This window comes from Mustelus asterias, unplaced genomic scaffold (assembly GCF_964213995.1).
Source record: "Mustelus asterias unplaced genomic scaffold, sMusAst1.hap1.1 HAP1_SCAFFOLD_1371, whole genome shotgun sequence".
In the NCBI taxonomy this organism is placed as follows: domain Eukaryota; kingdom Metazoa; phylum Chordata; class Chondrichthyes; order Carcharhiniformes; family Triakidae; genus Mustelus; species Mustelus asterias.
In genome coordinates, this window is record NW_027591316.1 from 3,331 (window position 1) to 75,419 (window position 72,089).

The following is a 72,089-nucleotide window of genomic DNA, read 5'->3' on the forward strand; positions in this document are numbered from 1 at the left end:
TCAGGGTTGTGCAACATTTATCCATTTTTCTTTTGTGTTGTCTATATTATATGGCATCCTTTACTTTAATGATGGATAATGTGAGTAGCGTCATAGGAGGATGGTGGGCTAATGGTTTGGTATATTGGTGGTCAGTATTGCAATGTTCTAATTATGTTAGGGGGTTGTGGGTTTTAAACAAAAAGAAAAAGACGTGATTTGCACTCAACATTCATTGACCAGGTATACACACCAAACTCTTGCTACCATTTACGCCGTGGGGATCTTACGGTCCCTCCAATGGTGCATCCCCACCACGGGTCTCCTGACAGCGAGGGGTGCATTCAATGGAAAACCCCGCTGACAATGGCAGGACCATTAGATCCCAACACCAGCGAGTGATGTGCCACCTCCCGCAATGACATACCACAGAGAGGGAAGAAAATCCTGCCCATAGTCTCCCTCGGTTGGGCTTTGTAGCTCACTCGGCTTCTTGGTTCATTGACAAAACCCCCCCCAAATACTTAATTTAAACATAATACTCGAGTCATCTTTTGAATAAGATGCTAAAGCAAGGCTCTGACTAACTTCTCATGTGGATGTATAAGATCCCACTGCACTACCTTGAAGAAAAGAGGGGAGGGGGTTGTCCCGAATGATCTAATCATATATCTCACTGCTCCTTGAGGGACCTTGCTATGCATAAATTGGCTGTCACTTTTCCTACTTTACAACAGTGATTGCACGTCAAACGTACCTCCCTGACTCTAAAGCCCTTTGGGACATCCTGAGGTTTTGAAAGCTTCTGTATAAATGCAAGTCATTCATTCCTTAATTCTTCCAACTTGGGTTGGATTGATCCAAGATTCAACCTGTCATGTATTTATTTTTAAATGCAGACTGGGTCAAGCAAGGCTCTATGTTAGGCCCCATACTTTATGGGTGGCACGGTGGCACGGTGGTTAGCAATGCTGCCTCCCAGAATCAGGGATCTGGGTTCAATTCTGGCCTTGGGTGACTTTCTGTGTGGAATCTGCACGTTCTCCCCATGTCCGTGCGGGTTCCCTCTGGGTGCTCCGGTTTCCTCCCACAGTCCAAAGATGTGTGGGATAGGTGGACTGGCTATGGTAAATTGCCCCTTGGTGTCCCAAGATGCGTCGGTTAGATGGGTTAGTCATGGTGAATGTGTGGGATTATGGGGATAAAGGCGGGAAGAGGGCCTGGGTAGGATACTCTGTCAGAGAGTCGGTACTTACCCGATGGGCCAACTGGCCTCTTCTGCACTGTAGGGATTCTATGATTCTATTTACATTCTACCTGAGAGTGGTTATTCACCTCATCAAATATCAACTGCCCTTTTCAATGCATTTTAAATACCGTCTAAATGAAAAACTCTTTAACCTCAGTCGCCTCTGTGTAAAACTAAACTGACCACCATAGACCTACGTAATCCACAGTTTGTAGATGACTGCAACATCATTGCCCACTCTGGTGCCAGGTTTGCAAACCATTCTCAATCTCTTCAATTCTGCACAGAATAAATTTGGCCTGACCTTGAATGTTGCCAAAACAAAACCTATATATCAACCCACACCTGGTCAGCCAACATATTACATGTTGAAGGGAAGTCACTGGAATGTGTTGAGCATTTCCTTTACCTAGGCAGCCGGCTCTCAAGAGACACTGGATCAGATGTGCCAGCACAGCTTTCTACAAGCTATGGTATGGAGTATTTGACAAACAAAGATCTCCACAAGTCAACAAAACCCTACTGTATAGCGCAGTTGTCATCATCACACTCCTGTACTGCAGTGAGACCCGGACTGTTTATCAGCAACACCTAAACATTCTGGAGAAATTCCACCAGCCGTATTCTCCAGATGCATTGGGAGGTCTGTCATGACAGTGTTAGAAACGCAGACCCCTTTAACAATAAACCGGGTCTTGCTTCAGAGTCAATTGAGAGCAGGTGAATGCTCATTGAAGCTCATACTTAAGGGCTGGGTTTTTTCCTGGTTGGGGATTTGGTCTCTGAACATGGAGAGGATCCAGAAGGGAAGAGTGGAATCTGGTATTTGTACTGAACTAAAGTATCGCAATAAAACAGTTGTAAATCATCTTGATGTCTTCTGCTGCCTAATTCGGGAAATGGATGTTCATCTGTAAAACATGTCAAACAAACACTCATGTCGTTCTTGGAGCCAGCTCTACGTGTATTCAGGCCAAACTCCTACTCAACCAATTTCAGTGAACTGGACACTATGGCCCTATTTTACCATTTTGATTCTAAGTGCTGGGCGGACTTGAAACTGGGAGTGTTTCAGATCTGATTTTTAGACCCGTTCTCGGGCGCCCCCATACGCACTCTGCCTGAAAACATATCAGCGATTCTGTATCGTGCTGCAGAAGCCCGTGGGCGGGGCTTAATGCACCCAAAACGCTGCAGCTCCGAAAGGAGTTTTCAACTGCGCAGGCCCAGTGAAACAAAATAGAAAAACGCCCCCCTGCCACATTGCTCCCGGGCCAGATAGTGCCTTTCCCTGGCCCCCACAGACATTGCCCCAACCCCACAACATAACTGTCCCCCTTATCCCCCCACCCCCACTACCCAGACTGATCACGGTCCCCTGCCCCCCTTCAGCCCCGCTGATCGCATGCAGAGTGGCAGCAGACCCCCCCACATTCCCTATGCCCCCTTGCACCCCCCACCAGAGAGCCATCTGACCCACCTCCCTCCCCCCTGCCCCTACCAGAGAGCCATTTGGCCCGTCTCCCTCCCCCTCACCAGAGAGTTATCTGACCCACCACTTCTCCGCCCAACTGCCGATCTGAGTCAGGGAGCCGCCGGAAGCTCGGAACTTACCTCCTCAAAAGCTGGAGCACCCGAATCGGACCTTTGCGGACCATGTCTGGTTTCACGGAATCTGGACAGGCGAACGTGGTGGTAGAGGGGGGAAATGCTGGCAAGTTTGGGCATGCAGCTAATTAAGTCAATTTAAATGCATGCAAATGCGTTTGGTCCCAATGGCAGCCATTTTCAGCCCCTGCTAAAGGGGGAATGGGCGCGGAGGTGGGCGTGGATCACGTTACTCGCCTCACGCCCGACTTTACCAAGTTTACGTGCCCGAAAACGGGCGCACCTTGATGGTAAAATTGGGCCCTATGTCCACATGCTTGTAAAATGTCTCTCCCGCCTGGTTCGCTTCTCTCAATTCTCAAATGATCAACATTCTCGGGGAGGACAAAGTAAATGCTTCAAAGACACCCGGAAACTCTCCTTGAAGAGCGGTGACAATGACCTTGGTGATTAGGAGGAGCTTGTTTGCCAATAGTGCAGGTGGCGACACCCTCTCCTGGCACAGTGGTCAGCACTGTTGCCTCATAGTGCCAGGGACCCGTGTTCGATTCCTGGCGCGAGTCACTGTGGAGCTTGCATGTTCTCCCCGTGTCTGTGCGGGTTTCCTTCGGATGCTCCAGGTTTTCTCTGGGTGCTCCGATTGGCCCATTGTTTCCTGCTGTTTTGTTTTATCCTGTGTGGCATTATTCTATCAGGCCTACCCATTCACGGTGATGGAAAGCCCAAAATTGTCCTTTCGTATATAGTAATGCAGTGTAGTGAACCTTCAGGTACAACTATTTGTATTGCATGTACTTAATTGAGTGGCTCCAACACCACTGGGGAAGTCTGGGATAAAGTTGAAAGTTTATGTATTCATGTCACAAGTAGGTTTTCATTAACACTGCAATGAAGTTATTGTGAAAATCCCCTAGTCACCACACTCTGGAGCCTGTTGGGGTACCCTGAGGGAGAATTTAGCATGGCCAATGCACCTAACCAGCATATCTTTCGGACTGTGGGAGGAAACTGGAGCATCCGAAGGAAACCCGCACAGACACGGGGAAAACATGCAAGCTCCACACAGTGACCCAAGGCCAGAATTGAACCCGGGTCCCTGATGCTGTGAGGCAGCAGTGCTAACCACAGTGCCACTGTGCTGCACTAGAATAGGGTGAGGGAGGCTGGGGGAATATGAGGATCTAGGATAACTACTAAGAATCAATGAGAGGTAAGTGTATTGTGGATGAACCATGGTTGGCAGGAAAGCAGTACAGAAAGAAAGTTAATTTCAAGAGAATACTTAGTAAAATGCAAGGCTTTAGTATGAGACTAATATGTTGTCTATGGTGTGTAGAGTTCATTGATGAACGCAAGTTTTACTTAAATACCAGATGGCAAAGAAGTAAAAGACACTTTAGAAACTTGCTCATCAGAGCCAGTCAGAGCTTATATTTATATCAGGGCATTTGGCATAGCCAGACTGAATGTAACATGTTGGCTTAGCAATTTACAAAATTAAATGTTGACTCAAAAGTGTAGCCAAGAATCATAGTGACAGAAAACAAGGTGTATGCATTGGGATTACATACCCAAGACAGGATTTGCCATCAGTCATAAAGCTGTCTAAAACCTCACCCCCACCCATTTCCTTCAGGCCCATTGTAAAAGTATTGATAACGTTTCCACTTTGGCAGAATTAATTATTTCATAGGTTGTGAGAATTGTTACCTATCCCTAATCGTCCCTTGAGATGGTGTTGGTGAGATGATTTCCCCGAACCACTGCAGTCCATGGGCTGCTGATATACCCAGAGTGCTGTTAGAGGAAGGGATGTGCAGGATGTAGGTCCATTCTGTGAATACTGATCTAAGTGATGACCCTCTGAAGAAATAGTGAGATTTAGTAAGAAACATTCAGAATCAAAACTGCACGCACTGTTACAACAATGGATTCATTCAGGGGCGGCAGTGTTTAGCGTTGCTGCCTCACAGTGCCAGGGAGCCGGGTTTGATTCCCGGCTTGGGTCACTGTCTGTGCGGAGTCTGCACATTCTCCCCGTGTCTGCGTGGGTTTCCTCCGGGTGCTCCGGTTTCCTCCCGCAGTCCAAAAGACGTGCTAGTTAGGTGCATTGGCCATGATAAATTCTCCTTCGGTGTACCCAAACAGGTGCCGGAGTGTGGCGATGAGGGGATTTTCACAGTAACGTCATTGCAGTGTGAATGTAAGTCTATTTATGTCATGAATAAATAGACTTTAAGCTTTATTTTGCTGATCCAAAATCTCTGCTGGTATACGTGTGCATGGCAGCCTTAAGTGGACAAACTGAACATTATGATTTTCAATTTGCTACATCCCTCCCCTTTTTAGTCAATGATGGCACAGCCTGTTTCAATGGCTGCTTTCCAAAAGTGTAAGCAATAAACTTTAGCATAACTTGAGCATTCAACTTCACTACTAATGCATTATGTGGGAGGTGATGACAGCAGTCACCAGACTAGTAATCCAGAGGGCAATGCTCTAGGGACTGTTGATCCTGCAGAAGGAACTCTTCAAGTGTAGCCAATAAAATATAACAAAACTTACTCCAATTTAGAAATCAAAGAAAAGGATTTAATAAAGAAACTTCATTACTTCAACTCTTGAGGCCTCACCCTGGGCCATTCCAAGCAATTTAACAATTCCCAACAGGTTCTTATTTATACTGAGTCAGCTGATCAGCTGATCATGGCATCATTTTGTCATTGGTTACATAGTTTATTAGGTCAGCTGACCCTTACAGCTTGTTACCATTGGTCACTACAACAGATCCAATATTATCATCGGTTACATTCTAACAGCGACCCAGGTTCAAATCCCACCCCAACGAATGGTGAAATTTGAATTCAATAAAAATCTAGAATTAAATCATTGTCGATTGTCGTAAAAACCAACCTGGTTCACTTTACGGAAGGAAATCTGCCGTCCTTACCTGGTCTGGTCTACATGTGACTCCAGATCCACGGCAATGTTGTTGGCTCTTAAAATGTTCTCTGAAATGACCAAGCAAGCTGGTCAGTTCAAGGATAATTAGGGATGGACAATAGATGCTGGCCCACATCCCATGAAAGAGTACATTTTTAGAAGGTCTAACTTCTATATTAATTGAACAATGCATTCAGTCATATATAATGAGATAAATGATTTCTTCAGCAACTAAAAACAGTTTACTTTGTCACATAATCACATTAATATTGTGGACGTCGACACTCAGAAGTAGGATATCATTTGACCGAAAGAGAACAATAAAGTATATTCAGGATCCTCTGCATTGGCTGCATTCTCTCATCGCTTCGCGATGGTACGTACACATGGCCTCCTGTTGTGGCTTTTGGCCATTGTAATTGACTTTCTTGATGAGCGATAAACAAGCAAACTGAGCATCACTGAAAAATGACATTTTGTCAAAGCTTTTCATCTTGCACTCATCAGGACAATCAACTGCAAGAATAGCAATGTTGGGAGGGGGGGGGGGTGAACAACAACTTTATACTGTATGAGAAGAATATGCTAATTGGCTGACAAGTGGGTTCTGATTGGTCGAGGTGTTACTATGGAGAATACACCAGTTGATGGTGACTGACAGTTCACTGCCCAGCAGTGTCTGAAAATTTAAACCAGACAGTTTGACTCTGATTGGTCGATGGCTTGAGGAAGTTATAGTGAACTTTAAACTCTGATAGCTATCTGTCTTTCTCAAGAGCTTCTCAGCATAATTGACAACCATCAATTATTTGTGTTTTGATTGCCCATTTGACATTTTTAACATCATTAATGTTGCCTTAATCATGTGTAATATGGTCAATTTGGTCAATTGTCTCATTTACCTCTTGAATAGTACATCAGAAGATAATTATTTCATATACTTTGATCTGATTTGACTTATTATTGTCACAGGTATTGGTATGCAGTGAAAAGTATAGTTTCTTGCACACTGTACAGACAAAGCATACCATTCATAGAGAAGGAAAGCAGAGAGTGCAAAATGTAGTGTTACTGTCATAGCTAGGGTATAGAGAAAGATCAACTTGATATAGGTTAAGTCCATTCAAAAGTCTGATGGCAACAGGGAAGAAGCTGTTCTTGAGTCGGGTTAGTACGTGACCTCAGACTTTTGTATCTTTTTCCTGACAGAAGAAGGTGGAAGAGAGAATGTCTAGGGTGCGTGGGGCCCTTGATTATGCTGGCTGCTTTTCCGAGGCAGCAAGAAGTGTAGACGGAGTCAAGGGATGGGAGGCCGATTTGGGTGATGAACTGGGCTACAGTCACAACCCTTTATAGTTTTTTGTGATCTTGGTCAGAGCAGGAGCCATACCAAGCTGTGATACATCCAGAAAGGATGTTTCCTTTGGTGAAAGTCATATATTGTAATTTTGGGGGGATTAAATAGGTTGTTAGTGCATTTTTTCTGAGCTGTTGTTATTTTGCTCAAGCATAAGTGTCTCAAAAGTATGTTTCAATTACAAATTGGAGAATGAAGGTTTTTTTCCTTTGTCCTCTGTGATTGCAAAGCCTGCCATTGCATCTCTGAAATGTCACGGTCTCGTTTGTCAATGTGGGTGAAGGCTCTGAATGCAAATCAAAAAGTGATAGCAAAATAAAATCAAAATACTGTGGATACTGGAAATCTGAAATAAAAATAGATCTGGCAACATCTGTGGAGCAAGAAACAGAGTTAACGCTTTGAGTCATCAGGCTCACCATGCGGTCTCCTCTACATGAGAACCATTGAACCATAGAAACCCCACAGTGCAGAAAGAGGCCATTCAGCCCATCGCACTGACTCTCCAACGAGCAACCCACACAGACCCTCCATTCTGCGCTGTAACCATGCATATTCATCATGACTGATTGACCTAACCTACATATCTTGGGACATTAAAGGGCAATTTACCATGGTCAATCCACCTAACCTGCGCATCTTTGGACTGTGGGAGGAAACCGGAGCACCCGGAGGAAGCCCACGCAGATACGGGGAGAATGTGCAAACTCCACACAGACAGTCATCCAAGGCCGGAATTGAACCCAGATCCCTGGCATTGTGAGGCACTAGTGCTAACCACTGTGCCACCAAGGCTAAATGTAGACTGGGTGACCGCTTTGCAGAACACTTTCATGCAGTTCACAAGCACGATGCCTTTCCTGCCAACTGCCATTTTAACTCTCCGTCTTGCTCCCATTTCCACACGTCCATCCTTGGCCAAGCCCAACACAAACTGGAGGAACAGCATCTCATTTTCCAATTAGGCACTTTGTGGCTTTTTGGACTTAACGTTTAGTACAACAATTTCAGATCAGGAACTCCCTTCTCCAGTTTGATTTTTTTTTTCCCAACCCTCACAGGGCCATTTGTAACTTGCTTTGCTTTCGCAGAGTTGCTGACTCTTGTTCTGCTGCTAACACATTCTGCTACCTTACCTTGATGTCATTATTGACACCTTCTTTACTCTTTAACATGACTGATAACCCCCCGTGTGGGGGGGGACACACATCTTGTGTCCCCCCCCCACACATTTGTCAATCTGTCCTGAACACTCATCGACCTTTCAGCTCATTTAGCCATTTACGGATGAAGGCTGTAATGAGGCCAGGAGCTGGATGGCCCTGGCAGAACCCAAATTGAACATCAGTGAGAAGATAATGCTGAGTAAGTGCTGCTTGATAACATTGTTGACAATACCTTCCATCACTTTTCTGATGATCAAGAGTAGACTGATGGGCCGGGAGCTGTCCCGATTGGATTTGCCCTGCCTTGTGTCAACAGGACATATCTGGGCAACTGTCCACATTGTTGAGTAGATGTCAATGTTGTGGCTGTACTGGAACAGATTGGCTCGGGACGGAGCTAGTTCTGGAGCACAGGTCCTCAGCAATATTGCTGGAATATTGTCAGAGGCAAGTCTTTGTTTTGCCCAGGGCCTTCAGCATTTCTTGTTCGCATATGGAATAAATCAAATTGGTTAAGGATTGCCATTTGTGATGTTGGAAACCTTTCCCAAATTTGGCACAAGCCCCCAGCTGTTATTAAGGAGCGCTTTTCAGGTTCAATTGGCCTGTGTGTATTTATGTCCTTTCCAGTGTCTAAGTCAATGCCAGGTGGTCCATTTGTTTTATTTTCTGTCGTTGTTTGCTGGGCCACTTCAGAGAGCAGTTAGGAGTCAACCATCTTGCACTGGGTCTGGAGTCACATGTAGGACAGACCAGGCAGGAAAAGCAGGTTTCCTTCCCTGAAGGACATTGGTGACAGAGTTGGGTTTTGGCAACAATCTTATGGTTTTATAGCTTTTAATGATTTTAATTAATTGAATTTAAATTCTGCCAGAGTGGGCTTTGAACTTGTGTTCACAGAGCAGTCGTTTCTGGAATACTAGTGCCACAATATTACCACTACACCACTATCCTCTGGAAATCCAGAATTCAATATTGCACTAGTTAGATTACAGTTCCAGATTCCATTAAACATATTTATACAATAGCTTCTGTGAACCAGGTTGATTAGGTTTAGGTTTATCTATTAGAGTCACAAGTAGGCTTACATTAACACCGCAATGAAACCACTGTGAAAATCCTCTAGTTGCCACACACAGGCATCTGTTCGGGTACACTGAGGGAGAATTTCGCATGGCCAATGCACCAACCAGCACGTCTTTCAGACTGTGAGAGGAAACCGGAGCGCCCGGAGGAAACCCACACAGACCACGAGGAGATTGTGCAAACTTCACACAAACAGTGACCCAAGCCAGAATCGAACCCAGGTCCCTGGCGCTGTGAAGCAGCAGTGCTGCCACCGTGCCGTCCTGTTTCTTATTGTCTTATTGTCCTTCACATTAAGATAAACCCTTGGGTCTGAAGGGCGTGAGACAGATTTAAATATTTATTTACTTATGGGTGGCACAGTGGTTAGCACTGCTGCCTCACAGCGCCAGGGACCCGGGTTCAATTCTGGCTTCAAGTCACTGCCTGTGTGGAGGTTGCAAATTCTCCTCGTGTCTGCGTGGGTTTCCTCCGGGTGCTCCGGTTTCCTCCCACTGTCCACAGATGTGCGGGTTAGGTTGATTGGCCATGCTAAATTAACTCTACTGTCAGGGGGATTAGCAGGGTAAATATGTGGTGTTATGGCGATATGGCCTGGGTGGGATTGTGGTTGGTGCAGACTCGATGGGCCGAATGGCCTCCTTCTGCACTGTAGCTTCTGTGATTCTATGATGTCTGAGTTCACTTAGCTTTCTGACCATGCCGGTGGGGGTCCTCACCGACAAGGATCACAGATGATCACAGATGGGCGGCACGGTAGCACAGTGGTTAGCACTGCTGCTTCACAGCTCCAGGGACCTGGGTTCGATTCCCGGCTTGGGTCACTGTCTGTGTGGAGTTTGCACATTCTCCTCGTGTCTGCGTGGGTTTCCTCCGGGTGCTCCGGTTTCCTCCCACAGTCCAAAGATGTGCGGGTTAGGTTGATTGGCCATGCTAAAATTGCCCCTTAGTGTCCGGAGATGCGTAGGTTAGAGGGATTAGTGGGTAAATGTGTCGGGATATGGGGGTAGGGCCTGGGTGGGATTGTGGTCGGTGCAGACTCGATGGGCCGAATGGCCTGTTTCTGCACTGGAGGGTTTCTATGATTCTATGATTCTATGATCCCCACCAAAGGGGACCTGATGTGATGGCCTTGCAGGTGGGACCAGAGGTAATTGAAGTCCCCCGGATGGGGGAGGGGGGCAGGGCCGGGGATTTTCTCTTGAGCAGCCAACATAGCATTGCCAGACAGGCACGCTGGTAGTGCCAGCCTGGCACCCTGACACTGTTCACTGGGTAACTGGGGGGATGTGGCTCACGGGGGGCAGAGCCAGATGGGTGGAGCCAGAAGGGGGAAGGGAGAAGTCAGTTGGAGGGGAGGGTAGAGGGAACTCTGCATCGGGGATCGGAGCTGGCAAGTGGGGAGACCAGCAATTGGGCAGGGGGGTGGGGACGGCGATCAGGAGGCCGTTGATCAGGGAGGGGTCTGTGTGGAGGGGTGACAATTTGGGGGTCTATGGGGTTCTGTTTGAGGGATGATGATTGGGGGGAGCCTGTGGGGGATTGGCAATCGGTGGGGTCAGTGAGGGGGGTCTGTGGTGTGGTAGCAATTGGGGGGGTCTGTGGGGTAGATCTGTGTGGGGGGGAGATTAGAGGGTCTGTGGGGGGGTGGTGATTGGGGGGGTCTGTGGGGTGGATCTGTGGGGAGGGGTGTGGCGATTGAGAAGGTCTGTGGGGCGGTGGGGGTGGATGTCCCTTTTGCACAGTATATGAGAGATCAGGGCGCATGCCTCGCAGTCTGCATCTTGCTTCCCCTGTGAGCTTAGGCTCTGCCATCCCCCCTCCACTCCCCACCGCACCCCCTCCCCCCCCCCGCCACCCCATCTCCACCACCACCTGCTTGACATTCCCAACTGCCAAAGATTTGACAGAGTGTGAGAAAATTGTGCAGAGTGGCTCACGGAAACACTCCAGTTTTTAGAATTTTGGGAATTTTGGGAGGAAAATTCCACTTAAGCATTTTTAATACTGGGTCTTCCAGCCTTGAGCAACCTGGTTTAGCATCACTGAAACTCCTTGAAAGGATGCATTGAACCATTTAATAGTTTTATTGGTGAGCATGAGTCAGTTTCTTAGCCAATTAATTAATACTGAAGAAGTTTTGAAGTGTGCATAGCGGCACCTATCTTCACAAGGAAGCAATGCACTGGATCGTGGCCAAACATAAGTATACACATGCCATGTCCTAATCAGTGGCATTCCTGTTTCCTGCCAGTGTTTGTAAATTTGACCCATCGTGGCATGATTTGGATATGAAGCACCGCAGAACCTCACCACATTGCAAAACCATCTCAGGCAAATGAAAACCAAAAGCAAAATACTGCGGGCGCGGGAAGTGAAATCTAGAAGCGGGTAAGGCTGGGAATACACAGCAGGGCAGGTAACATCTGCAGAGGGAGAAACAGAGATAACGGCAGGAATTTTACTGTCCTGCCCGCCATGGGAATCGGAACAGGTGAGGGGCAGACAATGGGAAGGCTCGTTGACCTCGGGTGGGATTTTCCAGTTTCAGGGCGAGCGAGGCTGGAAAATCCCACCCAATGTTTCAGGTTAAAGCAAAATACTGCGGATGCTGGGGTCAGAAACAAAAACAGAAAATGCTGGAAAATCTCAGCAGGTCTGACAGCGTCTGTGGAGAGAGAGAATAGAGCCAACCTTTCGAAGCGCCATCCAGATTCAAAACGTGTACATGGCTCTATTCTCTCTGTACAGATGCTGTCAGACTTGCTGAGATTTCCCAGTGTTTTCTGCTTTTGTGATGTTTCAGGTTGACAGCTGAACGCCGGAACTGGGAAATGTTTGAGATGAGCAGCTTTTAAGCAAAATGCACAGGCAACCAGAGTTGAAAGGCGGTGAGAAATAACAGAAGGTTTAGGGTGCAGAGCAGAAGTGATTAAAGTGCTGACACTGCGAGGCAAAGAGAGGTGAAATACGAGCAAAAGATGGGCCCAGAGGAGATGTAAACAGTTGCAGTAGATTAGCAGATGGGAAAATCTGGAGGAGGCTTCACGGCCTCAGAATCTGATTGAAGAAATTGGGGACTAGAAATCGGACATCAGATGCTGACAGGGACTTCTCTGGCACCTGCCCAGTGTGTCCTGATCGGGTCACTTTCCCTCAGCCCCATGTTTCTCCAGCGTGTTTAATCACACTGCACTGCTGATCCTATCTGCTTTTTTTTTATCATGCACACATCAAATTCACATGTCATCAGGCTCTTGAAATCTCTCTTTACACTGGCAAGTGTCCCACTGCATTCATTTTACAGTGAGGCTTGTTACAACAACCTGGCAGTGTTTTACCATCTGGGAGCGTGCTGACATCCTGCTGATTTCTTCCGTATGCTTAACTATTCCCTTTACTCCAGGTAGCTCGCAGATCAGCTATCAAGTGACTATCAGATACACTATTGTCTGCCCATCGGGGGGGGGGGGGGGGGGTGGGTGTGGGAAGTGGGAACACCATGATGTTCAGGCTGATTAGGATTCTCCCGACACACCATTTTTGGACCAGACGTTGTTTTTTCTGTTTGAGTGGGGAAGTCCTGAAATGTCTGAATTGGAAATCTTCCAAAATGCAAGACAGACATTTTTCACAATGAAAGACCATCATTTCCCCACTTGCTACTTTGATGAAGTGCCGGCATTAATTATTTACATCTTCCAAGTTTCAAATGCATCTTCAACATCGTGAGGAAAACCTCAAAGTTTAAGCTTCAATCACCATTTTCCCAGGACAGTCCCGTCACCTCCACTGTAATCCTGAGGAAAGGTCATTGGCCTGAAGCACTAGCTTGGTTTCTCACTCTGTTTCCAGAATTTCCTGTTTGTATTTCAGACCCGCTTGGACTTGCCATAATCTAGCTATAAATGCCAAATTTCCACAGAGTCAAGGAGGCTCTGGAGTCATTTAAGAATGTCAGGTGAAACCCAATTCCGAGGTTCCGATCACCATTCCAAGTGCCAGCAATTTTCTCCAGGGTAAGAGTGTGGGTCGTAAGCCAACGTTCAACACTTAAACTTCAAAGTTTATTTGTTAACGTCACAAGTAGGCTTACATTAACACTGCAATGAGGTTACTGTGAAAATCCCCTAGTCGCCACACTCCGGCGCCTGTTCGGGTACACTGAGGGAGAATTTAGCATGGCCGATGCACCCTAACCAGCATATCTTTCAGACTGTGGGAGGAAACCGGAGCACCCGGAGGACACCCACGCAGATGCAGGGAGAATGTGCAGACTCCGACATCGAAGCCGGATCCCTGGCGCTGGGAGGCAGCAATGCTAATCACTGTGCCACCATCTGGTACATAAGAAAGCTTGACTGAGCTCCAAGACTCAAAAGCATTAGCTCAGCAGGGGTCTGTTTTGGCTGCTGGAATGTGGGGTGTTTTTTTGATTGTTTCACATGTTGATGAAGTTATAATAAGGTATTGTCTCTTTTATCTCTTTTGTCAATGTCTGTGGATTTATGTGGAGAAGAATAAAAATGTTGAAATGTGGGGGTGAGTGTCTCATAGCCCCCTGCAATGTCATTGGAGTAAGGCTAGCTTCTCCATGACTCATGATTCCTCTGAGGAGTCATGAGACATAGGCCAGAGTTCTTCAACCTCGCTGGCAGCGGTAGCAAGGCGAAATGGGATCAGAGAATCCCAGCCACTGTCTGGATTTAGGAATCTTTTGAAAGGTTAGTTCAAAAGAACGGCCCTATGCCCTTTATGCTCCTTCAATGGCCCCCATTCATAATGAGCTCAGGTGGAGAAACAGATGTCTGGCCATCTGTTTCTGCTGATACAGTTCCCAGATGGACTTACATGAGTTTAAGTTTAAAGTTTATTTATTAGTGTCACAAGTAGGCTTACATTAACACTGCAATGAAATTACTGTGAGAATCCCCTAGTCGCCACACTCCGGTGTCTGTTCGGGTACACTGAGGGAGAATTTAGCATGGCCAATGCACCTAACCAGCACATCTTTCAGACTGTGGGAGGAAATCGGAGCACTCGAAGGAAACCCACGCAGACACAGGGAGAACGTGCAAACTCCACACAGACAGTGACCTAAGGCCGGAATTGAACCCGGGTCCCAGGTGCTGTGAGGCAGCAGTGCTAATCACCGTGCCACCATCTGGTACATAAGAATGCTTGACTGAGCTCCAAGACTCAAAAGCATTAGCTCAGCAGGGGTCTGTTTTGGCTGCTGGAACGTGGGGTGTTTTTTTGATTGTTTCACATGTTGATGAAGTTATAATAAGGTTTTGTCTCTTTTGTCAATGTCTGTGGATTTATGTGGAGAAGAATAAAAAAGTTGAAATGAGGCAAAGCTTCTGGTATTGATGCTACAGTGATCTGTCTAATTGTTACTTTTATAGGGAGAGCAGGAGTTTTTCCATATTTTCTTTCCTCAGCAGTTCAACACTTGCCACTATTATTATGCGGTTCATTGGGTTCTACGCATCATTGGGTAAGTAGGCATGAAAGAGGCCTGGAAGCCATGAAGGGAGCATAAAGAATATGGAGGGGACTGGAGGTTATGGAAGGAGTATTGAGGGCATGGGATAGGCATGGAGAGGTGGGTGGAGTGTGAGGGGGTTGGTGTGAGAGATGAGGGGTCCCGGGCCTAACTGCTTTTAAAACAACTGGGAAGGAGTCCCAGAGAACTGAGGTGGACTTTTTAATCAGCCCACCTCACTCACCCTCTTGGCTTCTATGATCTGCTTCTGAGATCCACAGGCCTAACTTCATCCCACCCCCGCCTCCTTGGAGTGAAAATTGGATGATAATAGGTCCGTGTAAACCAAGACGGGTCTGTCGAGTCAGGCAATTTCCTGACCCGAGCTACCTGCTTGGGTAGGGAAAATCCGGCCCCAAGACAGTTGGATGGTCCCTGTTCTGCGGAATATTCCTGCTCCCTTTTCCCTAATCCTTTACTTCATAGACATTAATGTGAGATTGTCCATTAAATGTGGCGAGTGTCAACTATAACCAGGATCCCTTTTATGTAAGTTGTCTATTGCATCCAGAGGTGCAGGCTTTCTGAATGTTGAACTGACTAAGCATTTCTTTAATATGTTCTCAGCATCTGAAACAGGTCCATTCACTATCAAGACGACCTTTTGAAATAGAAGGATATTGACCATTCTCATCATCAGCACTCATACCGAAAACATTTTCTAATTATCGTAGAATCTTGAAATCTTACATCTCAGGAGGAGGCCATTCAGCCCAGCAAGCCTGTGATGACTCTTTGTGTGATGTTAGTGTCCCTTTAAGAAAGGTCTTTTTTAAATCATGCTCACAGCCTTAGGTGATGTCATCACCGGGAGGAGAAACAAACTGCAGCTCAGCTGACAAGGGTTGATTTTAGTTTCATTTTGGCTGCAGTGTCAGAAGCATAGCTGAAATAAATCTCTCTTTCTGTTTTTATTTTTAAAGTTTTACCAATTAGCTGAAAGCACATCTTATTTGCCAGCCTGCAGTAAAAGAAAATCTGTGTATTGGTGGCTGCAGTAAATAATCTATGTTTTGGTGTTGGGGGAGCTGATGAATACAAGCTGCTCTGAGTTTTCAAGATCATTTGAAATCAGCATTCAACCCAAGGAACTGGATTCCAGTATTGTGTGAGTTTTAGCCTGTGCAGTGATAAACCTGTTTTAAGGGTTTTGTTTAATGGATTATGGTTTTAATTGGAACACATTCGAGATATTCATGAAGAGTTATACATTATAGTGGTTGTTTTGTTTCTTGTTTGTAATTGATAAAAGTTCTTGCTAATTTTCTCAATATACATGTTAACTATATTCTTATATAAACTTTGTTTGATAAAAACTCCCTCGTGGGTCACTTGAATCATACCTGAAGTGAATGCTTATCCTAGCCAAATTCAAAATGCGAAACTTATGATTCAGGCGGGCTTCGTAAAACACTTTGAAGTTTCTGTCCTGAACCATAACATTTGTAAGAGCGATCCAAAATCCCACTCTCCTGTTCTTGCCCCAAAGCCCTGCAGATATCTCCTTCTCAAGTATACATCCAACTCCTCTTTGGAAGTGACTATTGAATCTGCTTCCGATTAATTCCTCCAAACTCAACCCAGACTGGATTGCTAAGTGCGTCTTGCAGTGAATGATGTATGTCCCACATAGATTCCGCCTGTGATTTTTTTTCCGCGCAGTCATCACTGTTCGCAATCGGTTCTAGCACATCGCTCATTATGTGACTGATTTTATGTGTTTTGACTGCAGTCCAACATTAGATTGAGATGACAGCTTTAAATGGTCTATTGGACACCTTTTTAATTAATACTTTGATTGAATTGCTCTGTCGTTCTTTATAACGGGCTACAAATTGCATTTTGCTCTGCTAACCAGTTGGGCAGCTCAATCATAAAATTTGGTCACTTGCCAAATAGGTCCGTAGCACAAGTTAAAGGATAGCAGCGGGGGGAGAAAAACTTAATATTCTGCTCTCCTGCACTCAGCTTTCAGAGCTAGCAACCGTCCTCACAAGAACTGACACATTTCAGCATATTTTCACCACACTGAGACTCTCTTCAACATTACAGCAGTGACTATATTAGGAAAATCATCAGCTGAAAAGCAATTTGAACAGCCAGAGTTGATGAAGGACACTCAATAAATGCAAATTCTTCTTCTTATTTCCTCGGGTGGATGGAGCTATTACAACGGGGCATAACTATAGGGTTCATGGTGGGAGATATAGGAAGGATGTCCGAGGTAGGTTCTTTATTCAGAGTGGTTGGGGTGTGGAATGGACTGCCTGCAGTGATAGTGGAGTCAGACACTTTAGGAACATTTAAGTGGTTATTGGATAGGCACATGGAGCACACCAGGATGATAGGGAGTGGGATAGCTTGATCTTGGTTTCAGATAAAGCTCGGCACAACATCCGTGGGCCGAAGGGCCTGTTCTGTGCTGTATTGTTCTATGTTCTATTATCAACACAGCAGTCGGTAGGCAACTGCGCCCTTAGCTTATACTGTAGTTGCCCTGATACCATTCATCTGGTGGATTGTGACTGGTTATGTTCTGGACTGGAAGATCCACCGTGGGGAACAGGTGATTTATATGCAGCGTTACAGTCTCCTATGTTAGGGGTTCTGGATTTGAAACAAAAGGAAAAAGATGGGGGCCGGGATTCTCCCCAAAAAAATTTAAGTCCCCAATTCTCGTGAAAATGGGAGTAACTCCCGTTGATTTTGATAGCGTGAGTTTCAGATTGAATCTCCCACACTCTGAACAGTGCAGAGTGCCCGAGCAGGATTCCCTCTGAAAAATGGGGGCAGAACCTATTCCTGCTGGAGAGGCCGGCAGCATAGCGCTGAGCGGGCCACTGCGCATGTGCCGATCTGTCAGAGCGGAGATCGGCAAGCGCAATGGCCTCCAGACCTCTGGCCAGCCACGCAACCCCCCATTGCTGGTCTCCCTACACTACTCCCCACCCCCCAATCGCTGGCCTCCTGGACCTCCACGGGCCAATCCCGATGTCCACACTCCCTGGTCAGCCCCGATCTCCTGATCCATTCCCCCCACCCTTCCCGGCAGCCTCGAACCACCCCACCCCCAATCGACAGTCCTGACCCCACCCCCCGGCAGCCCCGACCCCCCGTCAGTCCCGACTGCCCCCTCCACCTGGATAGCCAGCCGTCCTCCCTCCCTCTGCCCATGATCCCAAATGCAGAGTGGCAGAGGGACCTCCCCACCCCCACCGATCACCCCACAACAGGTCCCCAAATTGCCCTGCCCCTTCTGTCCCCACCCCACTGGGCAGTGCCAAGGTCCTCTTTGGGCATTGCTAATTTGCTGCTTGGGAAGTACCAGGCAGCACCCGCCCCCCCCCCCCCCTCCCCCCACTGACTTCCTGGGGGGGGGGCCTCAATGGCCTCTCTTCACTCCAGAGGGGTTGGCCGCTTGTTCCCCATTAGTGGGGAGCAGTTGTAAACCCCGCTGGAATGAATCACTCCTGGCACAGGGGAAAATGTTAGCAGGTCCAGAAACCTCAGTCCCGGGCCCGCTAATGAAATGTAAATCCGGATTAGCATATTGAAATCAGCTCCATGACCATTTCCGGTGCAGAGCTGATTACTCTGAACATCTTCAGCTGGGAGACTGGCAGAGGACGTGGCGCCCAGCGGGAAGCCTGCAAGACAGCCTCTGCTGATCTCCCCCAGCCCTCAGCGTTGCTAAGAGCAGTGCAGTAGGCTGGGAGAATTCCCCCCACCCCGTGGTTTGCACATGTAGATTTAAATTAGATTTATCATAGAATCATAGAATCCTACAGTGCAGAAGCAAGCCATTCGGCCCATCGAGTCTGCACCGACCACCACCCCACCCAGGCTCTAGCCCCATAACCTCATGCATTTATCCTAGCTCGTCCCCTGACACTAAGGGGCAATTTAGCATGGCCAATCCACCCAATCCACACATCTTTCGGACTGTGGGAGGAAACCGGAGCACCCCAGAGGAAACCCACGTAGATACGGGGAGAATGTGCAGACTCCGCACAGACAGTGACCCAAGCCGGGAATCTAATCTCGGTCCCTGGCGCTTTGAGGCAGCAGTGCTAACCACTGTGCCACCGTGCCGCCCGTTTATTGTAGGAACCTTTGCCTGTACAGAGTAGAAAATGAAACTAAAGGGGAGTCTGTCAAACACCCCAATGACATCACCATCAAATCATGTGACCAGCTCTTAAAGTAATCATGCAACCACTTAAATATATAACAAGTGTAATCCACCAATATGTTCCTCCGACTCGACATTTGTCTATGTACCTATCCATATCAAAGTCCATAATTCAGACCTATTTATAAATACTGTACATTCACAGCAACGTAAAGTTCACTGAACATTTTCAAACTGTACTTTTAGCTCCTGTTTCCTCTCCAGTGTGAATAATATTTAGCTGTTAGTATCCTAAAATGTTTAAGCTAGAGATTGATAGATTTCTGATTCACAATACATAAAGGGTTATGGGGATAGTGGGTGTAAAAGGCATTGATGTGTCTGATCTGCCATGATCGTATTAAATGGTGGAGCAGGCTTGACGGGCTGAATGGCCTACTCCTGTTCCTAACCAAATAAGTCTTCAATTTTCATTGAATTTAATTCACTTAATTTTTATTTTGGACTTATGTTCAAAACAAACTCAAATTGATGGAACAAATTACTTCAAAACAGTACTTCTATTTGTATAGCATCATTAACATCGAAAAGATGCATTACAGGAAACAAATCAGATAAAAGTTGCAAATTGAGCTAAAGAAAGAGACATTGGGACAGCTGGCCAAGGATTTGGTCAGAGAGGTAGGTTTGAAGGGATGTCTTAAACATACCGTTCATAGAGTTCATAGGAGAGAAGGAAAGGAGAGGGTACAGGATATACTGTTGCAGTTACAGATAGGATGTAGAGATGGGAGGCTGGTTTGAGTGATGGACTGGGCTATGTTCACAACCCTTTGTAGTTTCCTGTGGTCTTGGGCAGAGCAGGAGCCATACCAAACTGTGATACAGCCAGAAAGAATGCTTTCTATAGTGCATCTGTAAAACAAAAGACCGAAGTTGGGGGCGAAGGAAGTTGGAGCTGCAGACATTACGGAATTGGAAGAGTGAAGAGATCCTGGAGGATTGTAGGGCTGGAGGAGGTTACAGGGATGGGCTAGGAGCAAGGGCATGGAAGAATTTAAACATACTGATGAGAATTATAAAGTCAACACATTGGTGGATTGGGAGCCAATGTAGGTCAACAATCAGCCGTGGGAAGGATGAATAAATGGGATTTGATTTGGGTGAGGATATAAACAACATCATTTTGGATATGCTTAAGTGAATGGAGATGGACTGAAACGCAGTAGAAGAAACTCTGATGATGGTAAACAATGGCAGGAGATAAAACATGATTATAACTGGGAAATGTCAATCCATAGTATGAAGCTGAGGTTGGAAATACAGGGTACATTTTCAAAACTTGCACTATAGAAAATCATCAGAGAATTAGGCACAAACCTCTGTGTCCAATTCTCCAATCTGATATCCTGTTGTCTAGCAAGCCTCCTCAGTGAGAGTATAGTCTCACAAAATCTATCCTTTCAACTCATACAGCTCCGGCATGGAGCTGATAGTATATTGAACTGAAGTTCGATATTGCTCACAGTAAGGTGTATAATCCTCCATATTCCAACCAAATAAATCACACACCCCCCACCCCCCACAACACCACACAGCTAGATTTGTTGTCCACAGCAATGGGGCTAGATGGTCTTCCAGGGGGGTTTCCAATTAATTACAAGAAAACATCATAAAATGTTGGTTTAAGGTTGTGATAAAAGAACTCGCTGCAGCAGGTAGAGTTGGATACAGTGGACCAAGTGAAAACAATAACTTCAATCTAGATTCATAGAATCCCAGAAGGAGGCCATTCAGCCCATTGAGTCTGCAATGACAACAATCCCACCCAGGCCTTATCCATGTAACCCCATGTAATCCCCCTGACACTAAGGGGTAATCCCACCCAGACCTGTTCCCCGTAACCCCACATATTTACCCCACTAATCCCCCAAACCTACAATCTTGGGACAATCAGGGGCAATTTAGCATGGCCAATCCAATTAACCTGCACATCTTTAGAGTGTGGGAGCAAACCAGAGCACCCGGAGGAAACCCACGCAGGCATGGGGAGAACGTGCAAATCCACACAGTCACCTGAGGCCGGAATTGAATCTAGTTCCATGCCTACTAATGGTCACATTGCTAATAGAATTAATAATCAAAATGCCATATTTTTGTCCACCGTTCGCCTCTTCCACAAAGTCAGCTGTTTGGTGATTTTCAAACAAGGTTACCTATCTTTATTACACCAAGTTGGAAATCAAGTCATCCTCTGTGTTATCATTGTACTGAGCAGAGTCAACCATATTAGTTTCGTATGATTTTCAAGCAGAGGGTCATTTCAGCTGACAAATAGAGCATTTCACCATGTCATCATCCCAATGATAGGGTTTATTTCTTCCAGGTCAGCTGTAGCATCATTAGCAGAAACATAGAGAGCATGTTCAGTACTGTACACATTCTTCACATGACAATCCCACCCTTTTGAAAACCACCACTTCTAGGAGGAGGCTGGGGCACTCCCCTGGGGCAACATTGAATTTTTACATGCAGGAATGATGTATTCAAGCTCAATACACTTTCCTTTCATTTCTCAATAAATAGATTGAGGTATATTGAGATATGGCAAAACAACCAGCCTATTGGTTCCAAAAGGTCAACCTGGATAATCATTCACCTCCTTCTTCATAGAGGCATTTTCTCCTTCGTACTTCCTCCTGCCACCAACCACCGCCCCCCCCCCCCCCCCCACCTCCAACCTCCCCACCCCCAACCTCCCCACCCCTTGCCCCTCCCATTCCCAGAGGCTGTAAACTCTTCCTGGTACATTTAGCAGATAATCTGCAACAAGAATCAGTAAAAATAGAAAACACATCAACAGCAAAGTGAACCTCCATGTGAGCTCCCCAATAACAAGTCACCGTAGGCGGCATGGTGGCACAGTGGTTAGCACTGCTGCCTCATGGCGCAAGGGACTTGGGTTCAATTCCAGGCTAGGGTCACTGTCTGTGTGGAGTCTTCACGTTCTCCCTGTGTCTGCACGGGTTTCCTCCGGGTGCTCCGGTTTCCTCTCACAGTCTGAAAGATGTGCTGGTTAGATGCATTGACCCAAACAGGCACTGGAATGCAGCAACTAGGGGAATTTCACAGTAACTTCATTGCAGTGTTAATGTAAGCCTTACTTGTGACACTAATAAATAAACTTTTAAAAAATATATCCCTGACACCAATGCAATCCAAGGGTCTTCTCATAACTTTGCTTCATTACAAAGGTGTTACATGGCAGTTATGTAAGATTACAGCAAAGAAGTTATTTGCATTGCAAAACTCCACTCACAGATCATCGTTCATGTCACTGAGAGACTGATGATGGTAAATGACTCTGGATTAAATGAAATCACAGGATTCATGCCAGCTCTTCCTGCCTGTTTACTGGAGCTGAAATGTCTCCACTCTGCAACAAAATGAATGAACTTGATTATGTTTGTGTGTAGTGCGCTGAATTTAACCACCTTGCATTTATTTTGCTTGTGTAGTCTATAGTGTTGAGTTCTTTGCTGTCACTTTAATGCGGGCACATTGGTTCATTTTTCTCAAGCTTAGTAATAGGTTTATTCCAGTGAAGCACCAGCCAAAACCTATTGCAAATGGAGTTCTGTCAAAATGATGCAAGTGTGCAGATTGGTTCATCCTTCCTGCTTAATTTGAATTAGATTTACCTTTTCAGCTGCAGACAAATGGAGCTATTGTGTGAGTGCGTGAGTGTGTGCCTGTGTGTGTACGTGTGTGTCTCTGAGTGTGGGTGTGTATGCCTTCCTGTGAGTACCTGTGTGTGTGTGTTTGTGAGCCTGTGTGTTTGTGAGTGAGAGTGTGTTTGCAAGTGCGTGAGTGCATGTATACATGTGTGTATGTTTGTGAGTGTATGTGCGCATGTGTGCATTTGTGTGTGTGCATCTGTGTATGTGCATGTGTGTGTTTGCAAGTGTGTGTTTGCGAATGTGTGTTTGTGTGTGTACATGTGTGTGCGCATGTGTGTGTGTGCGCGCGCATGTTTGTGTATGAAGAAACTTCCCATTAATTTGACCCAGTACTGTGGCTGCATCAAACATTGTTGGAACTCTAGTATTCTATGCATGAAGAATCCACCACCTGAAATGGAAGATTAAAATTCAGCAGAAAATAATGCGATCTTGTGAAATATTAGATTGGCTCAAAGGTGAGGGGGGAAGGGGAGGGGAAGAGGGCATGGCTGTTGCGTCATTTGTAACTGTAAATTAAACTTTTTTTTGTTGAGTTAACAGTACAGCTGCTTCCTCCGCCATCTGTCAGTGGCAGTCACTGGCCAAACCCATGAGGGAGAGAGAGCTCAGCAAGAGGATTACAATCCCTTTGGTCAGGTTCACATCCTTGTCATGTGATTCAGACATAAATCAAGCAATGGCTTGGCAGAACGTCACTGGAGCATACCATGCATAGATAGATTGGCCGTGCTAAATTGTCCCTTAGGGTCAGGGGAACCACTAGGGTAAGTGCATGGGGTTATGGGGATAGGGCCTGGGTGGGATTGTGGTCAGTGCAGACTCGATGGGCCGAATGACCTCCCCCTGCATTGTAGGATTCTATGATTCTATGAGCGCAGCAATTGCAGGGTCATGCCTGGGAATGCCCAATCACTCTTGTGTTTATAGAAGGGGGTGCAGAATGGAGGGAGGCACTTTCCCACCGGGGCTGGTGAATGGAAAGGTGCAGGGGTGTGAAAATTGGTTCTCTCTCTTCCACTTCCTACCATTTTGTATCCAAACTTCCTCCCCACAGATATGAGAAACATTTTGCCCGATGTTTTACCACCTATTCCAGAAGCTAGAAATTGTTATGGAGCCAGGAATGCTGAGTTATACTGCTGATTGCACATCTCTCTCTAGTCACCCAAAGCAGCTTCCTAGTATGCAGAAATAGACCAACCAGCCCTTCAGTCCATGTTAGCATTTACCCTTCATGCAAACAAATAGTTTTGACCACATTTACTCATCCTGCAGCCTCATCTCTTTATCCCCTTCTCCCTCTTGTACCACATCTAATCTCCAAGCTAACATACTTTCTGCCTCACTGCCAGTGAAGTTCATGTCCTCACAAGTTATTGTGCAAAGAGGTTCCTCCAAATCCATATTCTATATCTTTGACTTATTCTTTCATGTGATATGGACATCACTGGCTGGGCCAGCATTTGTTGTCCATCCCTAATTGCCCTTGAACTGAGTTGCTTGCTAAGCCCACTTCAGGGGGGATTTTAAGAGTCAACCACATTGCTGTGGGTCTGGAGTCACATGTAGGCCAGACCAGGTAAGGATGGCAGATTTCCTTCCCGAAAGGACATTAGTGAACGAGATGGGTTTTTCCGACAATCGACAATGGATTCATGGACATTATTAGACTTCTTAATTTCTTATTTTCATCAAATTCAAATTTCACCATCTGCCGTGGTGGGATTCGAACCCGGGTCTCCAGAGTATTACCCTCAGTATAAATTATAAATTATAAAGTATAAATTAGAATATGTTGGGAATTGTGGGGAACTTGGAATGGCCCAAGGTGAGACCTCAAGTTTGGAGTAATGAAGTTTCTTTATTAAACCTTTTCTTTGATTTATGACTTGGAGTAAGTCTTGTTATATTTTTATTGTCTGCACTGGAAGAGTTCCTTCTGGATAAACAATCTTTTCTGGAGAAAACATTTCCCATATTTGGATTTCCTCATCCCAGGCAGTATCTTTGTGATATGAATTTGTCGTGTGCTCTCTAAAAGCTTCAATATCTTCCCTATAATGTTGAACCCAATACTGTGGACAGTGCTCTAACCTTGTCCTCATTGAGGTGTTCATCATTACCTGGTAGATTTTATGTTCTATTAGTGTAGCTCGAAGTTCTAGTTTTAGTGGAATGCTCATTGACAAAGTCGAAAAGTTTTTTCTGACGTGAAGTTTAAAAGGTTGAAGTGTCTGGTGAATGCTTTCCATGCAGAGTTACATTAGTTACAGGCCCATTCTGTAACCTGTAGTTAGGTAAAATCAGCTGTTAATAATATCTCTCACCTCACTTGGAATAAGGATTCACAGAATCCCTGCAGTGAAGAAGGAGGCCATTCAGCCCATCAAGTCTGCACCAACTCTCTAACAGAGTATCTTACCCAGGTCCTGTAACCCCACACATTTACCATGGCTAATCCATCGAACCTACACATCTTGGGACACTAAGGGGACAACTGAAATCATTGAAATTATATCTCAAGTTCAGCAAGTTTCTTTATGCTTTTGCTATCTGAGTCAAAGTAAGTCTTCAGTACAGCTGGCATAAGAGGTGTTGGCTTGGCTGGACTAAGTACTCACACCTTCGAGTGCAGGATGTTTGAACTAACTGTTTAAAACTAACACATAGGGATTGCCGCACTGCCAAAGGTGTCTCCTTTCCGAGATCCAATTCTGGATTAATTGACAGCTAAAGATAATTTGTTAAATGCCAACACTCCTCCCTAACATAGCCACAACTAGCACTGGAACAATCCCCATCACGAACACAACTAACATAGCTACACAAACTAGCATTGGTCCAGTCCCCATCATTAACACAACCACTTTAGCATGGACGACTAGCTAACCATACCAAGCAAATGCTGTAACCATTTGTCATCATCACAGGCGCCGCTGACAAAAATGCTGCTCAGGTGGGTAAAATTTAATGTGGGAGTGTGGTCTGAGACAAGAGGACCAGAGAATCAGGAAGTAAGGCATTACATCCCTGACTCCGTGTACTTATCTCAGCAGGGGACAAGGTCAAGGATGGCTTACCAACATGGAGGCCAAATGAGGTCCTGATGTGGCCACTTAAAGGCTATGTAAGGGCCTCATTTCACTGCTGCCCGCATTCTGTCAGTGCGGAGGGCCCTCCGCCATATGGGGAGGTTGCTGTAAAGGTCAGTAATAGTGAGTAAAACCTGGTGGTCTTGTTGCAGGCTCAGTGCATGGGGTGGTAGGGGAGGGGGCGTCTTCCCAATTGGCACCCTATAGACCAAAGAGGGCCACCACCTTGTCAACGAGAGCCATTGCCTTTGAAGCGCCCACCCATGCCATCACCAATGATCCACTCCCCTCCCATGGTTCTGCTGAGCTGATCCCATTCACCGGGGCTCCAGGGTGGCATCACGTGATGCCGCTCCTGCTTGGTTGCAGTCCCAGCCTTGCCCATGGTTCCACGGCACTGATGGCACTTCAGAGCCGCTGGCTCTCTGATTGGCTGGCAGCTCCTGGAGGCAGGATTGGAAGCTCTGGGAAGCCACTGAGGCAGGGTTGTCACCGGATCTCCAGCCACCGTCACTGGTGTTAAATTCGGTCAGGCTACTCAGTCAGATCACAAGTACAAAACCTGTATTTATTTTGAGAAAGGCTTTCAATGAATCTGCATTCAGCGTGTTTGTTCTACTAATGAGAGGGAAGTGGAGACCTCATGCAGCTATCTCCTTGTTACAATCTTCAACTACTTGCTGCAAGCTTTCAGCTTGAACATGCCCACTTTGCCCAGTGAATCATAGAATCACAACAGTGCAGAAGAAAGCCATTCAGCCCATCGAGTCTGCACCGACAACAATCCCACCCAGGCCCTATCGCCGTAACCCCACATATTTACCTAGCTAGTCCCCCTGACACTAAGAGGGATAGCCAATCAACCTAACCTGCACATCTTTGGACTATGGGAGAAAACCAGAGCACCCGGAGGAAATCCCACACAGACATGGGAAGAATGTGCAAACTCCACACAGTCACCCAAGGCCGGAATTGAACCCAGATCCCTGGTGCTGTGAGGCAGCAGTGTTAACCACTGTGATTTGATTTGATTTGATTTATTATTGTCACATGTATTAACATACAGTGAAAAATATTGATTCTTGCGCACTATACAGACAAAACATACCATTCATAGAGAAGAAAACGAGAGAGTGCAGCATGTAATGTTACAGTCATAGCTAGGGTGTAGAGAAAGATCAACTTAATGCAAAGTAAGTCCATTCAAAAGTCTGACAGCAGCAGGGAAGAAGCTGTTCTTGAGTCAGTTGGTAGATGACCTCAGACTTTTGTATCTTTTTCCCGACGGAAGTAGGTGGAAGAGAGAATGTCTGGGGTGCATCGGGCCCTTAATTATGCTGGCTGCTTTGCCGAGGCAACGGGAAGTGTAGACAGAGTCAATGGATGGGAGGCTGGTTTGAGTGACGGACTGGGCTACATTCACGACCTTTTGTAGTTTCTTGTGGTCTTGGGCAGAGCAGGAGCCATACCAAGCTGTGATACAACCAGGAAGAATGCTTTCTATGGACTTCTGTAAAGTTGGTGAGACTCACAGCTGACATGTCAAATTTCCTTAGTCTCCTGAGAAAGTACAGGTGTTGGTGGGCTTTCTTAACTAGTCACAGAGGGAGGTGCCAAGGCCCAGGCCACAGAGTTTGGAGATGAGTTTCGTGGGAATAATAGTGTTGAAGGCTGAGCTATAGTCATTAATTGGGAGTCTGACATAGGTGTCCTTGTTATCTAAGTGTTCCAGGGTTGAGTGCCGGGCCAGGGAGATGGCGTTTGCTGTGGACCTGTTGCGGCGGTAGGTGAACTGTAGCAGATCCAGGTAGTCCGGAAGGCTGGAATTGATTCGTGTCATGACTAGCCTTTTGAAGCACTTCATAATGATGGATATCAGAGCCACCGGCCGATAGTCATTAAGGCACTGTGCCGCCCGTGGAGGCAGTATTTCATCTGCTGTTTGCAAAATGTTTAAATTTTAAGTTTATTTATTAGTGTCACATTAACATTGCAATGAAGTTACTGTGAAAACACCCTAGTCGCCACACTCCGGTGCCTGTTCAGGTACACTGAGGGAGAATTTAGCATGGCTAATGCACCTAACCAGCACATCTTTTGGACTGTGGGAGGAAACCGGAGCACCCGGAGGAAAACCACGCAGACACAGGGAGAATGTGCAAACTCCACACAGACAGTGACCCAAGCCGTGAATCAAACCCGGGTCCCTGTGCTAAATACTGCTGCTAGCTGCTATGTTTACTAATACAGTTGTGCCCTTCAGAATAATTTCCTGTATGCGAAAGGCGTTGAAATATGGCTTCCAGTCTGTCTTTCTCAAACAGTGTGATTATTGGGTAATAAACTTAGTTGGTGCGGTGGCCTTGTCAATAATGTCAATTCAAGGTCAAAGGGCAGATTTAGCTGCCAAAACTCTTTAACAAGTAATAAAAAAAAGTGTATTTAATATTAACACTGTTCCATTTTAAACTGTTCATTTTGCTTCATTGACTGATGTAATTCCCAAGGTAGCAGTTTGGAAGAGTTACTTAGCCTGACTGTATGAAGGAACTGAATTTACAATGGAGTGGATGCTTAGCACCCTTGTATCGACAGCTGTACCTATGTTAGTGTTAATTTAGTTCCTTCATTCTCAGTAACTCCTTGAATTATTGCTGCACCATTAATACACAGCTTGAATTAAAAGATACCCATGGACCAAAAAGAATGATAATGTATTAAAGGCAATCATTGTCAAGTCCCCCTCATTCGGCATCCTTGGATCAAGGAGGCTGCTCAACTGAACCACACTCTCAGTTAGAGCCTTGCCAGCAAAGCTCATGTCTCAAGAAAGAAATTTAAAAATTATGAGCAATATGAAGTAGGGAGGTTTAACCCTTGACCTATGTAAGTACATTAGCAACCAGCAGCATTTTACATTTCAATTTCCCCACAGCCAAGAAGATGCGATATCCTCATTTTTGATATGCTGTATTGAAATTCTTTGTGCTCTCAATAGTATCACTGAATGGAAATATCATCAACTGTAATAGGAAGAGGCAGAGCGAAACGTTCAGTTAATGTCCTCAATTTGTCCCCTTTTATAATGTATCAGCATCAGGGGCAGCATGGTGGTACAATAGTTAGCACTAGGGACTCAGGTTCAATTCTGGCCTTGGGTGACTGTGTGGAGTTTGCACATTCTCCCCGTGTCTGCGTGGGTTTCCTCTTGCACTGTAGAGGTTCTATGATCGCACAACCGTCCACAGCAATAATGGAGCAGTTTTGCCTGTCAAGTGGTCTTGTGGCACGATGACTAATGCCCCTGCCTCTGAGCCAGAAGCTCTGGGTACAAATCCCACTAAGAAATTTAACAACACCAGGTTAAAGTCCAACAGTTTTTTTTAAAAGTCCAACAGGTTTATTTGGTAGCAAAAGCCACACAAGCTTTCGGAGCCTTAATTCCTGTTGGACTTTAACCTGGTGTTGTTAAACTTCTTACTGTGTTTACCCCAGTCCAACGCCAGCATCTCCACATTACAAATCCCACCCCAGGACTTGGTGGCCAAAGAAGGTGCATTCATGAAATGGTCAAACAGATTGAGTGCATCATCCTGCAAATCCTTCCAAACACGCCAGTGGCCCGCAGTAAGAGCAGGAGAGAGTCCTGATCAGCCATGCTTGATGTGGAGTGACACCCCTCAACTACAAGCCCTTGGCGACAGACCACCGACCTATTCCGAAAATTACTAGCTATTGGAATAGACAAAAGTCTGCCTGAGTGCACCGCTGGGTGCGGGAAGAGAATTGGAATTGGAATTTGCTTGTCAAGTGCTATCAGACCAACTCGAGAGCAACTAATGAGGTCAGAGCATCAAGAAGCCCTAGCAAAACTGGAATCAATGGAAATCAGGGGTAAACTCTCCGCTGGTGGGAGTTATAAAGGAAGATGGTTGTGGTCGTTGTTGTCAATCGTCTCAGGTCCAGGATATCACTGCAGGAGTTCCTCAGGGCTGTGTCCTAGGTCCAACCATCTTCAGATTCTTCATCAATGACTCTCTTCTATCATAGGATCAGTCGTGGGGATGTTCGCTGAAGATTGCACAATGTTCAATATCTTTCGTGATTCCTCAAACTGGAGCAGTCCATGCCCCAATGCAAGAACAGTAAGAAGTCTCACAACCCCAGGTTAAATTCCAACAAGTTTATTTGGTATCACGAGCTTTCGGAGCGTTGCTCCTTCATCAGGTAAGTGGAGAGTTGGGTTCACAAACAGGGCATATATAGGGCATTTATCTTGCAATTGAGTTTTTTTCTATATATGCCCTGTTTGTGAACCCAACTCTCCACTCACCTGATGAAGGAACTGCACTCCGAAAGCTCGTGATTCCAAATAAACCTGTTGGACTTTAACCTGGTGTTGTGAGACTTCTTACTGTGCCCACCCCAGTCCAACACCGGCATCTCCACATCACAAATGCAGGAAGACCTGGACAATAAAATAAAAGCAAATTATTGCAGATGCTGGAATCTGAAACCAAGAGAGAAAATGCTGGAAAATCTCAGCATGCCTGGCAGCATCTGTCAGGAGAGAAAAAAAAGGGCTCATATTTCATGTCTAGATGACCCTTTGTCATACCTGCTAAAACTTGGACAATATCTCGGCTAACAAGTGGCAAGTAACATTTGTGCCACACAAGTGCCAGATAATGACCATCTCCAATAAGAGATAATCTAACCATTGCCCCTTGACATTCAATGACATTACCATCACTGAATCCTCAACTATCAACATCCTGGGGGTTACTACTGACCAGAAACTGAATTGGACCAGCCATATAAATACTGTGATTACAAGAGCAGGTCAGAGGCTCGGAATTCTGTAGCGAATAACTCACCTCCTGACTCCCCAAGGCCTGCCCACCGTCTACAAGGCACAAGTCAGGAGTGTGATGCAATGCTCTCCACCTGCCTGGATGAATGCAGCTCCAGCAACACTCAGGAAGCTCAACACCATCCAGGGCAAAGTAGCCTGCTTAATTGACACCACTTCCACAAACATTAATTCCCTCCATACCATCTCACAGTAGTAGCAATGTGTACAAGATGCACTGCAGGAACTCAAAGCTCCTTAGACAGCATCTTACAAACCCATGACCACCACAGAAGCAGATACCTGGGAACACCACCACCTGGAAGTTTCCCTCCAAGCCACTCACCATCCTGACTTGGAAATGTATCACCGTTCCTTCATTGTCACTGGGCCCAAATCCAGGAACTCCCTCCCTAACAGCTGTGCCTACACCTCAGGCAGCGGTTCAAGAAGGCAACTCACTACAAACCTCTCAAGAACAATTGGGGATGGGCAATTAATAATGGCCTGGACAGCAATGCCCACATCCTGTTAATGAATAAAAATAAAATCTGAGATTAACTATTCAGGAGAGAAATTCTGAAGCATTTGTTCATGGTAGAAGTTTGCAATTGTCACTGAAAAAGCAGTAGATGATTTGTTGTAAGCCTGAGATTGATAGATTTTCATCTGACATGATATAAAAGAATATGGAGTCAAGACAGATGGATGAAATTAAGGTGTAGATCAACTGAAGGGGAAAACAGGCTGGAGAAATTGAATGGCCAATTGCTGCTTCTATGTTCATTTGTTCATATCAAGTGGCTCTTGCTCTTTTGGAGGCCTCTATTAGTCAAATCCTAAATGAAGATTTAGGCCTGAATTCTCCGGCCGTTCACTCCTCGCCGGCACTGCCAGTGATGATAGAGAGTTTGGCGCTCAGACAAATCTCCGTTCACTGCAGTGAGATGGGAGAATCCCTGCTGCCAGCGAGGTCAGGGAATCCAGCCCTGAGTTCCTCATCACTTTCATCCAGAAATGCTAATGACGACATCATAGGGGAAGCCAGCGTCACATCACTGGCTTCTGATGCCAGCATTCCCCACCCCCCAAACCCCCCCACTTCCTCATCGCTCCCTGCACCCACTGCACCTTCACTATCATAACAACTCTGAGAGCTTCAAATCTTACACAAAGGAAGCATCACAGAAAGAGTTCACTGATCACACCTCACACTATCACAAAGGTCAGCTCATTTGGGAGTTTTATAGGGTTTTACAGTACACAACCTGCCATTCAGTCCAACAGGTGTATGCTGGTGTTTTATGACACACATGTGCCTCCTCCCACTTCACCTATCTAACATTATCGACATCTGTTAATTTCCTCTTCCTGCCTCAATTTCCCTCAATATCCACCTCAACTATTCCTTGTGGTAGTGAGGTCGACATTCTAACACTCTTAAGTAAACTAGTTTCTCCAGAATTCTTTATTGAATTGATCAGTGTCTATCTAGTGTTTCTCATCCCAAGTGATTGTTCAGAAGTGAAAGCATCTTTTTAACATCTACCTTATCGAACCCCTTCATTTTTTTAAAGACTCCTATCAGACCACTCTCGGTTTTTCATTTTCTCGAGAAACCACCTTCGCATGTTGAGTCTTTTCAGACTCTCAGTTCTGATAACTCCGTAGTAAATCTTTTTTTTCCAATTTCTCTGTTGCTTCTTTGTCCTTTTGTTTTATAATATAATGAGACCAGGTGGTTCAGAGTACGGTCTGGTGCAGTTGTTTGAAATTTAAGGTAAGTTCTCTGCTTTGGAATTCTATTCCACTATGATGTACCATGGTTATATTTTCTTATAATCTCAGTCTCAACTTCTTGTGATGTGTGTATCTGCCATCCCAGATCCCTGATTCAATGCCCGTTTAAACACTTTCCAAGGAGCACTGCCCTTACAAAATGCACCATTACACACCAATCTATATTGAAATTTATTTGCGTTTTACATGTTCATTCTCAATGGGATTGCGTTTTGATCTCCAGTGCTGAATTTCTAACACTTGGGTGGAGTATCTCTTCTTAGGCAGTCCCTCAGGATGGAGGACGATTTGCTTCCACTCCAGTTCGATGGGTACTGAGATGGCTGAGAAATCTGCTGAGTGACCTACAGACTCTGTCACATGAGGGGCAAGTTCTGCTTGGAGGGTCAGACGGATGATCTGCAGGGAGACTTGTGTTCTCCAAGCCTCAACTGCATGCTCTGGAAGAAGTCTCGCGATGTCATCCCAGATAAATCTTCTGCATTTTGGTCAGTGTGGTGATTGTTCCTTTAAGGATCAATCTGCAGAGCAAGGATCACATGACCCAGGGAACCAATCGGAGAGCAGGGTGGGGAATCACCCTGGTAAGCCTGGAGCTTCTGGACTCAGAGTCATCTCGGGAGCTGATTGCAGCCACGAGGCTGCCAGCCTCTGTATAGTTTTAACCTGTAAAAAAGGAGTTGTGTTTTCCCCAAACTGGTGAACAAGAATCTTTGCAGTCAGTCCCAAGCCTTGTCCTCTCATGGGTCAGCAGGGATGTTTTCCATCTTCAGGGATGCTTGGAGTACATCCCCATTTCTGTTATCCTCCTGGGAATCTCCTGCTATCATTGAGTTCTGAGTCAAATAGTTGCTTTGGGAGTCTGGTGTCAGGCATAAAAAACATGTCACACCTTATCGAGCTGCACTTGAGTGATTAGCACATGGCTTGGGAGAGGACAGTGCTGTTGGACTGCATTAGGGATGTGGAGGATCATAGATCTATGTGAAGGTACAACTAGTGCCTTTCTCCAGTGATTCTCCAATATAATACCTGCACAATGAATCAAAACTTGACTTCAGAGCCCCCCATCTTCCAGCCTTTTGGACTGAACATTGAACTTCACGGCATGAACTCTCTCTTCCATCTCCGTCCCATTTCCATTTGTATTCGTTTCTTTCTTCCTTTCATCACTTGCATCCATTTTTATTGCTTTATATTCCTATTTTTATTTTTCCACTTCTAAAATCTTGATTTCCATCTTGTTTCCATCTGCCACGTTCCTACACCTTTGTTCCGCCATTCACACATTCTGATCTCTTAATGGGCGCTCTCAGCACCATTCCTACCTTTAGCATCACCGTAAGAAGTCTCACAACGTCTTTGTGTTAGTTAAAGTCCAGCAGGTTTATTTGAAACGATGAGCTTTCAGAACGCTGCTCCTTCATCAGGTGTTCCTTCATGATCCACATCAGCGCTGCTCCTTCATCTCTACATCATGGCTACCATCGACAACATAAACCATCGGCTCAAAGTGGAGAGGATCTCCAAGAAGATCGTGCATATCAACGCTTGACATCAAGTTTCTACAAAGATGCAAGAAAGCAGACAAGATCTCGAAAGGATTACAGATCACAAACACACTCAAGTCGACTCACCTGATGAAGGAGCAGCGCTCCGAAAGCTCATGACTCCAAATAAAACTGTTGGGCTTTAACCTGGTGTTGTGAGACTTCTTACTGTGCTCACCCCAGTCCAACACCGGCATCTCCACATCTTAGCATCACCATTCACATTCCCTTTGTCTTTTTGTCTGTGCAATTCCCATCAATTACAGCCCCACCACCCCCCCTCCCCCAACTTCACCCTCACAGCTCAAATCTTGTCCAATTTTCCTTGTCTTCAGTTCTGACGAAGGATCATCCAGACTCAAAACATTGGCTCTATTCTCTCTCCACAGAAGCTGTCAGACCTGCTAAGAGTTTTGAACATTTTCTGCTTTTGTAAACCAAAACTGTTCCCTCCGTCCCAATCAGTGGGATCAGGGGGATCAGGCAATTATTCTTACTTTGATTGTGGAAAGATTTGAATTAATTCCTTACTATTAAACCCTCACAGGTTATGTAAAAAAGAAAGAAGTTGTCATTTAGTCATTTCGTTGACATTGCCATTGTGTTAGGGAGTGGCTGGAGGTGAAGGTGTGAGCAGTAACCAGGGTGAAGGTTGAGTTTGGCTGGAATCAGGTTTGGCTTGTGTTCACTTTATTGAATCAAACACAACTGAGCAGCCAGTCCGATACTGTCTTTACTCCACTATTTCTATATGTTTGGGTATCAGGCATATTCAGAGATATGCAACTACGGTGAGGAGATGGAGTAAAAATACAGATCAGCCACAATCCAGATGAATGGCAGAGCAGGCTCAGTGGGAAAGAATGGACTAACGACTGTTTATTTAGTTTATTTTTATTATTAGTGTCACAAGTAAGATTACATTAACACTGCAATGAAGTTACTGTGAAAATCCCCTAGTTGCCACACTCCGGCGCCTGTTTGGGTTCACTGAGGAAGAATTTAGCATGGCCAATGCACCTAACCAGCACATCTTTTGGACTGTGGGAGGAAACCAGAGCACCCAGGGAGACGAGAGATGAAATCGCTGGGCCTCTGACGCAAATCTTTGTCTCGTCACTGGACGCAGGTGAGGTCCCAGAGGATTGGAGGATAGCTAATGTGGTCCCGTTATTTAAGAAGGGTAGGAAGGATAACCCGGGTAATTATAGGCCGGTGAGCTTGACGTCCGTGGTGGGGAAGTTGTTGGAGAAGATTCTTAGAGATAGGGTGTATGTGCATTTAGAAAGGAATAAACTCATTAACGATAGTCAGCATGGTTTTGTGAGAGGGAGGTCATGCCTCACTAACCTGGTGGAGTTTTTTGAAGAAGTGACCAGAATGGTTGACGAGGGAAGGGCCGTGGATGTCGTCTATATGGACTTTAGTAAAGCGTTTGACAAAGTCCCTCATGGTAGGCTGGTGAAAAAGGTTGGATCTCATGGGATAAAGGGGGAGGTGGCTAGATGGGTGGAGAACTGGCTTGGTCACAGAAGACAGAGGGTGGTAGTGGAAGGGTCTTTTTCCGGCTGGAGGCCTGTAACTAGTGGTGTTCCGCAGGGCTCTGTATTGGGACCTCTGCTGTTTGTGATTTATATAAACGATCTGGAAGAAGGTGTAACTGGGGTGATCAGTAAGTTTGCGGACGACACAAAATTGGCAGGACTTGCAGATAGTGAGGAGCATTGTCAGAGGCTACAGAAGGATATAGATAGGCTGGAAGTTTGGGCAAAGAAATGGCAGATAGAGTTCAATCCTGATAAATGCGAAGTGATGTATTTTGGTAGAAATAATGTAGGGAGGAGCTATACGATAAATGGCAGAACCATATAGGGTGTAGATACGCAGAGGGACCTGGGTGTGCAAGTCCACAGATCCTTGAAGGTGACGTCACAGGTGGAGAAGGTGGTGAAGAAGGCATATGGCATGCTTGCCTTTATAGGACGGGGCATAGAGTATAAAAGTTGGGGTCTGATATTGCAGATGTATAGAACATTGGTTTGGCCGCATTTGGAATACTGCGTCCAGTTCTGGTTGCCACACTACCAGAAGGACGTGGAGGCTTTGGAGAGAGTACAGAGGAGGTTTACCAGGATGTTACCTGGTATGGAGGGGCTTAGTTATGAGGAGAGATTGGGTAAACTGGGGTTGTTCTCCCTGGAAAGACGGAGGATGAGGGGAGACTTAATAGAGGTGTATAAAATTATGAAAGGCATAGATAGGGTGAACGGTGGGAAGCTTTTCCTGAGGTCGGTGGTGACGTTCACGAGGGGGTCATAGGTTCAAGGTGAAGGGGGGGAGGTTTAACACAGATATCAGAAGGACATATTTTACACAGAGGGTGGTGGGGGCCTGGAATGCGCTGCCAGGCAAGGTGGTGGAGGCGGACACACTGGGAAAGCTTTTAGACTTATCTAGATCACCATATGAACGGAGTGGGAATGGAGGGATACAAAAGAATGGTCTAGTTTGGACCAGGGAGCGGCACAGGCTTGGAGGGCCGAAGGGCCTGTTTCCTGTGCTGTATTGTATTGTTCTTGTTCACCCGGAGGAAACCCACGCAGACACGGGGAGAACGTGGGGACTTGGCACCCAAGCCGGGAATCGAACCCGGGTCCCTGGCACTGTGAGGCAGCAGTGCGAACCACTATGCCACCCATAAATAAAGTTAAATGTTTCCTTGATTCAACTTGAGTGGATTCCTTCACCTGCTGAGCGGGGAAATCAAACCTCACCAACAAACACTTTAATGGTTCAAGGTTCAGCCGTGGCTCTGTTTGTAACATGCCTGCCGCTGGCCTACTCGTGTCCTCAAGAATCGGTACTGACAGTGCTGCACTGTTGATAGTGCTGTCTTATGGTTGAAATGTTAATCTAAGGCCTTGTCTGCCATCTTAGGTGGGTATAAAAGATCGTATGGCACTATTTGAACAGCTGACAGTAGCAACACTCCAGTAACCTAACATAGCAGACCAAACAGCATATCTATCTTTGTGCATATGTTAGCAAACTGTTTCCACTTGCAGGAGGGCCTATGACCAGAGGTTACAGAAGATATTAGGAAATAACAGAGGGAAAGTTAGGAGAAATTGATTTGCACAATGTGCTATTCCAGTCTGGAATGCACTGCCTAAAAGTGTGGTCACAGTAAGAAGTCTCACAACACTTCTTTTACACGGCACGGGGTGGCACGGTAGCACAGTGGTTAGCACTGCTGCTTCACAGCTCCAGGGACCTGGGTTCAATTCCCGGCTTGGGTCACTGTCTGTGTGGAGTTTGCACATTCTCCTCGTGTCTGCGTGGGTTTCCTCCGGGTGCTCCGGTTTCCTCCCACAGTCCAAAGATGTGCGGGTTAGGTTGATTGGCCATGCTAAAATTGCCCCTTAGTGTCGTGAGATGCATAGGTTAGAGGGATTAGTGGGTAAAATATGTAGGGATATGGGAGTAGGGCCTGGGTGGGATTGTGGTCGGTGCAGACTCAATGGGCCGAATGGCCTCTTTCTGTACTGCAGGGTTTCTATGATTTCTATGATTTCTATGATTCTACCAGGTTAAAGTCCAACTGGTTTATATGGAATCACGAGCTTTCGGAGTGCAGCTCCTTCATCAGGTGGACTTGGACTTGGAAATATATCAGCTGACTCACCTGATGAAGGAGCAGCACTGTGAAAGCTCCTGATTCCATATAAACCTGTTGGACTTTAACCTGATGTTGTGAGACTTCTTACTGTGCCCATCCCAGTCCAATGCCGGCATTTCCACATGATAAAAGTGTAGTGGCAGCAGATTCAATGCTAAATTTCAAAAGGGAATTAAATACATCAGGGGAACAAAGAACAAGGAAAATTACAGCACAGGAACAGGCCCTTCGGCCCTCCAAGCCTGCACCGACCATGCTGCCTGACTTAACTAAAATTCCCAACGCTTCCGGGGACCATATCCCTCTATTCCCATCTCATTCATGTACTTGTCAAGACGCCCCTTAAAAGTCACCACCGTATCCACTTCCACTACCTCCCCCGGCAACGAGTTCCCAGGCACCCACCACTCTCTGTGTAAAACATCTGCCTCGTACATCTCTTTTAAAACTTGCCCCTCACACCTTAAACCTGTGCCCCCTAGTAATTAACTCCTCCACCCTGGCTATCCACTCTGTCCATGCCTCTCATAATCTTGTAGACTTCTATCAGGTCTCCCCTCAACCTCCATGGCTCCAGTGAGAACAAGCCAAGTTTCTCCAACCTCTCCTCATAGCTAATGCCCTCCATACCAGGCAACATCCTGGTAAATCTTTTCTGTACCCTCTCCAAAGCCTCCACATCCTTCTGGTAGTGTGGCGACCAGAATTGAACACTATGAGCCCGATTTTACCAAAACTTCACGCCTGTTTTAAAGTTGGGCGTCGGGCCTATACCGCGATCTGCACCCGATTCCGAGCAGATCGTGGTTTTACCGACACCCGATTCGGGTGCGGGTCCAGCCTGCGCCCAAATCGGGCGGCCCGACGATTTAAATGCATTAGCATGCATTTAAATCGGCTTAGTGAACCGCGCGCCCAACCCTACCGCCAAATCCCACTTTACCGTCTTCTGGCCCGTTCCGGATCCGCGCTTTTAGCGACCTGCAGAATAAAAGTCCGAAGCAGATTTCGATTCTGCAGGGGAACCTCCGAAGTCCATCCTCCTCGACCATCCTTCACGGACCCCCCACCTGCGAACCACCGCAGCATACTCCCCCCCTGCCCGCCCCCCCCCGGATCAGACCCCCCTGGGAGGCAGGCCCCCTCTGTGGACCCCCTCCCCCCACCGGGATCGGACACCCCTGGGAGGCATGCCCCCCCAGCAGACCCCCCCCTCCCAAAAGGATACAAAGGATAATGAATGGTACTGGTCGATCTTCCTGGTGTTATCAGTACTGTAACACCAGGAATGGCTGCTGACACCAAGGATATAATTTTTAGCATAAGCAAGGCTCACATGCAGAACCCTAATGCCATTATCCTTTGTATCCAAGATGGTTCAGTAGATGCTTTACGCAGCATGGTAACTGACTTGGTGAGCCAGATGGACCCACAAGGCAGAAGGACCAGCTTTGTGTTGACCAAAGTGGATCTAGCTGAGAAAATCCTCGCCAGTCCAAGTCGGATTCAACAGATTGTGGAAGGCAAGTTGTTTCCAATGAAGGCGTTGCGTTACTTTGCAGTTTTACCGGTAGAGGCAACACCTATGAAGGTATCGATTCCATAAAAGATTATGAAGGAGAGTTCTTTCAGAATTCAAAATTGTTGAAGACAGGGATGCTGAAAGCACATCAAGCGACAACTAAGAACTTGAGTCTCGCAGTTTCAGACTGTTTCTGGAAGATGGTGAGCGAGTCTGTGGAACAACAGGCTGATGCATTTAAAGCTACTCGCTTCAACCTTGAAACTGAATGGAAGAACAACTATCCTCGGCTGAGGGAACTCGACAGGAATGAACTATATGAAAAGGCGAAGAATGAAATTCTGGATGAAGTGATCAGCTTAGGTCAGGTTACTCCAAAACACTGGGAAGAGATTCTACAAAGGAAACTGTGGGAAAGAGTCTCTACACATGTGATAGAGAATATTGACCTTCCTGCTGCACAGTCTGTGAATTCAGGCACATTCAATACCACAGTGGGCATCAAACTCATGCAGTGGACTGACAAACGGTTGCCTCACAAAGCAGTAGAGGTTGCTTGGGGAACCTTGGAGGATGAATTTGCTCGATTTATGTCAGAGCACAAAGGGAAGGACCATGATGATATATTTGACAAACTAAAACATGCTGTTAAAGGTGAAAGTATAAAACGTCACAGATGGGATGAGCAGGCTGAAGACAGTCTGCGAGTCATCCAGCACAATGCTTTAGAAGATCATTCCATGTCTGACAAACAGCAGTGGGATGCAGCTATCCATTTCCTGGAAGAAACCTTGCAAACCTGTCTGCGAGATACTGAATCTGTAATTCGTGATAAGGGGGGGCCAGATTGGCAAGAAAGGTGGTTCTACTGGAAATCACAGTCTCCAGAACAGCATGTTCGAAATGAAACCAAAACTGAACTGGAACGGCTGCTAAAAATCACTGAGGAACATACAGCTTATCTTGCTAACGATGAAGTTACAACAGTTCGTAAAAACCTGGAGGCCAAAAATGTAGATGTGGACACCATTCTGATTAAAGATATTTGGCAACAAGTTTACCGAAAACACTTCCTAATGGAATCGCTGAACCATTGTAATCTTTGCAGAAGAGGTTTCCACTATTACCAAAGACATTTTGTTGATTCTGAGCTTGAATGCAATAAGGTTGTCCTGTTCTGGCGCATTCAGCGAATGCTAGCTATTACAGCAAACACACTCCGACAACAGCCAACAAATACTGAAGTGAGACGCCTCAAAAAGAATGTGAAAGAAGTGTTGGAGGGTTTTGCTGATGACAATGCTAAAAAAATTCAACTGTTGACAGGAAGGCGAGTTCAACTCGCAAAAGACCTCAAAAGGGTTTGTGAGATTCAAGAAAAGTTAGAAGCATTCATTGAAGCCCATCAAGAAAAATAACACAGTCTCTCGTCACACACTGCCATATATCCCCCCATCCTCCCACCGCCCCCCCCCACCAAGAGGATGATCCGTCACACCCCCTCTCCTCCTCCCACGGCCCCCCCCCCCCCCCCCCCCCGCCCCTCCACCCCCCAGATGATCTGGGTCAGAGAGCCGCTCTCTCTGCTTTTTTCTCCCCGCTCGGGCGCGTTGCTTCAGATTTGTTTTCGAACTGCGCATGCTCAGTTCAGGGTTCCGATCAGTCCGGCAGCGCTAAGCCCCGCCCACAGCGTGGATCGGACTTGAGCCGGCAAAACGCATATGGGCGCGCTGGAAAGAGGATTCCAGGCTTGGTTTACTCTAGGGTTGGTTTTATGGCCCTGCATTGTTAAGAGGGGTTCCAGGCTTGTGTATAAAATGATGAAGGGGATAGATAGAGTGAACGTTCAAAGACTATTTCCTCGGGTGGATGGAGCTATTACAAGGGGGCATAACTATAGGGTTCGTGGTGGGAGATACAGGACGGATATCAGAGGTAGGTTCTTTACGCAGAGAGTGGTTGGGGTGTGGAATGGACTGCCTGCAGTGATAGTGGAGTCAGACACTTTAGAAACATTTAAGCGGTTATTGGATAGGCACATGGAGCACACCAGGATGATAGGGAGTGGGATAGCTTGATCTTGGTTTCAGATAAAGCTCGGCACAACATCGTGGGCCGAAGGGCCTGTTCTGTGCTGTACTGTTCTATGTTCTATGTTCTATGGATCTATTTGACGCCCAGATTCAGCACTTAGACTCAAAATGGTAAAATCAGGCCCTATATTCCAAGTGCTGAAGTTCTATAAAGCGTCAACATGACTTGCCAATTTTTAAACTCAATACCCCGGCCGATGAAGGCAAGCATGCCGTATGCCTCCTTGACTACCTTCTCCACCTGCATTGCCACTTTCAGTGACCTGTGTACCTGTACACCCAGATCCCTTTGCCTATCAATACTCCTAAGGGTTCTGCCATTTACTGTATATTTCCTATCTGTATTAGACCTTCCAAAATGCATTACCTCACATTTGTCCGGATTAAACTCCATCTGCCATCTCTCCGCCCAATTCTCCAACTGATCTATATCCTGCTGTATCCTCTGATGGTCTTCATCGCGAAACGCAAATCCACCAACCTTTGTGTCATCCTTAAATTTACTAATCAATCCAGTTACATTTTCTTCCAAATCATTTATATATATTACAAACAGCACAGGTCCCAGCACTGATCCTTGAGGAACACCACTTGTCACAGCCCTCCATTCAGAAACGCACCCTTCCACTGCTACCCTCTGTCTTCTTTGACCGATGTGGAGATGTGGCGATGCCGGCGTTGGACTGGGGTAAACACATTAAGAAGTCTAACAATACCAGATTAAAGTCCAACAGGTTTATTTGGTAGCAAATGCCACTAGCTTTTGGAGCGCTGCCCCTTCGTCAGGTGGAATGGGAGATGAGCACATCTCCCACTCCACCTGACAAAGGGGCAGTGCTCCGAAAGCTAGTGGCATTTGCTACCAAATAAACCTGTTGGACTTTAACCTGGTGTTGTTAGACTTCTTACTGTGTTCTTTGACTGAGCCAGTTTTGTATCGACCTTGCCAGCTCACCTCTGATCCCATGCGACTTCACCTTCTGCACCAGTCTGCCATGAGGGACCTTGTCAAAGGCCTTACTGAAGTCCATGTAGACAACATCCACTGCCCTACCCTCATCAATCATCTTCGTCACTTCCTCAAAGATTTGAAGGACTGTAGGGGATGGAACTGATTGAACAGAATCAGCAGAGGCACAATGGAATGAATGACTTTCTGCTGTGCAGTATTAACTTATCAATCTAGGGTGGCGGACACCAACAGATGCTCATGATCTGACTTAGAATTCAGCCACCAATGAAGCAACACTGCCTAAGACCATCTACAAAATTCCTTCAAGTCCTTAACATCAGAACCAAACAGTCTACACCAAATAGGGAAAAGTAGGGGGCAACAAACCTTGGAGAAAAATCATCGGGACATTGTAAAAAGGTTTTCTTTGAAGTTTTCTCTTTAACAGATATGGGGGCTGGGGGGTAGACTGGCAGTAAACAGCGTCCAATTGGGTAATGAGTCTTTTTGCTTTCCAATTGGCACAGAGTGGGTGGAACAGGATGTCACATGGTTGGATATTTTGGCTGAGAAAAGCTGGAGAGTGGGAGGGGAGAGGGACAAGTTGTGTGAGGAAACCTCCAGGAATACATTTAATTAAAGTTAGCGACCTTATGCATACAGTGCAGGGTCAGTGATTTGGACAGCGCTTAATAATTATTCCACTGCACCTTACTGAAGAATGATTGCTGTTAAGTGAATAAAATATTGTCATGGATTATTCAGTCAGAGCAACGGTATTTTATCTATCACCTAGATTCAACAAGATTATGTCAAAAATTGGCCACTTAGTTCATCTGCATCACACACTGCACTGCTAACTGTAGTTAAAGAAGCAATTAAAACACCTCCTGCCTGCGAGCTTATATTGATTTTCTTTTTCGCCTTATAGATTTTGCTCTCCTTCGCATACTGTTGATGTGTGCAGTAATTTTCTCGTTGGCTTGCCAATATTTCATTTAGACATGGGTCACTAACTAAACATAAAGTAGTTGCTTGAACTTGCCTGGAGTTTGGCTGTCTGTATTTTTATTCATTCATGGGACATGGGCATTGCTGGCTGGCCAGCATTGATGGCTAATGGTTCCTGGATGGACATCTGTGTAATAACTGTTCAGCGGAGCATTCCTCTCAGCTTACTCGCGTTTCATGGAATACCATGAGTGGTCAAAATCTGAAATAAAGACTCAGCCGGTCAGGCAGCATCATCGGAGGGAGGTCAATGGTGTTGACATTTCAGGCTCATGGGGTGGAATTTTCCTGTCCCACCTGCTATGGGAATCGTATCAGGCAAGGAGCGGACCATGCAAAGATCCGTTGACCTCAAGCAGGATTTTCCAGTCTTGGGGCAGGGTGGCTGGAAAATTCTGCCCCATGTTCTTCCATCTCCCCTTGACATTCAATGGCATTACCATCACTGAATCTCTGACTATCAACATGCTAGCAGTTACCATTGTTATGGTTCAGGTCAGAAACTCCAAAGTGTTCTATGGAGCCCGCCTGAATCATACGTTTTGCATCTTGAATTTGGCTAGGATAAGCATGATAGGTTTCACTTCAGGTATGATTCAAATGACCCACGAGGGAGCTTTTATCAAACAAAGTTTATTTAAGAATATAGTTTACATGTATAGTAAGAAAATTAGCGAGAACTTTTATCAATTACAAACAAGTAACAGAACAACCGCTATAATGTATAACCCTTAACAAATATATCTAATGTGTTCCACTCAAAACCAAAGCCTTCCATAGACAAAATCCTTTGAACAAGTTCAACACAGCAAAGACTAATACTCACGTGATACTGGAAATTGAGTCTTTTGGTTGAAGTCTGAAGTCCTCTGGATTCACTCAAAACAAGTTGAAGACAAAACAGCTCCTCAGGAAACCCAGGGAGAGACTCTCTGGTCAAGCTACCAACTGTAGAATCTTTACTGCAGGAAGGTAAGACCTTTCATTCAGATAACCAGCAGAATTTCCAAAACAACAGGGAGAGACGGAAAATACTTCTTTTTAGCTTGCTGTCCCTTCTAAAATTAAACTGTAGCTCAAATTGAAAACGAAAGAACTTCTGTCACCTGACCTGCCAACCAGTTTTTTTTTCCCCCTCTTAACAATGCAGGGCCATAAAACCAACCCTAGAGTAAACATAAACAACACCCATTTAAACCATTTAAAGAGCAATAAAAGGATTCAATGTAGTCAGCCTGGAAACAATGAGAAAAACAAGCTGAGAAACACTGAGGCTGTGAGAGCTGCAGAGATCTTGATATAAAACGAAATCTCTTAAAGGTACACTAACGTCATACCATTGACCAGAAACTGAGCTGGACTAACCATATAAATACTGTGGCTACCAGAGCAAGAAGTCTCACAACACCAGGTTAAAGTCCAACAGGTTTATTTGGTAGCAAATACCATAAGCTTTCGGAGCGCTGCTCCTTCATCAGATGGAGTGGAAATGTGCTCTCAAACAGTGCACAGAGACACAAAATCAAGTTACAGAATACTGATTAGAATGCAAATCTCTACAGCCAGCCAGGTCTTAAAGGTACAGACAATGTGGGTGGAGGGAGCATTAAACACAGGTTAAAGAGATGTGTATTGTCTCCAGACAGAACAGCTAGTGAGAAGCGTTCTCCAAGGTGGCCTTCACGACACACGACAGCGCAGAGTCGCTGAGCAGAAACTGATAGCCAAGTTCCGCACACATGAGGACGGCCTAAACCAGGATGTTGTATTTATGTCACATTATCAGTAACCCCCACAGCTTGCCTCCTGGGCTTGCAGAATCTCACTAGCTGTTCTGTCTGGAGACAATACACATCTCTTTAACCTGTGCTTAATGCTCGCTCCACCCACATTGTCTGTACCTTTAAGACCTGGCTGGCTGTAGGGATTCGCATTCTAATCAGTATTCTGTAACTTGATTTTGTGTCACTGTGCACTGTTTGAGAGCACGTTTCCACTCCATCTGACGAAGGAGCAGCGCTCCGAAAGCTTATGGTATTTGCTACCAAATAAACCTGTTGGACTTTAACCTGGTGTTGTGAGACTTCTTACTGTGTTCACTCCAGTCCAACGCCGGCATCTCCACATCATGGCTACCAGAGCAGGTCAGAGGCTAGGAATCCTGCAGTGAGTAACTCATCTCCTGACCACCCACCTCTCAAAAATGTTTGTCCCAACTTCTAAAAGACACAAGTCAGGAGTGTAGTGGAATACTCTCTGCTTGCCTGGATGGGTGCAGTTCCACCAACACTCAAGAAGCTCAACACCATCCAGGACAAAGCAGTCCGGTTGATTGGCATTCCTTCCACAATCATTCACTCCCTCCATCACCGATGCTCAGTGGCAGCAGTGTGTACCATCTACAGGATGCACTGCAGCAACTCACCAAGGCTCCTCAAACAGCTCCTTCCAAACCCATGACCACTATCATCTAGAAGGATAAGAGCGGCAGATACATAGGAACACCACCACCCGCAAGTTCCCCTCCCCGTCACACATCAGAATCCATAGATTCCTTACAGTGCAGAAGGAGGCCATTCAGCCCATTGAGTCTGCACCGACCACAATCCCACCTAGGCCCTATTCACGTAACCCCACACATTTACCTTGCTAATCCCCCTGACACTAGGGTCAATTTAGCAACCTAACCTGCACATCTTTGGACTGTGGGAGGAAAATCACGCAGACATGGGGAGGATGTGCAAATTCCACAGAGACAGAGACCTGAGGCCGGAATCGAACCCGGGTCCCTGGCAATGTGAGGCAGCAGTGATAACCACTGTGCCGCCTGACTTGGAAATATATAGTCTGTTCCTTCACTGTCGCTGAGTCAAAATCCTGGAACTCTCTCCCGAACAGCACTGTGGATGTACCTACACCACATGGACTGGTTCAAGAGGCTGAGTCATCACCACATTGTCAAGGGCAATTAGAATGGACAATAAATGCTGGTCGAGTCAGCGATGCCTACATCCCATGGATGAATATAGTTTTTAAAAATCAGGGTGAGACTGCAGATGAACAATTCTTATGCAAGTACCGAGCCAGGGAAGAGGGTGGGTGGAGTCACATGGGCTGGAGGGGCTGAAAAAAAATAAAAGGGAGAACTCTGTGATAGGGTGGAAAACAGAAAGTATTAAATGACATAAGTGATTATGGTACAAACCAAAATAAGTTAATAATGGGATCAAAATTGGAAGCTAAATATAGCTCCAGAAGGTGTGTAAATGGTTACAGAATGTCCGAGAGAAAATGGGTACTTATGATCTAATGTCCTTTTTTTTAAATAAATCTCTTACTGCCTCAATTCTCGAGAATCTCAGCCATCCACTCCCAGTGGGAACTTAATAGCCAGAATTCTCTGACTGTTCATGCCCTGCCAGCGAGAACGGAAAATTTGGCGCTCAACCAAACCTCAATTCACTGCAGCAGGCCTGAAGAATCCCAGCCGTGGGCGAGATTGGGGAATTTCAGCCAATGTCTTCATTTTTTTGCATGAAGAAAGCTCAATATGAAAGTGACGCTCCTCTACAATCCTGGGCCCTGATAAATGACATTGTGAATTTATAGGACCCATGAACATTTGGTCATTTCACTAGTTTCTCAATAAAGTTTTAATTAGGAAGCCGCTGGCACTCCTCTTCAATTTATACAGCCTTGGGACACAAATCTTAAATAAAACTCCTCATCAGTCAATTACCAATAAGCAGCTGCTGCCAACTCAAGCCAAGGAAACAAGCTTGTCTGACTCTGACCAAATCCAAACCTTTCCTTAAAATAACCCTTTCACTGGCAGCCAGAAGTTTCCTCCAAATGCGATTATTCAATGCACTGAAATACTTTTTCTTGGGGGATGAGGGTCATCGTAAAATACCACTCAGGTTATAGCTTCATGCATACACAGCATTGTAGTAATATCTACAGAAACGGACTCACCTTTACATTTCCAATCGCTTGCCTTTTTCATTCAATGTTCCATTCCCACTCTGACTTCCCTATCGTCAGCCTCTGACACTGTCCCCATGAATTTCAATGGAGTCTCAAGGAACACCGCCTCATCTTTTCTGAGGGATTTTATGGCCTTCCCAACTCAACATAGAATCCAACTCATAAGCACTGCTCCCATATTTATGTCAGCATTTTCCACTGCCGATTACACTCCTTCTAGACCCATCCTTTGTGGCATTCTCTCTTTCACCTTCTTCCTTCAGGAAAAAGATACAAAAGTCTGAGGCCACGTACCAACCGACTCAAGGACAGTTTCTTCCCTGCTGCTGTCAGAATTTTGAATGAACTTATCTTGCATTAAGTTGATCTTTCTCTACACCCTCGCTATGACAGTAACACTGCATTCTGCACTCTCTCCTTTCCATCTCTATGAACGATATGCTTTATCTGTATAGCACGCAAGAAACAATACTTTTCACTGTTTGTTAATAAATAAATCAAATCAAATCAAATTTCAGTACATGTCCCATTACACCTCCCCATTTGCTTTGCACTACCCATCCATTACAAGTTTCAATCACATCTGCTTTCCACCTCATCCCTTCTGAGCTCTCCTCCCCGACCCTCTTTCTCCCTCCCTCTGGACATATTTAAAATCTGTTGTATCTCAAACTTTGCTGAGGCAAGGTCACCTACCTGGAATTTGGTGGGTATCTTCCCAGCCCTATGGAAGCAGATCAGGAGGCAGAACCGGGTTCAAAATTTGGAGCTTGCTGATTGGGTTGGTTCCCAGATGTTTCTCCGCCCCCAAGCGATCTTGCCCGACGACCATTTCAATCAGCTGAAGGGTGACCAGAAGGGAAGTCATTGACCTAAGATTTCCTCCACTGAGTTGGGAGGCCAGTAGCAGCCTGGAGGCAGTCCATAGCGACAAGCTGGAAGGCCATTGGGGTCCTACTCCCACTGGTCCCAAGAATATGCCACAAAAATGGACAGGCTACAGCCTCGGAGATCACCCTCCCTGACTGACTGGCTTTCCTTTCGCATGGATGGCCCTCGCAGCATTGGACCAACCTTTTCCAAAATATTAGTCAGGCTTCTGAGGGCACTTCCATGCCCCTGTGCTCCGCTACCACCACTGCCAGTGGGGTTGCCATCCATCCAATGCTGCAAGCCCTCCACTTGGGCTCCCACCTCCAGAACATGCCTATCATCCTTAATTGGCAAATGCAGAAGGCAGCCACCTTCTAGAAGATTCCAACTGTCTCTGTGCCTCTGAACCTTGCAGGGTCAGGGCCCAGAAACGGTCCCAACAGCTGAAACCTTTCAAAGACCATAGGATTCCTCCCATTAATTTATGAGGGAGGTGATGGCCTAATGGTATTATCGCTAAACTATTAATCTTGAAACTCAGCTAAAGTTCTGAGGACCCCGGTTTGAATCTCATTATGGCAGATGGTGGAATTTGAATTCAATAAAAAAATCTGAAATTATGAATCTACTGATGACCATGAAACCATTGTTGATTGATGGAAAAACCCATCTCGTTCACAAATGTCCTTTAGGGAAGGAAATCTGCCGTCCTTACCCGGTCTGGCCTACATGTGACTCCAGAGCCACAGTAATGTGGTTGACTCTCAACTGCCACACTGCTGCCTCACAGTGCCAGGGACCCGGGTTCGATTCCCAGCTTGGGTCACTGTCTGTGTGGAGTTTGTACATTCTCCCTGTGTCTGCTCTGGTTTCCTCCCACAGTCCAAAGATGTGCGGGTTAGGTTGATTGGTCATGCTAAATTGACCCTCGTTATGGGAGGATTAACAGGGTAAATATGTGCGATTACAGGGATGGGGTGGGATTGTTGTCGGTGCAGGCTCGATGGGCCGAATGGTTTCCTTCTGTACTGTAGGGATTCTATGGTTCTATGCCCTCGGGCAAACAATTTTGTCTGTATAGCTCGCAAGAAACAATACTTTTCACTGTATGTTAATACATGTGACAATAATAAATCAAATCAAACCAAACTAGGAATGGACAATAAATGCTGGCCTGCCAGCGACGCCCATATCCCACGAATGAATTTAAAAAAACTTTGCCTTTTTTCCCTCCACGGATGCTGCCAGACCTGCTGAGCATTTCCAACACTCTCTGCTCTTGTCCTGTCCTTTCATGAACAGGTTTCGACAAGGGCAGAAAGGCAACGGTTTGTAGAGGAAAAGAACAAAAATTGCGAGGGAACTGAGTGACGATAAACGTGTACATCCTGACTGTAAGGAAAATGACAGGTTAATGACAGGAGTATGAGATGGCATTGAGCAGAATGCAGACTGAGGAGCATGCTGCAGCAAGGAGACTGCCAGAAGCAAGGAAAACATTGCTTAGCAAGGAGAGTTTGACAACATAAATTATATTAGCCAGGAGTCCAAACGTGAAGGCAAATTGTGTTGAGTGATTATGTGGATTAAACCCAGTTGTCACGTAGAGATTAGTTCTGGGGTAAGCTGGGAGTCTGTCAGGGAAGTTAGCAGTAAGTAGAGATGCCAGATTTAAGCACGGCTTAGAAGCTCTACATTTCTGCACAGTTTAGAGTTGTGAGATTTAAGCATCATTTAGAGAATCTAGGATGGAGCATTGGTTTAAAAACTCCTGGAGGCAAATATTTTCCACTGGAGATTGAGTGACCTGCGTAGCCCCATTCCTCTCTGAGTAATAACATCCAATAGCAAATTTCCAGCCAGCTTCTACAATCTCAGTATTCCACTCACCTGTGGGCTGGAATGTCGTGGCCATTCACACCGGCGGGATTTTCCCATCCTGCTGCAGTAAACGGGGATTTGGCCGGCTGTCAAATTCTGCCCTCACTGCAGTCAGAGTGTGGCATGAGCGTGGTAAGATCACCCCCATAGAATCCCTACTGTGCAGAAGGAGGCCATTTGGCCCATCGAGCCTGCTCCGACTCTCTGACAGAGCATCCCACCGACGCCCTATCCCAGTAACCCCACGTATTAACCCCACAAACCCCCCACACATCTTGGGACACTAAGGGGAAATTTAGCATGGCCAACGCACCTAACCTGCACATCATTGGACAGCGGAAAATTGGCACTGAAACTCACACTGCTGTATAATCCCACTCCTTTCAATTCTGAATGGGATCCATCTCTGACTGATGCCCCTTTTACTATTGATATCCCTAAAACTTTTAATACGCTTAATGAATTTTGCTAGTTCCGTCTCATACCGTCTTTTTCCTTTTCAATCACCCTGTTTGTACCTGTTTATATTTGTCTTCCTTTTATTAAACTTATTATTAATTTTTCCTTCAAGCAATAAGTTCTTCCTCTTTACGTATCAAATTCAATTGAACCTTCCTTTTGGAACATGAATCCTCAGTCTACACTTTTCCTCCCTCTTCACTGAAATATCATTGATTTGAACCTTTTCCATCTCCTGTTCCCATTGCTGACCCATTTTTTACAGGTCAGTTTTCCTTCCATTTATTCGGGGAAAGGCCCCTTTGTAGCTGACAGCAAGTTGTGATGCTCCGCCCATCAACTGTCCCTCACCACATCCCACACTGGCAGATGAAATCTGAATTCAATAAAAAATATTTGGAGTTAAGAATCTACTGATGGCGAGTGTAACGACTTTAATCAGGCAATTGAGGTGGGCCGGTTAGAATATGAACTCCCTGATTAGGGGCCAAATTGATGGGCCAATCTGGGAGCCTCTTGCCTTGTACTTAACCAGGTGTGCCAGTTCCTCTGGGATCCCTTGTGAACTGTTAACTGAAAGCACTCTGTATGCTGTTGTCAGACTTGTAGAATCATAGAATCCTGACAGTGCAGAAGGAGGCCATTTGGCCCATCGAATCTGCACCGACCACAATCCCACCCAGGTCCTATCCCCATAGTCTCACATTTTTACCCTGTTAATCCCCTGACATGAGAGTCAATTTAGCATGGCCAATCAACCTAACCCGCACATTTTTGGACTGTGGGAGGAAACCGGAGCACCCGGAGGAAACCCACACAGACATGGGGAAAATCATAGAATCATAGTATCCTACAGTGCAGAAGGAGGCCATTCAGTCCATCGAGTCTGCACCGACCACAATCCCACACAGGCCCTATCCCCATAACCTTATACATTTACCCTAGCTAGTCCCCCTGACACTAAGGGGCAATTTATCATGGCCAATCCACCTAACCCGCACATCTTTGGAGTGTGGGAGGAAACCGGAGCACCCGGAGGAAATCCACGCAAACAGTGACCTGGGAAAATGTGCAAACTCCACATAGACAGTGACGTGAGGCTGGAATTGAACCCGGGTCGCTGGCGCTGTGAGGCACTAGTGCTAACCACTGTGCCACCGCGTTCCCTCAAAATAAAGGGATTTTGGTGAAGGGGCTTCTGCTTCCGAGGACTGATCACAGCGGAAGGACTTTTTGGGATGGTGGTCACAAGGGAGGGAGTGTGTAGTTGGGCGGTTGGTGGGAAGCAAGGGCAGATGGTCACTTCTAACTTCCCTGACCCTTCCTGACACCAGATCCATCAATTGGGCACCGTTTGCCTTTGACCGAGGGCTGCACCCCTCACCCACCCATCCATTCCCCCCCTCCCAGCAACGCCCATACCCAGAGACCACAAGCAAAGTCAGGTCATGCTGCCCACCTGACCAATGGTGGTGGGAAGGGGCCCTTAATTGGGCATCAATTGCCCACATGAGGGCCCCAATTGGCAGTGTAACAGGAAGGGCACCCATGGTCATTCACACCCCAGAATTTATTGGGGTGGAGGTGAGAAGTGGGCGTGGGGGGCGGTCTGTGGGGGTCCCACCTGCCACCCTCCTGCCAGATGACATGGCCTCTCCATCTCCAAACTCACTATTGGAGAGTGGAGGGAGGGGCAAAAGCTACTGCCTGCCGACTCTGAACTTACTGACATGATCCAGCAAGCAATCTAATTCGATCAAAACTAGGGCAACTCGGAATGGGCAATAAATGCTGTCCACATCTTGCAAGTAAGTTTTTAAATAATACTGCAACTGAGAGACATTGATAAATGTACAGACTTCTCCCTCTAAAACAGGTGATTGTGTAGCAAAATGTACCTCCCTTACTATTACACTTTCAATGACAAGCGAGACAGCTAGATCAATCGCAGATAGCAACATAAGTCTAGACCAAATATTTTATTCAATATTAGCCTGTGGCACTCTTCACAATACATTAATTCTCAGTCAAACTAACCAATATCCATCGAGTTAACAGAGCAGAAGATAATAAGGAGAGAGCAAGGCCATTATAGTTTGTGGTTAATTCATGCTAAAGAAACAGAGGGTGACTCTCCAGCCCTGCGCGCAGAGGCCAAATCACGTCATGGCCGGAGAATCTTGGGAGAGTCGGCATAACGCGATTTATGATGGAGAGAACCTGTTTTGGGATTCCCCCATGCCCAGCCAACGACATAAATCTGATTCACGGCCATAAGACCATAAGACATAGGAGCGGAAGTAAGGCCATTCGGCCCATCGAGTCCACTCCACCATTCAATCATGGTTGATTTCAACTCCATTTACCCGCTCTCTCCCCATAGCCCTTAATTCCTCGAGAAATCAAGAATTTATCAATTTCTGTCTTGAAGACGCTCAACGTCTCGGCCTCCACAGCCCTCTGTGGCAATGAATTCCACAGACCTACCACTCTCTGGCTGAAGAAATTTCTCCTCATCTCTGTTCTAAAGTGACTCCCTTTTATTCTAAGGCTGTGCCCCCGCGTCCTAGTCTCCCCTGCTAATGGAAACAACTTCCCTACGTCCATCCTATCTAAGCCGTTCATTATCTTGTAAGTTTCTATCAGATCTCCCCTCAACCTCCTAAACTCCAATGAATATAATCCCACGATCCTCAGACGTTCATCGTATGTCAGGCCTACCATTCCTGGGATCATCCGTGTGAATCTCCGCTGGACCCGCTCCAGTGCCAGTATGTCCTTCCTGAGGTGTGGGGCCCAAAATTGCTCACAGTACTCCAAATGGGGCCTAACCAGTGCTTTATAAAGCCTCAGAAGTACATCCCTGCTTTTGTATTCCAAGCCTCTTGAGATAAATGACAACATTACATTTGCTTTCTTAATTACGGACTCAGCCTGCAAGTTTACCTTTAGAGAATCCTGGACTAGGACTCCCAAGTCCCTTTGCACTTTAGCATTATGAATTTTGTCACCGTTTAGAAAATAGTCCATGCCTCTATTCTTTTTTCCAAAGTGCACGACCTCGCACTTGCCCACGTTGAATTTCATCAGCCACTTCTTGGACCACTCTCCTAAACTGTCTAAATCTTTCTGCAACCTCCCCACCTCCTCAATACTACCTGCCCCTCCACCTATCTTTGTATCATCGGCAAACTTGGCCAGAATGCCCCCAGTCCCGTCATCTAGATCGTTAATATATAAAGAGAACAGCTGTGGCCCCAACACTGAACCCTGTGGGACACCACTTGTCACCGGTTGCCATTCTGAGAAAGAACCTTTTATCCCAACTCTCTGCCTTCTGTCTGACAGCCAATCATCAATCCATGTTAGTACCTTGCCTCGAATACCATGGGCCCTTATTTTACTCAGCAGTCTCCCGTGAGGCACCTTGTCAAAGGCCTTTTGGAAGTCAAGATAGATAACATCCATTGGCTCTCCTTGGTCTAACCTATTTGTTATCTCTTCAAAGAACTCTAACAGGTTTGTCAGGCACGACCTCCCCTTACTAAATCCATGCTGACTTGTCCTAATCCGACCCTGCACTTCCAAGAATTTAGAAATCTCATCCTTAACGATGGATTCTAGAATTTTGCCAACAACTGAGGTTAGGCTAATTGGCCTATAATTTTCCATCTTTTTTCTTGTTCCCTTCTTGAACAGTGGGGTTACAACAGCGATTTTCCAATCCTCTGGGACTTTCCCTGACTCCAGTAACTTTTGAAAGATCATAACTAACGCCTCCACTATTTCTTCAGCTATCTCCTTTAGAACTCTAGGATGTAGCCCATCTGGGCCCGGAGATTTATCAATTTTCAGATCTTTTAGTTTCTCTAGCACTTTCTCCTTTGTGATGGCAACCATATTCAACTCTGCCCCCTGACTTTCCTGAATTGTTGGGATATTACTCATGTCTTCTACTGTGAAGACTGACGCAAAGTACTTATTAAGTTCCTCAGCTATTTCCTTGTCTCCCATCACTAGATTACCAGCGTCATTTTGGAGCGGCCCAATGTCTACTTTTGCCTCCCGTTTGTTTTTAATGTATTTAAAGAAACTTTTACTATCATTCCTAATGTTACTGGCTAGCCTACCTTCATATTTGATCCTCTCCTTCCTTATTTCTCTCTTTGTTATCCTCTGTTTGTTTTTATAGCCTTCCCAATCTTCTGACTTCCCACTACTCTTTGCCACATTATAGGCTCTCTCTTTTGCCTTGATGCATTCCCTGACTTCCTTTGTCAGCCATGGCTGCCTAATCCCCCCTCTGATAACCTTTCTTTTGTTTGGGATGAACCTCTGCACTGTGTCCTCAATTACTCCCAGAAACTCCTGCCATTGCTGTTCTACTGTCTTTCCCACTAGGCTCTACTTCCAGTCGATTTTTGTCAGTTCCTCCCTCATGCGCCTGTAATTACCTTTATTTAACTGTAGAACCTTCACATCTGATTCTGCCTTCCTTCTTTCAAATTGCAGACTGAATTCTACCATATTATGATCACTGCTTCCTAAGTGTTCCCTTACTTTAAGATCTTTTATCACGTCTGGCTCATTACATAACACGAAGTCCAGAATAGCCTGTTCCCTCGTGGGCTCCATCACAAGCTGTTCCAAAAAGCCATCCTGTAAACATTCAATGAATTCCCTTTCTTTGGGTCCACTGGCAACATTATTTACCCAGTCCACCTGCATATTGAAATCCCCCATGATCACTGTGACCTTGCCTTTCTGACATGCCCTTTCTATTTCGTGGTGCATTTTGTGCCCCTGGTCCTGACCACTGTCAGGAGGCCTGTACATAACTCCCATTATGGTTTTTTTGCCTTTGTCGTTCCTCAACTCTACCCACACAGACTCCACATCGTCTGACCCTATGTCGTTTAGTGCTATTGATTTAATTTCATTTCTAATTAACAAGGCAACCCCGCCCCCTCTACCCACCTCTCTGTCTTTTCGATAAGTTGTGAATCATAAGAACATAAGAACATAAGAAATAGGAGCAGGAGTAGGCCATCTAGCCCCTCGAGCCTGCCCCGCCATTCAATAAGATCATGGCTGATCTGACGTGGATCAGTACCACTTACCCGCCTGATCCCCATAACCCTTAATTCCCTTACCGCTCAGGAATCCATCCATCCGCGCTTTAAACATATTCAGCGAGGTAGCCTCCACCACCTCAGTGGGCAGAGAATTCCAGAGATTCACCACCCTCTGGGAGAAGAAGTTCCTCCTCAACTCTGTCTTAAACCGACCCCCCTTTATTTTGAGGCTGTGTCCTCTAGTTTTAACTTCCTTACTAAGTGGAAAGAATCTCTCCGCCTCCACCCTATCCAGCCCCCGCATTATCTTATAAGTCTCCATAAGATCCCCCCTCATCCTTCTAAACTCCAACGAGTACAAACCCAATCTCCTCAGCCTCTCCTCATAATCCAAACCCCTCATCTCCGGTATCAACCTGGTGAACCTTCTCTGCACTCCCTCCAATGCCAATATATCCTTCCTCATATAAGGGGACCAATACTGCACACAGTATTCCAGCTGCGGCCTCACCAATGCCCTGTACAGGTGCATCAAGACATCCCTGCTTTTATATTCTATCCCCCTCGCAATATAGGCCAACATCCCATTTGCCTTCTTGATCACCTGTTGTACCTGCAGACTGGGCTTTTGCGTCTCATGCACAAGGACCCCCAGGTCCCTTTGCACGGTAGCATGTTTTAATTTGTTTCCATTGAGATAGTAATCCCATTTGTTATTATTTCCTCCAAAGTGTATAACCTCGCATTTATCAACGTTATACTCCATTTGCCATATCCTCGCCCACTCACTCAGCCTGTCCAAATCTCTCTGCAGATCTTCTCCGTCCTCCACACGATTCACTTTTCCACTTATCTTTGTGTCGTCTGCAAACTTCGTTACCCTACACTCCGTCCCCTCCTCCAGATCATCTATATAAATGGTAAACAGTTGCGGCCCGAGTACCGATCCCTGCGGCACGCCACTAGTTACCTTCCTCCAACCGGAAAAACACCCATTTATTCCGACTCTTTGCTTCCTGTCGGATAGTCAGTCCCCAATCCACTTTAACACACTACCCCCAACTCCGTGTGCCCTAATCTTCTTCAGCAGCCTTTTATGGGGCACCTTATCAAACGCCTTTCGGAAATCCAAAAACACCGCATCCACCGGTTCTCCTCCATCAACTGCCCTCGTCACATCTTCATAAAAATCCAACATGTTCGTCAAGCACGACTTTCCCCTCATGAATCCATGCTGCGTCTGATTGATCGAACCATTTCTATCCAGATGCCCTGCTATCTCCTCTTTAATAATGGATTCCAGCATTTTCCCTACTACAGACGTTAAGCTGACCGGCCTATAGTTACCCGCCTTTTGTCTCCTTCCTTTTTTAAACAGCGGCGTAACATTAGCCGTTTTCCAATCAACCGGCACTACCCCAGAATGCAACGAGTTTTGATAAATAATCACTAACGCATCCACTATTACCTCTGACATTTCTTTCAATACCCTGGGATGCATTCCATCCGGACCCGGGGACTTGTCCACCTTCAGTCCCATTAGTCTACCCAGCACTGCCTCTCTGGTAACATTAATCGTATTAAGTATTTCTCCTGCTGCCAACCCTCTATCGTTAATATTTGGCAAACTATTTGTGTCCTCCACCGTGAAGACCGACACAAAAAACGTATTTAAAGACTCAGCCATATCCTCATTTCCCACGATGAACTCCCCCCTCTCGTCCTCCAAGGGTCCAACATTCACTCTAGCCACTCTATTCCTTTTTATATATTTATAAAAACTTTTACTATCATTTTTTATATTAATTGCTAGCCTAGCTTCATAGTCTATCCTTCCTTTCTTTATCGCTTTCTTAGTCTCTCTTTGTTGTTTCTTAAATTTTTCCCAATCACTTGTTTCTCCACTATTTTTGGCCACTCTGTACGCAGCTGTTTTTATTTTAATACTCTCCTTTATTTCCTTCGTTATCCACGGCTGGTTCTCCCTTTTCTTACAATCCTTGTTTTTTGCTGGAATATACTTTTGCTGAGAACTGAAAAGGATCTCCTTAAAAATCCTCCACTGTCCCTCAGCTATCCTACCTGCCAGCCTGCTCTCCCAGTCTACCTTAGCCAATTCATCCCTCATCCTATCATATTTCCCTCTGTTCAAACAGAGGACACTGGTTTGAGACCAAACTTTCTCCTCTTGCATCTGAATCAGAAATTCGACCATATTGTGGTCACTAGATCCAAGAGGGTCCTTCACAATAAGATCCTTAATTCTACCTACCTCGTTACACAATGCCAGATCCAAAATAGCTCGTTCCCTCGTCGGTTCCGTAACATGCTGTTCAAGGAAACTATCCCGACAGCATTCTAAGAACTCTTCCTCCATTCCACCCTTACCGACTTGAGTCTGCCAGTCAATGTGCATGTTGAAGTCCCCCATGATTATTGCCGTTCCGTTTTTACACGCATCCCTTATCTGCTTGTTTACAGCCCTCCCTACCTCAACATTATTATTTGGGGGCCTATATACCACACCTACTAGTGTCTTTCTCCCTCTACTATTCCTCATCTCTACCCATAACGATTCCACGTTTTGTTCCTCAGAGCCTATGTCATCCCTCAGTACTACCCTGATATTATCTCTTATTAATAGCGCGACCCCACCACCTTTTCCTTCCTGTCTATTCTTCCTAAATGCCTGATACCCCTGGATATTCATCTCCCAGTCCTGGTCACCTTTCAGCCACGTTTCTGTAATGGCCACTAGATCGTACCCACTTGTGCTGATTTGCACCATCAACTCATTCACCTTGTTCCGAATGCTTCGTGCATTCAGGCAAAGTGTCCTTATTCCAGCTTTTATCTGAACCCGCTTTGATGAGTCGCGAACACCGTCTCCCTCTACTCCCTTATCTAAATTACCGCCTTCATTCACTTGCACCCTCTCCTCTACCATTAATTTTGTAATTCCCCTTACCCCTGCATCCTCCCCCCCATCAATTAGTTCCTTGATCCTAGTCAACTCTTCTAGCTCCCCTCCCCCCAACCTATCTAGTTTAAATTCTCCCCAGTAGCCTTAGCCAACCTACCGGCCAGGATATTGGTCCCCGTGTGATTCAAGTTCCACCCGTTTTTTGTATACAGATCACCCCTGCCCCTAAAGAGGTCCCAATGGTCCAGGAACCTGAATCCCTGCCCCCTGCACCAGTCCCTCAGCCACACATTCATCCTCCACCTCACTCCATTCCTGCCCTCACCTTCCCGTGGCACAGGCAGTAATCCTGAGATTACTACCTTTGCTTTCCTCTTTCTCAGCTGTCTCCCTAATTCCCTGTACTCCCTTTTCATGACCCCTTCTCCCTTCCTACCCACATCAGCGGTACCAATATGTACCGCTACCTCAGGCTCCTCTCCCTCCCACCTCAGGATTTCCGGGACGCAACTAGCGACATCCTGGATCCCGGCCCCAGGGAGGCAGACCACCATGCGAGAATCCCGCCTACCTCCACAGAAACGCCTGTCTGTCCCCTTCACCATCGAGTCCCCGATTAATACCGCCTTCCTCCTCTTTTCCTTAGCCCTCTGAGTTACAGGGCTGGACTCCACTGCGGAGACACGGCCACTGCTGCTTCCCCCAGGCGGGCTGTCCCCCCCAGCAGTACTCAAGCAGGAGTACTTGTTGTGCAGGGGCAAATCCACCGGGGTGCTCTCAACCACCCTAGCCTTACCCTGGATGTTTAACTGCCAGTCCTGAACCCCCTGCAACCACGTCTCTGTGATGCCTACCACGTCATACCTGCCAGTCACAATCTGGGCCACAAGCTCATCTACCTTGTTCCGGACACTGCGGGCATTTAAATATAGCACCTTTAATTCCCTATTGACCGTCCCTTTTTGTTTTCGTAGTGTGGTGGACCTTGGTTTACTGAGCCTTTCCAGACACTGTGTCATATTTTGTGAGATGGGGACTATCGTAACCTCTCCTGAGCGCTGTCTTTTCGTGATTTTTTGTAATCCTAAGCAGCTACGCTTCCCACTGATTCCTTCACCTCTTGGTTCCCTGACTTTCCCTTCCCCCCCAATCTCTAGTTTAAAGTCCTATTGACCACCCTATTTACTCTCTTCGCCAGAACACTGATCCCAGCTCGGTCCAGGTGGAGACCATCCCAACGGTATAGGTCCCCCCGCCCCAAAACTGATGCCAGTGTCCCATGAAAAAGAACCCCTCTTTCCCACACCACTCTTTCAGCCACGTGTTAACTTCCCTTATTCTTGCCTCCCTATGCCAATTTGCACGTGGCTCGGGCAGTAATCCGGAGATTATGACCCTTGAGGACCTGTTTTTTAATTTGAATCCTAGCTCTTTATAATCTCTAAACAGGCCAGCGAGAGCATGAACCAGATTAGCATATTCAAATCACTATTTGTTTTATTCATTTGTGGGACATGGGCGTCACTGGCTGGTCAGCATTTATTGCTCATCCCTCGTTGCCCTTGAGAAGGTGGTGGTGAGCCGCGTTCTTGAATCGCTGCAGTCCAGGTGCTATGGGTTGACCCACAATGCCGTTAGGGAGGGAATTCCAGGATTTTGACCCAGCGACTGTGAAGGAATGGCGATATATTTCCAAGTCAGGATGGTGAGTGGCTTGGAGGGGGACTTGCAGGTGATGGTGTTCCCATGTATCTGCTGCACTTGTCCTTCTAGATGGAAGTGGTCATGGGTTTGGAAGGTGCTGTCTAAGGAGCTTTGGTGAATTGTTGCAGTGCATCTTGTAGATAGCACACACTGCTGCTACTGAGCGTCGGGGGTGGAGGGAGTGGATGCTTGTGGATGGGGTGCCAGTCAAGCGGGCTACTTTGTCCTGGATGGTGTAAAGCTTTGAGTATTGTTGGAGTTGCACCGATGGTAGTCATGATGTGGAGATGCCAGCGTAGGACTGGGGTAAACACAGTAAGAGTTTTAACAACACCTTTAACCTGGTGTTGTTAAAACTCTTACTGAGCTGCACCATCCAGACAAGTGGGGAGTATTCCATGACACTCCTGACTTGTGCCTTGTAGATGGTGGATTTGAATATGCAAATTCATGTTTTAGTCATATTCACCCGGCTCCTGGGATCCAGCCACCCGCTGGAGTAATGTGAAGATGGCGGGAATCACTACTGGTCTCCAGAAACGGAGAACATGTGATGATCATGCCCTGGGCGGGGGGACTCAGAGGCATTGCCACCCTCGGGTTGTCAGGGACATGGATGGGAAGTGCCCTGGAACTGGGTCCTGTCACCCTAGCATTGCCAGGTTGGCACTGCCATGGGGTGGGGCCTGAAGGTGGGCCTGAAATGGGGGGGCATGAGTGTTGCAGTGGGGTTGTGGGGGGGGCTGAAAGTGGGGGGAGCCTGAAAGGGGGGTCTTTGGTGACCCCATAGTGGGTTGTCGCTTACTTGGAGATGGTAGTGCCGCTGGAACCAGTGAAGGTGAGGGGATGTGCCTGATGCCTGCAGGTTGGTGGGAAGGGCGTATCAGCCAGCAGGTTGGAGGTCGGGTGAGGTGGGGTGGCGGGGGGTTATAGTGCTGTCTGGAGATCCGGTTGTCCATTAAAAAGAATGCCCCAATCTCTGAGGAGTCAGCATAGCAGGTGTCTTTAGGTCAAAGGTGTCTCTCTGCCAGCAGGATTTACCCCAAGTTCCAAACAAATGACTAAGTGTGAGTGGATTGTGATCTGGATCGGGCCGACCCACCTGCTGGGAATCTCACTAACCTTCCCGCTGGAAACAACACTTCGAAATGTTTTGGGAGGTTAGCGCCCAGAGTCTGATACCTCTTTGTTTAGCTTTCCCGGCTGGACATTTGTCATTAACGGGATGGAAAATCTGGGAATTTCCATTCCCGAATTCCTGACAAGTGTTTCCAGTGCACAAAACCTAGCATCGTGGGTTTTAAATCATCAAATTTCCCTCTTGAATAGCACAGCACTTACTGACATTGAACACACTGTACTTTCATTGTTGCAAGTAAGGTTGGAACTGAGCCCAGATTAATGTGATAACACTCAACAGCACCACCCAGTTCCCAGGGGACACAAAACTGCAGTAATTCAGTAAAACAGACACTAAAGTTAAACTAAGCTGAGACCTGACCTGTCAGGTGTACATAGGAGATCCCATAGTACTAGACAGAATAAAGCAGGGCAGCTCTCCCTGATGTTCTGAACAGTATTTAGCACTCAACCAGTACCATTATCAAACAAACTAATTGACTACTCATTGTTGTTTGTGGGACCTCACTATGGGTAATTTATTTTTACAACAGTGACTGTAGTTCAAAAATATCTTATTGGCTGTACTGAGGATGTAAGTACAAAGCAAGCCCTTTCTTAAATCTCTCTTAAAGAGGTTAAGAGATTGACTAGGTTAGGATTGTTTTCGCTGGAGTTCAGACGAATGAGGGGGGAATCTCATCGAGACTTATAAAATTCTAACAGGTCTAGACAGGGGAGATGCAGGAAGGATATTCCCGATGGTGAGGGAGCCCAGAACCAGGGGTCACAGTCTGAGGATTCAGGGTAGACCATTTAGGATGGAGATGAGGAGACATTTCTTCACCCAAAGAGTGGTGAGCCTGTGGAATTCATTACCGCAGGAAGTAGTTGATGCCAAAACATTGAATGTATTCAAGAGGCAGCTCGATATAGCACGTGGGGCGAACGGGATCAAAGGTCATGGGGAGAAAGCAGGATTAGGCGATTGAGTTGGACAATCAGCCATAATCATGATGAATGGCGGAGCAGGCTCAAAGGGCTGAATGGCCTCCTCCTGCTCCTATCTTCTATGTTTCCAAGTCAAGAGAAGTTCTGTCGGAGAGTCAGCAAAGACTCGATGGGCCAAATGGCCTCCTTCTGCACTGTAGAGATTCTGCGAAATCTTCTATTAAATGAGGCCACCTATGTAACTGGTATGAGACCACATAAGTAACTTGGGGAGGCGATGGCATCGTGGTATTGTCACTGGACTAGTAATTCAGACGCCCAGAATAATGTTCTGGGGACCCAAGTTCAAATCCCAGCAAAGCAGATGGTGAAATTTAAATTCAATACAAATCTGGAAGTAAAGTTTAATGATGACTATGAAACTTTGTTGATTGTTGTAAAAACTCATCTGGTTCACCAAGGTTCTTTAGGGAAAGAAATTTGCCATCCTTACCTTGTCTGATCTACATGTGACTCCGATTCCACAGCAATATGGTTGACCCTTAATTGCCCTCTCGTGTGGCCTAGCAAGCCACTCAATTCGAGGGCAGTTACGGATGGCCAGCCAGAAATGCCCACATCCCATGAATGAATATTTTAAAAATACTAAGGTCACACCTATGCAGTAATTCTGAATTTAGGATTAATTCAGGGCAGAGGGAAACATTGTTTCTCATCCAACACGACTTGAGTATCCTGGAAATCAACAAAGGGCCTCAAATTTTGCCCCACAAAAACGGCAAGAGCCTGTAATCGAAAGTAAGGCAAACAACGTAGATGTGAAACCTTAAGTAGTCTGCCATCTCAGTACCTTTAACCCCAGATGTGGCAGTACCCCAGGAACACATCTGTCAAAGGCATAGTTTTACAGTTGACCATCAAGTCGGTTTAAGAACCCAACAATTTCAATTCGACCATTTGGGTTTTACCGGCTTGAAGGGGCAATGCAATTATCTCCTGACCAATCATCATGACATTTCAGTTTCCGACCATTTATTTCTCACTGTTGTGGTGGCGAGTGTGAGGCCATTCAGAGCTGGAGCTGTGAGTTATCCTGAAAAATGGATGGTTCCAGGAAACCAGCTGAAATATTACCAAATTTCATATTTTAGTCATGAGACCAAGGAAGCAAAAATCATTCTTTTTCGTCGGTTGCTTTGGGGCCTGAAGATATTGTGGCATTAATCCTTAATGTGAAGATCTTTAATGCAACTCTGACAGCAACAAAGAAAATATTAATGGATGAACATTTGTCTTGTGTTTGCCTATAATTCCAGCAGGGGTAAAGCGCCACACTGTGTAATCTTCTGCTGACTCATGCGAGCAAGGCTAATTTGTACTTTCTGTTCACTCAGTTGGCTGGGCGGCTGGTTAGTGATGTAGAGCGATGCCAACAACATGGATTCAATTCCCGTACTGACTGACATTATTCATGAAGGTCCCCACCTTCTCGACCTTGCCCCTCACCTGAGGTATGGTGATCCCCAGGTTAAATCACCATCAGTCCCTGGCGCTGTGAGGCAGCAGTGCGAACGTGTTGCTACAAGCTAGTACAGTAAGAGTTTTAACAACACCAGGTTAAAGTCCAACAGGTTTATTTGGTAGCAAATGCCATGTTTACCCCAATCCAACGCCGCATCTCCACATCACAGGTTAGTATTCCAGGGATCCAGGTTAATGCTTCGGGGCTGTGGGTTCAAATCCCACTGTAGTGACTGGTGGAATTTAAATTCAATCAATGAATCTGGAATATAAAGCAATGGTGACCGTGATCCTATCATTGATTGTTGTCAATAAAAAAAATCCATCTGATTCGCTAATGTCCAGCTGTCATTCTAAACTGATCTGGCCTTTAAGCGACTCCAGATCCACACAGTGGGCCACACTTTCTGGGGACCACCCTCTATGGGACAGACCAGCCATGGAAAATGCTGTAGACATTGGCATGACCGGAAGATCTCACCGGCGACCAATGACAAGCCACCTCCACCTCCGGGAAACACGTCGAGAAACTCGCCCGATGTGTTTGACTCTTAGCAGCCCTCTGAAATGGCCGAGCAAAGCACTCAGTTTAAGGGCAGTTAGGGATGGGTAATAAACGGCGGTCTTGCCAGCGATGCCCAATTCCCATGAAAGAATCTTTTAAAACTGTGATAAGAATTTTATAAAGCAATGGAGGTTACAAGGCAAGATAAAAGCAAAATATTGCGGTTGCTGGAATCTGAAACAAAAACAGAAAATGCTGGAAAATCACAGCAGGTTTGGCAGCATCTGTGGGGAAGGAATAGAGCCAACGTTTCGAGTCTAAATGGCCCTTCGTCAGGTTACGGGGCTCACGGTTAGTTCTGGCAGATGAGGCCATTTCCATGAAATTTCCATGATAAGGGGACTCACTGGACATGATTTAGTGACCCCATTAGCCATGGGCACCAATCCCATAATGATTGGCTGCTAAATCTTGCGAGAAGCCAAAACAGGATCTGTGCCGGCGAGATTTCCAAATCTGATCTCCCCAGCCCTCCCCCTCTAATGAAGCAATCAGGGTCATGCTCAGGAAGGGCGGAGGCCTGATTAGCATAGATTATAATATGTTTTAGTATTAGCAGCGGGCTTAACACCGCACATTCCACGCTCAATGTGTCGTCCCGCCCAACCAGCGTGACATCGCTGCTGGTTTTCACAAACAAAAGCCAGCTGTAATGATCACCCCAGAAGTGCACAGGGAAGTATAACCCCCGACCGGTGAGGGACATGCTCTGGTAATGCCCTGGCACTGCCCCCTGGGAACCGGACAGTGCTAGGTTAGTAGTATAGGGGCAGGGCCTCTGGGAGCCCCATTATGGGCGTTCTCCTTCCGTGTGATGGCAGGGATATGCTGATTCCTGTAAGGTGGGGGTGCCTGTTGTGGGTGGGGGGGGGTTGATGGTGCCTCAATGCTTGCATGGTCGGGAGGGGGGGGGGTCACCTTGGTGTTTGTGAGGTGGTCCTCTGTGCCTGTTGTGGCATGTGGGAGTTGGGGGGGGGTGGGGGGGGGAGAAGGGGGGAGAGTTTATTCTCAGCATAGATCAGGGTGCCCTTTAAAGATGGCACCCATATCTCTGTGGAGCCTGCCTTGCCCTCTATCAGGTCCCATCCAACCAGACTGACAGCTCCCACGCCAACCACGCTACCAGATTCGCCATGCACAGGGTGCCGGAAAAACTGGAGTAAAAACTCTTCTGTGCGGCTGGAGAGATACACTCCAGTTTTCAGCCTGAACCTGGCTCTCTGGCCGGATTCTCCGATCTTGTTCGCCCTGCCATCGCTGCCAGCGAGGACAGAGAACTTGGCACTCAGCCAAAACTCCATTCACTGCGGCAGGGACCAGAGAATCCCAGCCGCGGGCGAGGTTGGAGAATTCCGACAAATTTTGGGAATATTTCACCCGTTGTGTCTGCTGGTTTCCACAAGCTAGAAACAATCAGACTTTAGACTCAGAATGCTGGAACGTCATCGAGATCTCCACGTAACTGGTGGGCTTGTTACTTAGCACAATGACTGAAGTGCAGTGCAGCAGCAAAGTGGCATTCCGGGTTTACATTCTCATCCCAATTAGTGCCTAATTCTTTATGAATGGTATAGCAGAACTCTCTTGGAAGGAGGGCAGGGTAGTGAGGGACAAGGCAAGGTGACATGGACAACTGTGGTAACATGTTCTCCAGAGCTCAGGGACAATCGCTGTCTTTTTTATTTGCTGCCATGTTACAACATATAACCGATTGGATCATTTAAATCACTGATTGCTACCACATTGGTTTTCACATTAAATCTATATACAACAAAGTGTACATGTTTGAAGAATTCGTGGAATAATCCCATCCAAATTGGATCCAGATTTTGAGTTTGGCAAAAACAAGCAGCAGTACATTGAGTTCCCGTTGGCAGCATCCCCGAGAATAGGCTAACTGTGCATTCATCTCAGTTACCCTGCACTGTATGTGGCACCCCAGCTTTAGATGGCAGATCCTGGATCCGCTGTGCTTCAGTGGTGGATATGGAGTCCAGGGGACGACACTGGGGGACACTGGTCAAACAAACTGCTCTGGCTAGGGCCCTGTCGAACCTCTTGAGAGTTGTTGCAGATGAATATTCCATCACACTGACAATAGAATCCCTACAGTGCTGAAGTAGACCATTTGACCCATCGAGTCTGCACTAACTCGTTGACAGAGGGCCTGATTTTACCAAAGCTTCGCGCCCGAACCGCGGTAAAGTTGGGCGTCGGGCCTTTAACGCGATCTGCACCCGAATCCAAGCAGATCGCGGCTTTACCGACACCCGATTCGGGCGCAGATCCGGCCCGCGCCCAAATCGGGCGGCCCGATGATTTAAATGCATTTGCATGTATTTAAACAGACTTAATGAACCGCGCGCCCAACTCTACCGCCAAATCCCACTTTACTGTCTTCTGGCCCGATCCGGATCGCGCTGTAATCGACCTGCTGAATAAAAGTCCGAAGTCGCCACTGCAGCCTCCGAAGAGCGGGGTCAGAGACTGCAACGGCTCTCTGACCCAGGTCATCCTCTGGTTGGGGGGGAGGAGAAGAGGGGGTGTGACGTCTCATCCCCTGGGGCGGGGGGGCGGGGGGCGGGTGGGAGGAGACGGGGTGTGACGTCTCATCCCCTTGGGGGGGGGCGGTTGGGCGGGTGGGAGGAGGGTGTGTGTGACCCATTATCCCCTGGGGGGGGTGGGGTGGGAGGGGAGGGGGTGTGACGTCTCATCCTCTGGTCGGGGGGGGGGGGGTGGTTCTGCTGCCTGTCTGCGGCCGAACTCTCCTGCCGGAGTGGATGTGCGGCCATGCCATCCCACAAAGCCTTCAGGATGAAGCGATTCCTTGCTAAAAAGATGAAGCAGAACCGGCCCATTCCACAGTGGATCCGCATGAAAACCGGCAACAAGATCAGTACAACTCCAAGAGGAGACACTGGAGAAGGACCAAGCTGGGTCTGTAAAGGGATACACCATCACTGGTACACTACCAGATTGGCCATGCTAAATTGCTTCTTAGTGTCAGGGGGATTCGCAGAATAAATACGTGGGGTTACAGGGATAGGCCTGATTGGGAGTGTTGTTGGTGTAAACTCGATGGGCCGAATGGCATCGTTCTGCATTGTAGAGATTCTATGATTCCAGGAGTCACATCGATACAACCTGGTATGCATTGTGTGCTTTGCTCCACACGCCTGGAGTTTTCCAAGATCTCTCTCCCAAGCAGCTGATGAATAACTTCCTCATGAGGGATCCACATGGCAACCTCCCACGAGCTGACACCTTTGCCTTTAAAGGTCGGAGATTGGGGATTGTAACATGGTGATTTGGCTCCTGGGACCTGCTGCCTTTGGTTGATTCGTTCTGGCAAGGCGGGCAGCCTTAGCTCAGGGGTAGAATATGTGCCCACCAGGCTGGCACTCTGATGAAGCACAAAGAGAATGCTGCACTCTCAGAAATTGCTGCCTTTCCAGTGGGACATTGGTCCAGATTCTTCCTCCTGGGTCAGGTGCTCAGAAACAGGACAATTCCCATCTCCGCAAACTTGACCTTTGAAAAATAGCTGCATGGACACCAGGCTCGGAATTCTCCAAACTTGACTGTGGATGGGATTCTCCAGTCCCGCTGCTGTGAATGGAGCTTTGGATGAGCGCCAATATAGAATCATAGAATCCCTGCAGTGCAGAAGGAGGCCATTCAGCCCATCAAGTCTGCACCAACCACAATCCCACCCAGACTCTATTCCTGTAACCCCTCATAGTTACCTGCTAATCCACCTGACACTAGGACCAATTTAGCATTGGCCAACCAATCTAACCCGCACATCTTTGGAGTGTGGGAGGAAACTGGAGCATCCAGAGGAAACCCATGCAGACACAGGGAGAACGTGCAAACTCCACATAGACAGAGACCCGAGGTTGGAATTGAACCCAGGTCCCTGGCACTGTGAGGTAGCAATGCTTAACCATTGTGCCACCATGCCACCCCAATATCTCCATTATCGCTGGCAGTGGGGGATTGGGGGGAGGGGGGTGTGGGGGAGGTAGGGTGTACGACATTGGAGAAGTCCAGCCTGGATCTCCGGTCGGGGGGCTGGAAGTGAAGCTGGGTGATCTGGGGAAAATCATGGAGAATACCAAGTGTGAAGATGGGTTGAGCCTGCCTCAGGGCTCTGGCACTTTATCCCAAGTTTCAAAATAAAGATTGAAACATGGAATGTCCCTCCAGCCCTCTCAACCCAAATCACCGGCCCTGCCAATATTGCCGCTGCCAACCCAAGTAGCCTCATGCCCCCACACACCTTTCAAATCCGCCATACCAACCTACCCCCCAATTGGCCCCTTTGTAGCTCCTTTGCCAACCTACGCTTGGTAGGTTGTTGCATAAGGTTAAATCTTACGGGATCCAAGGTGAGGTATCTAAATGGATACAAAATTGGCTTCTTGACAGAAGCCAGAGGGTGGTTGTAGAGGATTGATTTTCCAAACTGGAGGCCTGTGACCAGCAGTGTGTCTCAGGGATCAGTGCTGGGTCCACTGTTATTTGTCATTTATATTAATGATTTGGATGAGAATATAGGAAGCATGGTTAGTAATTTTGCAGATGACACTAAGATTGGTGGCATAGTGGACAGTGAGGAAAGTTATCTCCAGTTGCAACGGGATCTTGATCAATTGGGCCAGTGGGCTGACGAATGGCAGATGGAGTTTAATTTAGACAAATGCGAGGTGATGCATTTTGGTAGATTGAACCAGGGCAGGACTTACTCAGTTAATGGTAGGGCGTTGGGGAGAGTTACAGAACAAAGAGATCTAGGGGTACATGTTCATAGCGCCTTGAAAGTGGAGTCACAGGTGGACAGAGTGGTGAAGAAGGCATTCGGCATGCTTGGTTTCATCGGTCAGAACATTGAATACAGGAGTTGGGATGTCTTGTTGAAGTTGTACAAGACATTGGTAAGGCCACACTTGGAATACTGTGTGCAATTCTGGTCACCCTATTATAGAAAGGATATTATTAAACTAGAAAGAATGCAGAAAAGATTTACTAGGATGCTACTGGGACTTGATGGATTGAGTTATAAGGAGAGGCTGGATAGACTGGGACTTTTTTCTCTGGAGCGTAGGAGGCTGAGGGGTGATCTTATAGAGGTCTGTAAAATAATGAGAGGCACAGATCAGCTAGATAGTCAATATATTTTCCCAAAGATAGGGGAGTCTAAAACTAGAGGGCATAGGTTTAAGGTGAGAGGGGAGGGATACAAAAGTGTCCAGAGGGGCAATTTTTTCACACAGAGGGTGGTGAGTGTCTGGAACAAGCTGCCAGAGGTAGTAGTAGAGGCGGGTACAATTTTGTCTTTTAAAAAGCAGTTAGATAGTTACATGGGTATGATGGGTATAGAGGGATATGGGCCAAATGCGGGCAATTGGGATTAGCTTAGGGGTTTTAAAAAAGAAAGGGCGGCATGGACACGTTGGGCCGAAGGGCCTGTTTCCATGCTGTAAACCTCTATGTCTCTATGACTCTATGCCCCTCCACTCGCTCCTCATGGCCCTGTATAGCCCTTAACCAACTTATCATAGAATGATGAGAAGGAGGCCATTTGACCCATTGAGCCTGCACCGACAACAATCCCACCCAGGGTCTATCCCCGTATTTACTCTGCAAATCTCCTTGACACTAAGGCAGCAATTTAGCATGGCCAATCAACCTAACCCGCACATCTTTGGACTGTGGGAGGAAACCAAAGCACCTGGAGGAAACATGAGGAGAACATACAAATTCCACACAGACCGTGTCCCGATGCTGAAATTGAAACCTGGTCCCTGGCATTGTAGGGCAGCAGTGCTAACCACAATGCCACCTTAGTGCTGTTACATCTCTATTTTTGCCTTAACCATACATACCAACCTGACACACAGGACTGGTAAACCAGACTTGGGTTGGTTAATTTGAAGATACAACACAGGATGGCTCAACAAACAGATCTACTTTATGGATACCACAACTGCTACAATTCCAAACCACACCATGCACACACGAGTTGCTGGTCACATGCTTCTCTACATCCTGGCTTGTTGTTCATTTGCATATTCCCATCAGGCTTTGACAAAGGGTCATCTGGACTCGAAACGTCAGCTCTTTTCTCTCTTTACAGATGCTGCCAGACCTGCTGAGATTTTCCAGCATTTTCTCTTTTGATTTCAGATTCCAACATCTGTAGTAATTTGCTTTTAGACTTTCGAATGGACCTACCATATATTAAGCTGATCTTTCTCTTCACCCTACCTGTAGCTGCAATCCTATATTCTGTACCCTCTCCTTTCCTTCTCCCCGATGTACTCTATGAACTGTATGCTTTGCCTGTGGCAGCTCACAAGAAACAATACATGTGACAATAATAAATCAAATCAATTCAATATTTAATTCTCAGTCGACATCACAAAAACAAATCATCTGGCCATTATCACGTTGCTGTTTGTGGGAGATTGTTGAGTTCAAATTGATTGTTGCCTTTCCTACATTACAACAATGACACACTTCAGAAGTACTTTATTGGCTGTAAAGCACACTGAGACATCCAGTGGTCATGAAAAGCGCTATATAAATGTAACTCTTTTCTTAACTCCACCACTAAACACTAGGTGGGTATCTTTCGTCAAGGATGCATCAGTCCCACTTATACTGGTGGAGGCCACTTCAGGTGCCCCTGGCAAACACACAAAGATGGGTTTCGGTTGTAATGAGTCACCAATTTTCTTCTCAATTTTAAATGTTTGCGCACTTTGTACAAACATTATCTCCACAAAACGCAACATCGGATAATTCCTTTGTCTATGCCTCCTTTAGCCTCGTACAAGGACACTGTACTGCATTCACTCTCTGTACACACAATGCAGATTTAAACACTTTACGCAGAGAGTTAATGACCCCATTTCTCACCTTTACAAATGTTCATTGTTCATCTAAATGGCTCAGCTGAGCACCTCATTACTCAGTAACTACCAGCCTACATGTTAGAAATGCCAGCTCTTTCAGAAAATCCGAAACAGGTCTATTAATATAGTCTTACGACAAACAAGGAGGCCATTCAGTGTATTGTGTTTACCCAACTCCTTGACAGAACTATGCAACTATCTGAAAGGGTGTTAGAAACAGATTCAATGGCGACTTTCAAAGGACAATTGAAAAAATGCTTAGAAAGGAAAACTTTGCAGCGCTACGAAGAATGAATAGAGGAAGTGAGAATATATGGACTCCAAATTCCACGGGTTAATGAGTTTAAGTTAAGTTAAAGTTTATTTATTAGTCACAAGTAGGCTTACATTAACACTGCACTGAAGTTACTGTGAAAATCCCCTAGTCGCCACACTCTGGCGCCTGTTTGGGTACACTGAAGGAGAATTTAGCATGGCCAATGCACCTAACCAGCACGTCTTTCGGACTGTGGGAGGAAACCAGAGCACCTGCAGAAAACCCACACAAACACGGGGAGAACGTACAAACTCCACACAGACAGTGACGCAAACTGGGAATCCAACCCATAGTGGCTAACCACTATGTGAAGCAGTTAGTGACTGCATGGATCAAGATCTGGGCAACATATATCTTTAGGTAAATATATGCCAAGGAATATTCATGGCATCCAAGTACCAGGTAATAGAGTCATAGAGTCATAAACGTTTAC

General features: G+C 46.3%; 1 pseudogene; it reads left to right on the plus strand.

Annotated features, from left to right (window-relative positions):
- The first annotated feature begins 39,024 nt into the window (after positions 1-39,024).
- Positions 39,025-40,724, plus strand: LOC144488204 (dynamin-like GTPase OPA1, mitochondrial pseudogene; annotated as a pseudogene).
- Positions 40,725-72,089: the final 31,365 nt, after the last annotated feature.